General features: G+C 32.6%; 3 protein-coding genes across 4 annotated transcripts; 1 reads left to right on the top strand and 2 right to left on the bottom strand.

Moving 5' to 3' along the window:
* Positions 1-13358: 13358 nt before the first annotated feature.
* LOC139489804 (C-type lectin domain family 4 member M-like) lies at positions 13359-19532 on the bottom strand. Its single transcript, XM_071276651.1, has 5 exons — positions 19414-19532; positions 15895-15974; positions 14764-14851; positions 14131-14347; positions 13359-13436 (listed from the first exon to the last, which is right to left on the bottom strand). The coding sequence occupies exons 1-5, from the start codon at positions 19469-19471 to the stop codon at positions 13409-13411; spliced, it is 471 nt and encodes a 156-aa protein (XP_071132752.1). The 5' UTR covers positions 19472-19532; the 3' UTR covers positions 13359-13408.
* Positions 19533-21232: 1700 nt separating this feature from the next.
* Positions 21233-47483, bottom strand: LOC139489805 (monocyte to macrophage differentiation factor-like). Of its 2 annotated transcripts, none has more exons than XM_071276652.1 (9): positions 47312-47483; positions 40130-40197; positions 39375-39456; positions 38275-38432; positions 35454-35528; positions 29265-29366; positions 28071-28140; positions 22085-26038; positions 21233-21677 (listed from the first exon to the last, which is right to left on the bottom strand). In XM_071276652.1, exons 2-8 carry the CDS (start codon positions 40177-40179, stop codon positions 25835-25837), a joined length of 741 nt encoding a protein of 246 aa, XP_071132753.1. In that variant the 5' UTR covers positions 40180-40197; positions 47312-47483; the 3' UTR covers positions 21233-21677; positions 22085-25834. The 2 variants fall into 2 exon arrangements, with proteins under 2 accessions (XP_071132753.1, XP_071132754.1); XM_071276653.1 differs by having other exon boundaries at positions 47316-47472.
* A 5606-nt stretch (positions 47484-53089) lies between these two features.
* LOC139489807 (uncharacterized) lies at positions 53090-60411 on the top strand. Its single transcript, XM_071276654.1, has 3 exons — positions 53090-53445; positions 57105-57831; positions 58856-60411. Exons 1-3 carry the CDS (start codon positions 53400-53402, stop codon positions 58956-58958), a joined length of 876 nt encoding a protein of 291 aa, XP_071132755.1. The 5' UTR covers positions 53090-53399; the 3' UTR covers positions 58959-60411.
* The last annotated feature ends 537 nt before the right edge of the window (positions 60412-60948 follow it).

Below are 60948 nucleotides of genomic sequence, written 5' to 3' on the forward strand. Positions count from 1 at the left end.
AAGACCCACCCACCCCCTTTTTTTAAGTAAAGTGGTTGCTCCTTTAAAAAAGACATTTCGGATGATTTCAGTAGTTTAAAGATGTCTCGATTACGCATTAAAAACGTAGGCTGCTTCAGCGTGCTTACAGACGAAGAAAAAGAATTGGTTAACATAGTTAAGGATCACTACATTTCTAAATCATCCCTTCGTAAATTTTACGGACGCCATCACGAGTTGGTTGACCGTTATGGAATAACCGTATCACAAATGATATCGGATATGTTCCTTACGTCGTAACTACAATCCCCTTCCCTTTCCTGAATGTGACCTACCGAATTAGACTATTTACCGGATTTGTTATCACATAAGCAACACGACGGGTGCCGCATGTGGAGCAGGATCTGCTTAACCTTCCGGAGCACCTGAGATCACCCCTAGTTTTTGGTGGGGTTCGTGTTGTTTATTCTTTAGTTTTCTATGTTGTGTCATGTGTACTATTGTTTTTCTGTTTGTCTTTTTCATTTGTAGCCATGGCGTTGTCAGTTTGTTTTAGAATTATGAGTTTGACTGTCCTTTTGGTATCTTTCGTCCCTCTTCTACCTTTTCTGTTTGTTTTAAATGGTATTTTTTCTCCAAAAGTGTTTGGCAAAGGGAGATCTGAGATACTACACAAACAAACAATTAACCTCATCCTTTTTTCAGTAATGCATTTATGAGTGAACCGTTGTTTGAGTGAAGACCAGTGGCAAATATTTCTGTCAGTATGTACGTCCAGTCGATTCCGGAAGTCCTTTTCGAATGAATTATGTGTTCGACAATGATGATGGATGAGTCTTGATAAGGGGTTAATAAGCCTACGTAAAGTATTTTTATAGCAAATAAATATATCAAGTGTATACAAATATATCAAGTGTATACATGTTATATTTGTTATTCTCGTGGTGTTTTTTCTGATGCTTGGTCCGTTTCTGTGTGTGTTACGTTTCGGTGTTATGTCGTTGTTCTCCTTTTATATTTAATGCGTTTCCCTCGGTTTTAGTTTGTTACCCCGATTTTGTTTTTTGTCCATGGATTTATGAGTTTTGAACAGCGGTATACTACTGTTGCCTTTATTTATACAAATATTTCTGTAAAGAACTTGATTAATAAGTATCAATTTTTTTTTTAAATACACCTGGGACAATTAAAGTTCTGAATGCCTAGTTTTGTGTATACTTAACCTACACAAGGCCTGCATCGACTATCGACTGCATGTAGACTAAACATGATTTAAACTACATGTAAACATTGCGTTTTATCAATGGGAACGTAATTATGTTTAGTTTATATGTCAGTTATACTAACACAACACCGAGTTTAGGTCAATGTGAACACGGCCTTAGATAAATAACTATTGTTGACAATTGAGAACCGATAGTTTATAGGTTGCACGTTGTAAATATGGCTGTTCCTGACAACACGCCTCTTTTGGGGAGAAATTGAATATTCATAGAAAATTAATTTTGTTTACATACTGGTTCGATCTGTGTTCCATATCGCAGAGACAGAACTGGGAAATGTTACCAGTAAATAAACACGTGCATATTGTTTACATTGAAATCTGTGGTAACCTTTCATTCGAGGTAGGGGTAGTTAAGAAAATTAGCGTAAGTTTAAACTCTGAGAAGTTCATGGCATATAAACGTTGAAAATATGCCGCACAGCCCTATATTTTGAACTTTGAAAAAAATTGTGGTTCAAATGAACTTTCAATTCTAGGATAAGATTTATATTTTCAAAACTTCATAGTAAAAATGGTACAGTTTTAGCCGTAAAAGGAGTTCCTATGGGAAATTGCATTGTCAATATTTACAGAATTGTAACCTATAATTGAGACATTTAAATTAGGGACAGTCTCAAAAGAGTAGAACTAACTTATTATTGATTTTTCTCGGCACAATAATATGTTTTTAACTTTGTGGCTAAGAACTTAATTGTATTCGTGTTATTCGAGTTTGTCTTTGTTGTTTGATATTTCTTAGCTCACTATGACACATACAATTTTCGGTATAGTACCGTTGTTATCTCTATTCGATTGGCTGTCGCGTAACGAGTGGTTGTCCTTGCAAAGTAGTGGCGGCAGTACGGTATATCTAATGCATTTTTTTGTGCCCACAAAATGAACCACAGGAACAGTTTTATTCCGTACACAGACATATTGACTCTATTTACACACAGTAAAAAATAGCGTAATAAGGTATAATGATTGTTAATTAAAGTGAATGTAAGCAATTACAGGCAATCGTACGACCTACAACAATGAAAAAAAATCATACCGTTAAGTCGTCTATAAAAGGCTTTGACATTAAAAATATGAAGCAATGCAAGAGACGACTTTCGAGTTCGATGCATTTCCGTCAACAACTCTGGTTTTAGTGAACATCATTCGTGCGTTTAGGGGCATAGTCACTTCCATCCCAATGTTGAGCTAGTGGTTGGAAAACTATAATGCTATATTGCACGAATTATTCGGCAAATTAAATTCTCATAACTGACAATCAGCACTACTGTCATTAGGGGATTGTGATAAAGTGCTTACACAACAAACTTTATTTCTAGTTTCTCCTGCAAAATGGCGATCATTAAGAACGTTAATAGTACAGAGATACAGGCGATCCCCTCTATCTGGTAAATGACGTCATAAAGGCGTGCATAATTGACGAGTTTTTCCCGGTGACGGATGAACTTTAAAGTGGTCTATTGAAAAAACTAACGTCCTAATTTATAACAAAACAATTATGACAGACATGAACCAACGACAACCACTGAACAAAAGGCTCCTGATTTGGGACAGGCACATAAATGGAGCGGGGTTATATATGTTTGTGAGCGCTCAACCCTCCCCTAAACTGGGAAAGTGGTGTAACAACACAACATAAGAACAAACCAGAAAACCCGTTGAGGGCTTAGCTCATTAAATAGATACAAAACAGGTTTTTATTGACAACAAAAACCACATACTGTGGATTAATTTATTTTCGTGGGTATCAATTTTCGTAGATGGTTAAAAACTTGCATATTCGTGGATATTTGATTTCGTGGTTTTGACCTTCTCTGTATACAAAGCCTATAAAAAATATGCATTTCGTTGAGCATTGGATTTCGTGGTTCACCTGTACCCACGAAACCCACCAAAATTGGTATCCAACGAATATTAATGAATCCACAGTACGAGTTGTACATGTTGTACACAGCGGTTTCCTTGGCCACCAAAATTGATGCACAACAATTAAACCCGATGCCAGAAATAGAACACGGACTTTAACTAGATTTCATAGATATAAAAAAGAAGTTTTGGTATTATTGCCAATGAGACAACTGTTCACAAGAGATAGAGACCCTTTTTATATTAGCGGATGAAATATATGCCAATCAGTATCCAATAATTACGACTTAATGTCAAACATGCTATTCGCAGATTTAAATGTTAAATAAATTAGAGTTTTAGACTTTGTGCTAGTTTGGTAGAAAGACGGCACAATTTAATTGACTGAAAATAATGAAATCATTACTTTATTATGCTTTATTTGACTTTACATAAAGCATTATGTTAACGATAGAAAAAAGTCAAACATCTTTTGAGACAACCCCTTCAAAATGTTTATCGTCTCTCGACTCTCGTTTGTTGTCAATAGTAAGCATTTATCTAAGACGTGTATTAAACGACCTTAGATGGCACTTTGTAATTACAACTGTTTCACAAACAACCCCTGATGTTTGGAGATATATAATATTCGTAGATAATTAATACCTAGATATGATTGCTGTGTTTAATCAAGTAGAGACATAACTTAGGAATGCTAACCGTCAATATAAATTTCTAATGCAATTATTTTGTATCAATGTTTCTGATTGGATGACAGTTAGAGTAAAATTATCTATCTCCTTGTCTGTAACTAAGGAAGCCGACATTTTGAATTGCTGAATGTGTTGACATGTAATTTCTACAATAAGAAGCCAAAAAATCACATGTTGCACCTAAAATCTTCTTTTTATCAAATTTTATTACATTCTGAAGCGGCACAGAAACCATAAAACGCTCAGTCTTTATGTTTGACGCCGGATTCATACCTATGAAGTCACCTAGTGTAGGGACGAAATAATTGTCCTTAATAAAGATTTTACACTGAAATAATGATTGAAATTTAATTATGAACTTGTTTTGCATTAGAATAGTGATAACTGTATTGTATTTGAAGTTTTGCCGACGTCCATCGGTAGTTTAACTGTCGCAAATACCCGTTTTAACAACATTTTATTCAAATAAAATATTTACCCGTTTATTTATCTCCGCTACGCGTTGCCAGGTAAACTAAATTTGCGACAGTAAAACTACCGATGGAAGTCCTTAAAGCTTCATATACAACACAGTTATCTTTTAAATGCATAGCGGTCAAATAAAAATTTGTGGAAAACTTAAGGTGGTACCTAACACTACAGGGAGATAACTCTGTAAAATCAGCTAAACATTTTAATAACGTTGCTTTTTTAAGAAAATGTTAAGCTTCTCGATGATCAAAATAAGTGTTTGTCAAACTGCTATCTATCCAACCATTTTTTCCGAGAAAATGATTGGTTCAAGTTTGGTGAAATATTTATAGTTTTTTCAAAGGGTCAAAGTAAATATTTTGACAAATTTTTATGAAAATTAAACGAGCCAACTTAATCTTAGTCAAGGTGTTGGGTACCACCTTAAAGTCAAGAAATGAGTAGTACATACTTTTATTCAACATATAAATGTTGAAAATATGCCGCAATGCTCTATATTCTGACCTTTGAAAAAAGTAGTAGTGCAAATGAACTTCAAGATATATTTTTTTTCACAACTGCATTGAAAAAGTGGTACTGTTTAGCCGTAAAAAGAATTCCTTTTGAAAATTGCATTGTTGATATTAACAGAAATGCAACCTATAAGAGAAAAATGGATTTTAGCTACATTAGTGTCAGAACAAAAGAGGATGACTCAGTTGTACTAATGTGGATATATAATTTGCGATTGAAAGTGAATGTGCTGTGTAAATTGACTACATTAATCTTTAATATTGGCAGTTGTGAAAGCAAAAGTTTTTATGCCGTTTAAATTTTCTATATGTCCTTAGGTTAAGATGATGTTCTTTCACTAAATAATTCAAAATTTGGTGACTATGTGGAACGCATCTATCCAATCGAGCGAGAGATAAAGGATACTACAGATACAGTTAAGTCGGCCTCATATCTTGACTTACATCTAGAAATTGACATTGAGGGTCGGTTGAAAACAAAACTTAACGACAAAAGAGATGATTTCAGCTTTCCAATTGTGAACTTTCCATTTCTAAGTAGCAACATTCAAGCAGCACCTCCATACGGGGTACATATCTCCCAATTGATACGATATTCCCGTGCTTGCATTTCCTATCATGATTTTCTTGATAGAGGGTTGCTGCTCACAAGGAAGCTATTAAACCAAGAGTTCTAAATGGTGAAGTTGAAATCATCCCTTTGTAAATTTTACGGACGCCATCACGAGTTGGTTGACCGTTATGGAATAACCGTTTCACAAATGATATCGGATATATTCCTTACGTCGTAACTACAATCCCCTTCCCTTTCATGAATGTGACCTACCGAATTAGACTATTTACTGGATTTGTTATCACATAAGCAAAACGACGGGTGCCTCATGTGGAGCAGGATCTGCTTAACCTTCCGAAGCACCTGAGATCACCCCTAGTTTTTTGGTGGGGTTCGTGTTGTTTATTCTTTAGTTTTCTATGTTGTGTCGTGTGTGCTGTTGTTTGTTTGTCTTTTTCATTTTTAGCCATGGCGTTGTCAGTTTGTTTTAGATTTATGAGTTTGACTGTCCCTTTGGTATCTTTCGTCCCTCTTTCATCAGTCTGCAAATCATCTATCTACTTCAAATTGTACTTGAAATAATAAAATATTAATTAACTTAGGTCTCAAAATTTAAACATGTTCATTTCACTTATTTTTTCTCTAGATCTTTTTTCCTTTAGATTTAGGTGTCAGACAAGCAATGACCCAACCCAGTATAGAACATATGTAAAGGTCGCCATACTCTAGAATTACTCTAAACCTGTTAAAAAACAGTGTTTGTGGTGTTTTTGTTACCTTAAACTAAGTAGCAACATTCAAGCAGCACCTCCATACGGGGTACATATCTCCCAATTGATACGATATTCCCGTGCTTGCATTTCCTATCATGATTTTCTTGATAGAGGGTTGCTGCTCACAAGGAAGCTATTAAACCAAGAGTTCTAAATGGTGAAGTTGAAATCATCCCTTTGTAAATTTTACGGACGCCATCACGAGTTGGTTGACCGTTATGGAATAACCGTTTCACAAATGATATCGGATATATTCCTTACGTCGTAACTACAATCCCCTTCCCTTTCATGAATGTGACCTACCGAATTAGACTATTTACTGGATTTGTTATCACATAAGCAAAACGACGGGTGCCTCATGTGGAGCAGGATCTGCTTAACCTTCCGAAGCACCTGAGATCACCCCTAGTTTTTTGGTGGGGTTCGTGTTGTTTATTCTTTAGTTTTCTATGTTGTGTCGTGTGTGCTGTTGTTTGTTTGTCTTTTTCATTTTTAGCCATGGCGTTGTCAGTTTTTTTTAGATTTATGAGTTTGACTGTCCCTTTGGTATCTTTCGTCCCTCTTTCATCAGTCTGCAAATCATCTATCTACTTCAAATTGTACTTGAAATAATAAAATATTAATTAACTTAGGTCTCAAAATTTAAACATGTTCATTTCAATTATTTTTTCTCTAGATCTTTTTTCCTTTAGATTTAGGTGTCAGACAAGCAATGACCCAACCCAGTATAGAACATATGTAAAGGTCGCCATACTCTAGAATTACTCTAAACCTGTTAAAAAACAGTGTTTGTGGTGTTTTTGTTACCTTAAACTAGCAAATCAAATTAAATGAATGTATCTTTTTTCTGATTATGAAAATTAATATTAATCATTTTTATCCCAGTATTAACATTAATGTCGAATTGGTATGGAAAATATTAATACATGCATAATTCTGGATATACGTGGTTATCTAGAAGTTAAAGTTAAGGTAAATTATTTAGAGAGATATGAACACTATATTTTTAATTTATACATGATAAAGAGAATAAAATTGGTTGTTTGGCAATTGCAACTATTTAGTGTTTAAATTAGGGTAAGATGTTAAACAGTAGAAATAAAACAAATGGTCTTTAGGTGTGTTAATGACGAAAGTCATTCTGATAGAAATAACCTAAATGTCTGGATTCAGGTGGGACGTATCCGCTGCGCCCTCTTAATGACATATGCAGGTAAATATACAGCCAATTTTGAGTCAATAAAAGTTCCTTACTAAATTATAATCCTGGTACCTTTGATAACTGTTTACTTCTCAGGCCTCCTTTTATCCTCCGCTTTAAAATCAAATCCTGAAACCGCGACTAACATGATGTGTATTATGTGTTTAATTGTGCATTGATACCTAATGTTCGTTTCAATGCATCAAGTGAAAATAGAACATGCAAATTAAGGACATCGAAGTTAAAGAAAAACTATGGTTATTCCCTTCTTCATTTTGTACAAGAATAGCAATAATGCAATACTTACATTATACCCTCCCCTAGACAGAACTGTGAGAAAGATAATTGACTCGAATCTTTCATTGAAATTTATATTGAATCTTATTTCTTGAAATAAGATAAATTAGGAAGCAAAAACGATAATGAATTTATAGTAAAACAAATATTCGTTAAATCTATCAATATGAAATAAATATAGTATATGTATTTAAAACAATTTCAATAGAAGAACAATCATTCAATTAGATTTTTGTTCAATGTAGAAGAATGAAATAGTTTCATACCTTTATTACGTGTCATTAAAAAGTCAATATCATATAATATGTTGTTTTTTCAACCTGTTACACAAAACATAAATCCATTTTTTAATAATTACTTTGACATTTTGCAGTAACATGATCAAATATTATATCTTTTTTAAGAATTTTGATGCCAGAAATATTTAATAACTTGCTATGATTTCTTTTTTAAAAACCCAAAACTTATTGTATGTCCAATATGACAATTTAATGAAATGGAATACCTAATTGAATATTAGAGCACAAAGGCAATATGAAACCGAAAACCTAATTTTATAAAATATAAATCATTATAAAAATCATTTATTTAATTAATATAATAAATTGTAATATCATGTATATATTGACTGTTAATAGTGATTGATATCAATATTTTTTGCGTAAAAGGAGGAAAGTACAGGAGAATAGCAGAAGTATGACATGCTAACACAAAAGCAAACGTTTCTGCTATACTGAAGGAATACAAAATTATTGATGCACTACATCAATACCTTTACAATATTGCCACGTAATACGGCTACGACATTGAAATCGAGAGACCCATTATATCTTGTTCACTCTCATTAAAAAAAAAAAGAATGAATATGATTTGTAAAAGGCAGCATTTGATATTTTACATGCAATCATTAATCAAGAGAACGCATGTACAATATGATTTCAAAATGTGTCGAAATCATGCATTTGACAAGAGAGCAAATAGTGATTTGTTCGTTTGGTAGCATTTCAGCGAAAGCGGGCATATAAAGCTGTGTTTATTTAAAATCTTGACCAGAAGAGACAGACATCAATCTGATGTACATGCATGCCTTTGAAATTAAGATAATAGATGATTAAATGAAAATCTATTTTTAATCGAAGCAAGTAAAAATCAGACTTAATTATACACATACAACGCAACACACTTTCACCATGCTGAGTCATACAAGAAACAGTCGTGAAGCTTGCCTTATAGCTATAGGTAATGGGAAATTCAAACTTTAGAACTAAGGGACATATAAGTCTGAGTTATTTCAACTGCTTTTCAATTTTATATAATCAAAACTATATATAGCTTCATTATTCTCAATACCTCAATACTGTATCAATGCAAATGCACACAGTGTTCATTAATAAAATATCAAACAATTCTAAATCAAAAGCATTAAACAAAAATCTTTTACATCTTTCTAACTGGATCAATTTTATAGTGTTATACTGGTGGCAATAAATAACCCTGATTTCATGGTGAAACAAAAAAGAATTAAAAATTACATGTGAACTAAATCTGGTAATTGCACTCCTACGACGTCAGACAACATTGTACAAGAATGGATGTTATAATTACGTTGTCGTTGACGTTGCATAAAAAATGGTGAGTGCGAAAAAAAAGATGCAATTCCATTCATTTTCTACTTTATTTAAAAGTCCATGATCAATGTACTTGAAAGAAAAAACCTAGTTCAAGAATAAAGATATTGGAGAAAACGTTTACTGATGATCAAATACCAATAACAACTCGTGCGCTAGGTGCAGTCAATGATTCATTTGATGTTCAGTCATTAGTTGCAAATTTGTCAATATTTCAATCTTAGACTAGTTACTATACATCTTTCTCAATAGCGCAACATGTAGTTATATAGTGGCATTCACAAAGTGCTGATGTTATTCACCATTATCGTCTGTTTATGAATAGCATAAACTATTGTGCACCAAATAGACTCATAATTTATTTTAAAAAAAGCATTACTATTTGATACATCCAAACCCCCAAACAATTCAGAAACATAAAACAGTTTAGCGCAGAAAATGAACGATTGTGTAACGCCTTCATCAAATTGGAATATTCGCATTTTTACAGTCATTAGATAGCTTGCTTATCAGTAGAAACAACCAATTCTAAAAGTCTTGATAATTTTTTTTTCTATATTAAATGCATGTACCGATATACAAATATTCAATATGAACAATGTAAAATTATATCTCTTAATATATTCATAATGTTGATTACTGGTCGTCGCTCACTGCCTTTAATGCTACATGAGATATTGGAAGATGGGGTATGAGTGGCAATGAGATAACTCTCCATTAAAGTCACACTTTATGAAAGTAAACCATTATAGGTCAAGGTACTGTCCTAAACACAGAGACTTTGCTCAAACCGAACAGCAAACTATAACAGTATAAAAGGTCGCCTAAAGCATTACTAAACGGGGAAACCAACGGTCTAATCTATATAAAAAACGAGAAACGAGAAAAATACTCATGAACCACATCACCACACAATAACTACTGAACATCAGATTCCTGACTTCATACAGGTGTAAATGCAGCGGAAATACACGTTCAAATGGTACCAAACCTTCACCCGTTATATAAATCGTCTTAAACATTTTTTAAAGTGCAAACCAAATGTATCTACTGTTTGATTTGAATCAAGTGACCCGACGACATTTGATAAACGAAAATGTCAGAAAAATACCAGCTATGTGTTGAGCAAAATAAATACTTTTATCAATTTTGTATTTAATATACATAATGCGTTACATATATACCTTAAAAAGTAGAACAGTGCAAAAACCCGCATCTACCACTTATATAACTGCTCAACTACAAATGAAACACGGTATCCAGATAGATAGACTTGGTTAAATCACATGTACTGGATTTTAATTAATATTGTAGGCATCAGTAGTTAACCGGTGTTCAAATATCATCTTTTGATCAATTAATTAAAAACCCGAACAAAAAGTAAAATCTTAAAAAATTCTTACTCTGAGGAAATTTCAATCGGAAAATCCCTAATAAAAAAAAATAAATGTCAAGACACATCAAGCGAATGGACAACAACTGACATATTCCCGACTTGATACAGGCATTTCTAATTTAGAAATGGCGGATTAAACCTGGTTTTATAGTGCTAAACCTCTCACTTGTATGACAGTCTCATCTAATTCCGTTATATTTACAACAATGCGTGAACAAAACAGACATAAACAATCAAATAGTCAACATTTAGGTACAGCAGTCGTCAATGTGTTATAATCATAAAACAAACAATCATTTACAAAAAAGCACAAAAACATCTATCAGATTAAAAACACATTCATTACTTCGCGTGTCTGACGTAAGAAAATGTAAACGTCACATAAGAATGTCAATGTTTATTCATTTTTTTTTTGTTTTTTGTTTTGGTTTTTTACAAAATAGAATGGTGAAAACCCCAATGCGAGACAAGATGAGTGGATATGATAAACAGCATTGTTGTACCCAGTCAAAGTGTCATAATTAGCAATAGGACACAATCATTAGAGCTACAAATAAAACAAATCGTCCTGTAAGAAAACATATGTCATAAACTAAACATCAAAATAATAAAAAAAAATTTAAAAAAACACAGTGCAACTTACAATATAATGACTAGCTTAAACAATAAAATAAAAAGCGACACATAAATTTGTAAAATAGTATTGAAATGTTCTCCCCAACTGGGAAAAGCTAACTAAGCTTAATAGAGGGACGAAAGATACCAGAGTGACAGTCAAACTCATAAATTGAAAATAAACTGACAACGCCATGGCTAAAAGTGAAAAAGACAAACAAAATTACAGATGACACAACATAGAAAACTAAAGAATAAACAACACGAACCCCATCAAAAACTAGGGGTGATCTCATGTGCTCCGAAAGGCTAAGCAGATTCTGCTCCATATGTGGCACCCATCGTGATGCTCGTTTTATAACAAACCCGGTTAATAGTCCATTTATAGGCGTAAGTCAAGATATGAGGCCGACTTAACTGTATCTGTTGTATCCTTTATCTCTAGTTCGATGGGACTGATGCGTTCAACAAAGTCACCAAATTTTATATTATTTGATACTCTTGTATGATAAATGACAATAGCTTTTCTCGAAATTTCTGCCTTCAGTTTAAATGATTATCGGGAAGTTCCTTTTCAATATATCAATTATATGAGTTTAATGGCTTGTTTAGTGAATACTTGATTTTAACCATCAATTTAATTGGATATGATTTTTTCCAGCCATTTTTTATCTTCCAAATAGTGTTTGGTTGAATACTGTGTTTCATTCACCATAGCACTTGCGGACTTTTTGTATGATCGTAGCATAGATGTAAAGTGCGTACGGCGAGTTTTACGTTCGAATCTCTATGAAATGATCAGGTTATATTTAATTCAAGCTATCATTCCAAATTAATTTAAGTTCTTAGAGAGCACTTGATTGTCATTAACTACACATGTATTAAAACAAGAAGATGTGACATGCTTGTAAATGAGACTGCTATCAGATAAAAACAAAGGTAAAGAAGTTAACAAATGTAATAATTTAATGGGAAAGCCAATGGTTTGATATATGCTAAAAACAATAAACCAGAAGCAAATACAACAGACAACAACCAACGAAAACCACTGGAATACAGGCTTATAACATTGGCTATAATTCATTTGGCTTCGTAAAACATGAATGTGATCGTTTAGTCCAATGTCAGTTCAGAATCAACTGTTCAAGTTCGTGTTGTTAACATGTAAATCGATATCATCCGTTATGCATTCGGTTAAGCTTGACCAAAAAAAGTGTAGAGCAATAGTGAATACAAATGCCTGTGGTTGAAGATTGGGAAATCGATCTTTGGAATTTTTTTAAGAAGAATCATCTGATTGAAATTGCAGTAATTTACATCAGAACACTTTTTTAAGGTCTCGAGTACTTTAGGAATAATGGCCAATAGAAATGTAATAGATTGGGGTGATAAATGATAGCAGTCGGAAGTTTGAATCTTTGAGGGGAAGGCCTGTTTTTTGTGAATTTAGGGATGTTTTCCCCTCATACATATCTATGATTCCTCTTCCACATTTGGATTTACTGTTGGCTCTTTTTGGTTTTGTCAGCTCTTGAACGTGTGTATTAGCTAGGTTTTGGAAATCATATATGTTAATCTCGATCATCACTTAAGAGACATTAATGATCGAAATGCACATCTGCTACATTAAATTAATACTGATTGTGTTATCGTTTAGCATTTAAAAAATATTGGATGCAATGGGTTTAGTGTAAGGAAAAGAATTACAAAAAAAAAATCACAAAAATACTGAACTTCGAGTAAATCAAACGAAAAGTCCCTAATCAAATATCAAAATTGAAAGCTCAAACACATCAAACGAATGGATAACAACTGTCATATTCCTGACTAGGTACATGCATTATCTTATGTATAGTCTTATCTTTGAAGTAACCGAGTATAGTTTTATTGCATAGACTCGTATAAAGAAAATGCTATTGATTCCACCCATAATCTTATTAACCAATTATTCTATTGAACAACATACTGTTTGTCATTTCAAGATGTTTTGTAACGGTTTTGAATATGCTTTGATTATCACTGTTGAGCCTCTTGAAATGGCGAATGTTTCTTAACTAAAAGTAAGATAGGAAACGGAGATATCAAAAACAAAATATAGAGATAGTTTTAATTAGATAACTGTTTTTTCATATAACAGCAATGTTCAACCAACAATCGGTGACTGTGTGGACCTATAAAGGGAAAAACAAACTTCATGTAGGTATGCTAATTTAATTTGCTGTTTACAATAATCAGAAAAAGGACCAATCATATCTTAAATTTAAAAGAATAGTGGCAGAAGAAACCAAACGACGAAAAGAGAACAGTTTGGACAACACAACAAAAACAAAGACGGAGCAACAAACACCAGTCTGCAACGGGGTTGATCCCATTGCTACGTTACGTAAGGGGTAATCAGATCCTACTCCAAATATGACACCCGTCGTTTTACTCCTGTAAAATAGGTTGACAATTTTCATTTTATTAGTAATGGTGTTCGTTAACCTTTCGAAGGAACTATTTCAACGTCATCACTTGAAACTTTTAGTTTGATGGTTTCCTTGTTAGAAGTAATCATCTTCGAAGAAAGTATAATTAACTGTAAGATATTTATTCGCGGACGCCTGAAATTAATAACGTATGGTTTTCATTCCTTACTACATATACAAGCCCTGAAAGGGTCTCTTTTATCGTAAAATTTAGCTCTCACCCCACCCTTATTGTCAATTTCTATATGGTAGTTTAGATATGAGGCAGACTAACTGTATCTATTGTATCAAATGTAGAATAGGGTCTCAATTTATTTTTCTGTGTGAATAGAAAAACCTCCACGCTTTGTTTGAGTGTTCTTTTTGACAAGAATTGTTCTTTCATAAAGAACCTTACTCAGCATCTGTCTCACAAATAAACTGGTTGTTGGCAAGACAGTTATCGTCATTCCAATATCCATGGTAACCACCGTATAATGCCACACAGTTTTGGGAAGTATGTCCATTAGGTTGTCCTGATTGAAAATGATTAACTGTAATCGGTGTTTGACCGGTTGTGTATATCCATCTGTCTTCAATTATTACGTCTGATATACCAATCCAAAAAGTTCCTCCTGCAAAAATATATATATTTTTTTTATTTCCTTAAAATACTTTTTAACTAATTTTGATCGTTTTTTTCTAACACAAATATATATACATTGTAACCTGTCTAGTACGACATCCGGAGTATAACAACCTCAATCAATAAACATGCGCATAAATAAGCCTCTTTCCTAAAACAAAAACCAACAAAAAACTGGTTGTCATGATGGGATTTTTTATGTTGGAATTGTGGTTTTTTTGAAAATAAAACATTAAGGAAATGAAATAATGGACTTAAAGTACCGGGCTTAGACAGCATAGAAGCGAGGTTTTTTTTTCTATAATCTAATTTGTAAATTCATTCAGACATATATCGTGCAGGCATTCATAGAAGATTTGAAATTTAATTTTTTTTTAAGGAAATCTTTTTAAAAGAAATACATACCAATATGCTGACTGTGACTAATCAAATAATGTGATTCCTCTACAGTCAATGGCTCGGCTAATTTCGCATCAAAGACACGACAAAAGGACTGGAAAATCAATAATTGAAGAATGCAAATACTGCATGGTGCGTATTCCTAGCCCAAACAACAATTCTATTCTAATATAACTATATGACGAAATCTTTTTGTTCACTTTTCGGTATGATTTATTTTCTGTTATGATTTCAGACAGAAATATTGTCTTACGATTTTTGCCTCCTTATATTCTGTTATATTGGTTTTCTCACCTATCATTAGAATATAACATGACATTTTATAGTCATGAAGTAGGGTGTCAGTTCCTCTTGTTCGGATGTTGAGTTTCATGTACTGTCAACTGGATTTGAAACAAATTTCATTTATTTTATTTCACATAAGATGGGACTCTCCTCGTCTTTCTTTGTAAATATCAAATCCCTACGCTCAAAATGAAAGTATACGTTATTTTTTTATCTTTTTTTATAATTGATAATGTTAATTTTACCCCTCCACACATTTCAGGATATAGAATAGAAATGTTATATTGCTGATTTCTCGAAAAATACTGTCCGTCCTTGATATTTCATCTTGACTAGGTATAAGTTCTAGTGTTTGATAACCAGATACAAAATTAGTACAGATGATAACAGTTCTGATTAATGATGAAAAACCTGAATGCTATTTAGTTGCGTTATGAATGAAATTAGGTGTTTAATATGATTATTCACAGATGATATCGGATATGTTCCTTATGTCGTAACTAAAATCCCGTTCCTTTTCACAAACGTGACTAACCGAATGAGAATATTTACCGGTTTTGTAATAAAATTAGCAACACGACGGATGCAACATGTGGAGCAGGTTCTGTTTACCCCACCGGAGCACCTGTGATGTCTTGTGTACTACTAGTATTCTTTGTCTGTTTGTCTTTTTCTTTTTTAACCAAGGCGTTGTCAGTTTTTTTTTCAATCTAAGAGTTTGAATGTCCCTCCGGTATCGGTTGTTTGTTTTTATTTTTTTTTTATTTATTTTTTTTTTTTTGGGGGGGGGGGGATTTCCAAAAACAAAAATAATTAGGAAAAAAGAAATCTGGCAAAAGCGGGTCTACTTACAATTGCTTCAATCCATGGTTCAACTTGTCGACTAAAGAAGTAACACTTATTTCCAAATTGTGTCCATCCATCTTTACAGCCTGAATAAAAGTTAAAACTAAAACGTATTAAACTTGAACAAGTCTTACATTGTAAGCTCATACGAGTCTTTCAAATTAAGTACCTACTATCCACAGCACGACGTGTGCTTCATCTGGAGCAAGTTGTGCTTACCTTTCTTAATGATTTGAAATTACAATCTGTTTTGGTGGGATTTGTGTTGCTCATTCTTTCGTTTCGTAGCGGCAAGGGATCTTTTCTAAATTCTGCCAATGGTAGCCGTATGTCATATTTGATTTGTTGTTGTTTATTTTTTTGTTTTTTTTCCATTTTTGTTATATGGGGATTTTATTATTTAAATAATTTGGCATTGGCCTCTGATTGTTGACGATTGTTGACTCAGAACGATAAAGAGCTTGTCAGTTTGTGAAGACACCTGTCTATGTTTCTGAAACTTAATCGCATAGTTAATAAAGTCATCATAGAAACTAGGATTGAGATTTTGTTCGCCAGACATGCGTTTCGTTTACAAAATACTCATTAGTTACGCTCGTATCAAAAAAGTTGTATAGCAAAATTGAAGTAAGATGTCGAAGAGCATTAAGGACACAAAATTCCGAAAAATTTAGCCAAATAAAGTTATGGTAATCTATTCTAGGATAGAAAAACCTTAGTATTTCGAAAAAAATATTAAGTTACTAAACAGAAGATATTTAATTAAATTCTCCCTCGCCATGTTCGTCCGAATTTAAAACATTTCTTTTCTAAAATCCTAGGTATAATAAATAAACCAAAACTCTAGATATAGGTTTAGTTGCTCGCAGTAACTTTTCATTTCTAGTAAGCAATGTTTAATAACATTATAAACCAACATATAAGTACAAACAAAATTGTCCAATACATTTAAATGGATTGAAATAAAACTTGGTATTATAATCATATACATTCTTACGTGACAATAAACTGCAAACTGTCGTAGTTACTGTGAGCACTTTCGATGAAATGACACCCACACATTGTCTTTATATAATATAACGGAACCACACCTTTTAAACCGCCAAAGTATTTCACGTGCATATATTACCCATATATATTTAATACCAAAACAAGAACTTATTATATAACAACTCTCACTAACCAGTTTTGAACTTACAAATAGTATAACTATAACACAGGGGAAACCCCAAGTCTCAGCGAAAAGAAATTTAATTATGACCATATCAATGATAATTCATGTCAACGAGAAATTCTGACTACTTAGCTAGTGGAATATTTGGGAAGGAAACCTCAATCAGCGGGGGCATCAACCCAGTGGTTGTGAATAAACTCATCATATTTCCAAGTATTAAAGTTTTGTACGACAGGTGTGCGTTTCCACTTCAGTAACGCATGAATCGAAAACGTTTTATAAAAAATGAACGAAATGGATAGCATTGAGGACCTTAAAAATTGTTAGGTTTTGCAAGATACAGCTAAGGTAGTCTAGTCATTGGGTAGAAAATTCTAAGTATTTTTCAAATTATCACAGTTAATTCATAATGTTTACCACACCAATGATAAACTATTTCAACACAGAAGAGCTGACGACTTGACTGGTGATATTACCCTTTGGGAGAAAACCTCCATCAGCATTGGCAGTAGCCAACATTGGTTGTAAATTAACTCATCATAGATATCAAGATTAACATTTTGCACAAAAAGTTGAAGAGCATTGGGGACCCCAAAAAGTTCAAAAGGTTTTGCCAAATACAGTTAAGCTAATCTATTCCTGCGGATAGAAAATCCTAAGTTATTCAAAATGTTTGGAGTTCTTAACAATTATTTTGTAATGTTGACTATATCAATGATCAGCCATGTCAACATAGAAGTGGGCTCTGAGGGAGGAAACCTCCACCAGCAGTGGCATCAAATCAGGATTTGTAAATAATCTCATCATAGATACCAGGATTCAAAATGTGTACGTCAGACGTCTGTGTCATCTGAAAAAGACTCATTAGTGACGCCCTTATTCAACAAGAGTGCACACACTGAAATATCTCGACTTCTTTACTTATCATTGATTTTATGTGATAGTCCTAAATATAAAGCTTTATTACAACTGTCACATAAAATTAACATTAACCAAGAAAACTAAAAATTTACCAATGAACCATGTTAATAAGTTTAAGGTCATATGAACCATGCCAGGCAGACATGTACAGCTAACAATTCTTCCATACACCAAATATAGTTGACCTATTGCTTATAGTTTAAGAAAAACGACCAAAACTCATAAACTTAACACTGAGCAATGTACCGTGAAAATGAGGTCAAGGTCAAATAAAACCTGTGCGACTTACATATAGATCATAAAATATTACCATACACCAAATATAGTTGACTTATTGCATATAGTATAAGATAAAAAGACCAAAACTGAACAACTTAACTTTGACCACTGAACCATAAAAATGAGGTCAAGATCAGATGACACCTGCCAGCTTGACATATAATAAAAATAGACGAAAACTCAACAACTTAACTATAACCACTGAACCATGAAAATAAGGTCAAGGTCAGATGACACCTGCCAGTTGGACATGAACACCTTAAAGTCCTTCCATACACCGAGTATACTAGACCTATTGCTTATAGTATCTGAGATATAGACTTGACCACCAAAACTTAACCTTGTTCACTGATCCATGACATGAGGTCGAGGTCAAAGTGAAAACTGTCTGGCGGGCATGAGGACCTTGTAAGGCACGCACATATCAAATATAGTTATCATATTACTTATAATAATAGAGAATTTAACATTACAAAAAACATTAACTTTTTTTTCAAGTTGTCACTGAACCATGAAAATGAGGTCAAGGACAACTGACACGTGACTGACGGAAACTTCGAAACATGAGGCCTTTTTATACAAAGTATGAAGCGTCCAGGTCTTCCACCTTCTAAAATATAAAGCTTTTAAGAAGTTAGCTAACGCCGCCGCCGCCGCCGGATCACTATCCCTATGTCGAGCTTTTTGCGAAAGTCGTAGGCTCGACAAAAAGTACAAAAAGGTTTTTAATTCCAAAACAAAAAGCAATTAAAGCTAGTGTTACCTATTTCTTAAGGTAGAAATGAGTTGGTTCGATAAGGCCCGAAAATGGCGCTCTTTTATAGCATGTCGAAAAAAAAATAAAGCTTTGTTAACAGTTAAATCCTAATCACTGATAATTCATGTCAACACAGAAGTGCTGACTATAGGGCTGTTGATGCCCTTGAGAAGAAAATATGTTCATCTTAGATACAAAGATAACAACTGTGTACGTAAGACGGTGTTTAGTCTACAAGACTCGTCAGGAATACTCAAATCAAAAAGGATAAAAGGTCAAATAAAAGACGCAAAATTGAAAGGTTTGCCAAATACAGCTATGGTAATTTAAGTCTTACGGTAGAAAATCATATACATATCTACATTTGAGTTTTATAAATAGTTCAGAAACTTACATCTTATAGACGAAACACAACAAAGAACCACCACAAAATCAATAACATTCATTTTCATTTGGATGAAAACTGATAAGATTTTAGTTAGATAAAGACGTCTACTAGGTCACAAAAGTAAGTTCACAAATTTGTGACCATTTTATCAAGATGTCAAAGTTTATCAATTGCATATTCTTCGCTACTTTTAAATTCATGAGAGTTAGATAGTAAGGTAGTTTATCACCTTGTGCTTTTATACGATACATGTATTAAGATTTTTGTACGATGTCAATTTCGTTAATGAAGTGATATACTGATAAAATGTCAATCTCTGATAATGTGTACAATCAACCCATCAAAACCCCTCAAAAAACATTTCGAAGCCGAAAAGTTGTGATCGTGAACTTTTGCTCTTATACATGTATTTGGTATATGCCGATCGACGTCAAATTATCAAATCAGTCTCGCATATTCTCACCATCGACGTGACCCAAAAATCTTCGTTCAAGGTGATGTCATCTTTTAGCAAAACGACGCCAGATTGAGTGCAGTCACCTCAAAACGATTTTCAATGTTATTTTCAAAATAGTGACCGTTTTGTTTTTGTAAAACTAGCAACGAAATATGATAAATCAAATTATGATCCCCAAGTTGCACACATTTTATCTACCAAAAGGCAACAACAACTCTTTTTGATCAGCAGTGATTTTTTTATCTTGTCTGGGACATTGCCAATATAAAACTTTGACATAAATTTGATAAAGTCTAGCGAAAATGGTACACATTATTGCACTTTCAATGCAATTTTTTATATAATTAATATTTCCATGGGCATAATTTTTTTAAATGATTGATTAGCACACATTTTCGAACTTTTCCAAGGCATTGTTGATATAGACTAGAATATGAGTTTTATAAAAATCACCTTACAAATGTTTCATAAGAGCGCCAAAATGACAGTTTAGATGGACGCCCGGTATTTCTATGTCCCTGTGACACCTCATTCACGGGACAAAAAGTGAAAAATTTAACTGTAAACAAAAGATTCTACAGAATTAAATATGTGTAAATTTGTATTGATAAACTATTCATGATTGAAAAAATCTTGTTGAGCATAGTTAGAATGAAATTGTTGTATGTTGAAAGGCCTCAACCAAGTCAGGACTATGACAGTTGTTATACAATCGTTTGATGTGTTTGAGCTTTTGATTCTGTCATTTGATAAGAGACTTTCTCTTTTGATTTTTTCTTTGTAGTTTCACTACAAGGCATTATTATATACAGAATAAATTCATTTTGCTTATTTATTCATAAGTGTAAATATTTGCAGACTTGTAGCAAAACCATTTTTGTCATGTGTGTGGTATGGTTGTTGCTCATTTCATTGAACTACATATACTACATTGTAGTAGATTTTGATTTGGCAATTTTGATGAGGGACTTTCCATTTTAAATTTTCCTCAGAGTTCGGTATTTTTGTGGTTTTACTTTTTTTACTACAAGGCATTTTTACTAACAGTATAAATGTATTTTGCTCATAAGTGTACATATTTGCGGACTTGTAGTAAAACCCTTGTTCGTCATGTTTGTGCTATAGTTGTTGCTTATTTCATTGAAATGTATGTACTACATTGTATTAGATTCCCTAAAAAAAGATATAAATACTGTGTGACCTCGATCCTTAATATAGAGATTCAAACTTTGTTCATGTCTAATCCTCTGTAAAATCAAATTACTTCATGAAAACAAAACTTTCTATTTATTGTGAACAATAAGATGCATACCATCAATAATCCCTATCCAAGTCAGCTTAAGGCATAAAAGTACTAAAGCAAGCATATTCTTCAAAACATACAAGAACTTTTATTGACAAATATAAATGGAAATCTACATTATAAAAAAGAGCACTGAGACAATTCTATAAATAAATAACACTTATAAAAATTACGGTTATAACATATATGAAGAAATCTTCTAAAAATCATAATCTAGAAAAAAAATATGAACCCACTGATAGTTGGAACAGAAGGGTTAATTAATTAATGAAACAGTTAACACAGAGAAAACTATTCATTTTTAATTTTAATGGATGGTGGGTGGGTAATAATCTTTGTTTTTTTTAATTTAAGAAAACATGTACATTGCCGTATATGGTCTTAAAAGGTCAACAGATATTACACAAGGGACAAACAAATGTGACCAGGAAGTTGTTTAATCTAATTGGCCGACTGCAATATACAGTGCTAGATAGGAGACAGAAAAATAATGTTGGTTCCTTATATAAACTAGATGTGTCAAAGCAACACGAATGGCCCTGTCTCAAAAAGTTGAAAAATCTGCAATTTCAATAACACATGAGGGCACATACATGATGGTTGTCTCACATATCAAAAATCAGCTAAAAATCTGGAGGCGTATAGAAAAAAAGTCTGTATAACTGTGATTTTCAACAATTTAAGTACATAGCCTGTAATTTCGGTCAAAAATTAGCCGAGCAGAACAAAACTTATACTTGATCTGTAACTCATCATGGTTAACTAAAATAGCAAAAATCAGCCCAATATCTGAAGGCATTTAGAAAAAAAACTCTGTATAATGGTTTGTTGCGGAATGAGGGAATGACGGAATTACGGAATTTCGGAATTTTGGACAAGGGTAAAACTATATGGCACCGACAACTTCATTGCGAGGCCATAAAAAGTAATATACAAAAGATAAGACATAATTTATGAATATCTAGATTCTCAAATCTTCAGATTCATTCTACAAGCATGAAAAATATGAGTAATCTACTGTGGACTCAAGTAAATTGAAAGACAGATACTACCCAATTTATATATTGTGTTGATCCATTATGCTGAGGTGGGTTATTCAAACAAAAAAAACAAGAAAACTTATTATAATGGAATCTCTTCACACATCTGATCATCATTTTTTAATTCCAATATAGGACCTAAATGGAATTCAAACGTTACAGATAAATACAGATATATACTATCTACCAAATCAAAGATCCTTGAGTAAGCACCAACAGAGTAAAGAAATATGACAAAAATACTGAGCTCAAATATTAAAGGTAAATACAAAAACTTGAAAAGACTAGAAATTATATCATTGTACAGTTTAAAACTAGATAATGCTTTTTGACACTCACAAATTTCAAGCATGGAAAATGAAACCATATCAGCATGTAAGACTTTATAATGAGGCTGGATTTTAAAATTTTCAGACCACCAATATTCAAATGATTGAATGTATAAAAGAAATATGACACATCCAAACTAATTATTTTAATAAAACATTTTCTATTTGTTCGAATATTGTACAACTTCAAGTAATCAGAAAAAAATGGCACTCGTAAAAAAGGAAGTGTACCAAAAAATAATAAATATAAAGTCTGTACATGTATATCTAATATACTCTATCAGAATAATAGAAAATAATGTAAGGCCCTTAGTTACTGGAAAAACTGAAACAAAATCATTCTGAAAATTAAAGTAAAACCTAAATTCAGGCCTTTCTGTTTACACATAAACTCAATGCTACCAAGAACAGCTTACGTAGTGTATAGCATACTTTTAAAAACATAATTCATATTACTTTGTAAAAAATATACAACAACAAAAAAAATTCTTAAAGATATTCTATTATAAGTAACTAGCACTATTTATTGAGAAACCTAAAAAGCTATATACTAACATTTTAGATTTTTCAATTGCTCTTCAATATTATGTCTATTAATCAAATATGAGTATTTCAATATTCAAAATGCCATTAGTTTGATCCATTACTATTTTAAGAGTAAAAAAAAACAAAAACTTTTATAAGCATTGAAGATCTTCAATCTCTGGACAATAAAAATGTTATCAAAATCAATTCAAATAAAAGTATTTCATTGGGATTTTCAAAATTAGAATAGGTTTTGATTCATATTTAACAATTTGTTTCCAAAAAGATAAAATTATGTCATGTCATTAATGTTACGAAATTAAATAAGATATATGTCTGAATGATTACAAAAGATGCATATAACTTTGATTGTCATATGAATGATGTAACAAAAACAAATTCACAAGATCTGGGAAGATAGTAATTCACAGAATTATTAATTTTAATAAAATTATGTGTATTTTAATTGTAATGAAAATCTAAAAACTGAAGAATCTTTTCTTTCTGGTCCAGAAAGTTTCAAAAAACTTTTAATGGCACAACTACTAATTATTATGGCATTCTCATGGCACAATATACTTGTGCATTATGTTCAAATATTTTTCAGTTAGGCCAAAGAGAAGTATAAATGTGGTTCCAATTACATCCTGAATAAATATAGGGTCAGTAGGTTGTAATGGTTGGGGTTGGGTTGGTTTTTTTAGGGGGGGATGGGGGGTGGATTGTCAAAATCCAGAAACAACTTGTGTATTTTCTGAGTCAGATTCCAGTACTATACATGTATCTAACAAAATTCACAATTTCTAGACATTTGGTTGTAAAATAAACAGATTTGTTACATTTTTGGTTAATTTTGTTGCATTCTATTAAGAATTTGTTGTATTTTAGCCATATTATGGAAATTCAGAGGACAGAACTTTGTGAATTTTATTATTGAAATTTAATGATCCTTATACTCAATTATTTCTAAGAATAATGAAGTGGTAATTCTATGTATAGCAAAAAACAACAGTTTTGAAGGTTGTTCTTTACACATGTTAAACATGGGAGGATGTATTAATTTAGATACTTTTTTGGATAACTATCCTGTCATGGAAGAATTTATTTTCAAATGAATGCAAAATAAGCTGTCTAAAAGAGAGGTAAAAATATCTTCAAATGTTTCTTTATTCAAACACTTGCAATCCAATATTTATTGGTCGATGCAAAATCTAATCTTGATCTGACAATAACTTTAAGTAGCACTTGAACCATTTTTCAGTCATGGTTACAGATAATAAATATTACAATAGTTAAAAAAGCTAAAAAAAAAATATCACAGCAAAACCTATTAAATGTGTTCATTTACTCTGAACTTTGTCAAACCAGAGGCTCATTTGAATCTATAGTTGCTTACCTATTTATAACTAGTAATAATGTATACTGTATGGATATCAAAGAGTAAATACCTGGTAACTGTATGGAGATCAAGCTTTAAAAAGCTGCATGGAGATTCGCAATAGCTATAGTTATGGAGATCAAGCTCTAGATAGCTGTATTGGGATCAAGCTCTATATAGTTGTATTAAGATCTAACTCCACATAACTGTATTGAGATCTAGCTATAAATAGTTGTATTGATATCAAGCAATAGCCATATGGAGTTTAAGCTTGAAACAGCTGTACAGAGATCTAGCTCTAAGCAGCTGTATGGAGATCTAGCTCTAAGCAGCTGTATGGAGATCAAGATCTAAGCAGCTGTATGGAGATCAATCTCTAAGCAGCTGTATGGAGATCTTGGTCTAAAAAGCTGTATTGAGATCAAGTTCTGAATCATAATAGTTATCATTGACATTTAATTTTCATGTTTCGATTTTAAAAATAAATTCAGCCATTGTGAGTTTCAACACTTTTCTGAGCATGTCCAGAAAGGAAGTATGCAAAATCTATTATTTTTTCCTTTAGTGGTCCTCTGTACCAGGTAAGCAACTATAATAATTTGTTCTAGTGATCTTCTGTACCAGGTAAGCAAATATACTAATAGTAATACTGACAACAAAATATCACAAAAAAGGAAGACCTGCTTCAACAATCACTTTCCTATATCTAACAATACTCTAGTCATGATAAAAAAAACACACTCACAAACAATATACAAATATACTAGTAGATCTATAAAAACAACTATGGCAAATTCATGCTTCATTTGTAACAGTTATGGATTATTTGACACTTGAACTATGGGATTTTTGTGGTTGAAATGGCTTCCTGACGTCTCATTTAAAAGGACCTGTGACCTTTAAAAATGTTGAAAACCCTTATATTTATTGTTTTATATGCGTAAACGTGATCTGGTATAAACACAGAACAATTTATAAAAATAAATATTAATTTATAAATGTGACCTTGCAACCTAGAGGAATTACCCTTTTGAAGCCCCAAATAAAGAACCAAGAATAAGATTCTCAACTATTGATTCTACTTAAAATGTTTTATCTTAACTTTTAAAGTTTCTTCATTTGTTAGTCATTATGATACTTTTATACTGATTTTGATTGTTACAGCAATACAAAAGTATTAGAGACCTTTTTCAAACATGTAAATGTTAGATAAAAAAAAAAAGAATTGCAATTTTGAAAAAATTCAAAAATAAATTTAAATTTGATTTAAATTTACTTTGTCATGTGTGATGTCACAAATGAAGTACAAATCACCCTTATGATTGAAAGATACAATGTACAAAACCGGCATAACATTAAATAAATAAATAAATCTATATCTAAAAATAACCTTCATCATAAATGCATAGCAAGTTCATCATGGTCATGGCCTAACAAATGAGTACAAATGGCATAGTAATGCCAGAGGGCACCACCAGCAACAAAACAATGCCATATGGCATGTGCAAATGGCATACGACCATCCATTTTGAAGAAAACTACACCTAATATATAAGTAGCTCCTCCTAAGGCTAATTCAAACATACCAGCTGCTTGTCTCTGTAAAAGATATATGGATATATATATACATGATTTTTTAAAGAAATGAATGAAGAAGAAGTAAAAAGAGGAACATGGTTCAGATGAATGTGTTATTAAAATACTGTGTATTCATTATTATTGGTTGGATACCGGTACTAATTTTTGTGAATTTCGAAATAAAATGTTCAACAAATGACAAAGGACTACCGGTAGGTCCAGTAAGACCCCTTTTTGGGCCCAAAATATAGCAATTTTACAAAATTGTTAAAATGTAAACTTTTAGTTATTTATTGGAAAGTAGAATGCTATTGCTACATAAATATTGGCTGATTTTGACAATATAATGCACATATATTGGGTACTAGCATCATTAAGTCATGTTAAGTTACTGAAATCTTCACATTTTTAGTATTTTTTCCGTCTTAAATGAAAGTGGCCGCGTTTGTGTTCATTCTTAATATTGAATGTAAATTGTATTTGATGATAATATATAACATATATAAAGGTTGAGGATGAACACAGTTGCGGCCACTTTCATTTTGACAAAAACCATCTGAAAAGTGACATTTTTTAGCATATTTGATAGATTTTTCATATTTTAGATTGAATCGGAGCGTTTTTAATGACTAAATCAGTTAAAATCTTTCACTTAAAACTAATTGAATCAATTGAAATAGACACTCAAGTGTTCAAAAAGTGTCCAAAATTTGAGTCCAAAATCGGCCCTTACCAGACCTACTCCTTTTCTATAGACTTGTGTGCAGACCTCGGCAAAACCAAGAAAGTAAATATCCACAAAACAAAAAAGTTTTCCTTTATCCATGAAAATAAGTAAATCCACAGTAATGAATATTGATAATATCAACGGTTCTTTACTTTCATCATTCTTACCAGTTGTTGAAGGTTTAATGTTTTTAGATAGTGCAATGTTTTTTCATTTCGTCTTTCAATTCATTAATTATAAAAATATGATAGAAGAAGTCCCTTGGCAAAGAAAAAACTTCATGATGGGTTAGATTTGGCCCTAAAATTTTGATGTTTTTCTTATCAGGCTAAAACACTTCTTTTAGGCACATTACATTAAACTTGATGCAGAAATGACCCCTCAAGTATGCATTGTTAATGTTGTGACAATTAAGTTTTGGTCAAATTTTCAATAATTCATAATAGTTTTCAACATAATTTACTTTGAAGACCCCACTATTGATCAAGAATGTTTCTGTTTCAAGGGATTAAATATCATCTATGGCAACTTTTGGCTAGAAAACATTTTAAATCCTAGATTGTGCCCAGAAAAAAAAGACAATGTATCCAAAAGTTGCTGACTTTGACGTCTACAATGTGCTCTATTGAGGCATCTGTTTATCATAGAAATAAGGCTTTTGAAAAAGGTTCATTTAAAAACCATATTTTGTAATTGTAAACCTATCCTCAAATATGAAATATGCATATATCATAATTATTTATATTAAATTATTTGCCTTATTTTTTTGTAAGGTTTGTGAAGCCCAATCTATCTCTTTTTCTTGCGCTTAGCGTTTTTTTTTTACATCAACTTGTTAATTGTCTCCTCTTTGTGGGTTCTACAAGTTTTAATCTATTTTCTTTTGCTATAAATCTGTTTTACTTCTCATCTTTTGAAATACATAAAAAGTTTCTCTTTAATTCAAATACTTTTGATCTGTGATGTGTCAAAGATACAGTTGATTTTTGTGCCTTTTGAAAAGCTTGATAAATGCACTTTTTTGACACATGCATATGAATAAGACCCTTTTGTATGAAATTTCAGCTGTTCTTTTTAAATAGGGCTATTCCAGAAAGAAATGTATGGGGGGGGGGGGGGGGGGGGGTTGGAAGGCACATTGTATTAATAATACATGGGCGATGGGTATCAGAGCAGCTTTTCACACTATATTGCACTATAATTCTCAATTACAATTGTCTGGGTGGCGGGTGCTGACAAAAACTGCCTTCCAACCCCCCCCCCCATACATTTTTTTCTGGAATAGCCCATACTTTATTTCCCATGTACCATTTGTATATTACTCACTTGTAAACAGACTACAATAGCAGGACACACACCTATTATTAAGTACAGCAATAATTCAAGGATCTTATATCTGAAAATGAAAATCAGAGAGAAAAGAAATTAAATAGTGTTTCCTTATAAGAAATGAAACAATTGAATTGCTGACAGTTAATTCACTTTTCATTTAAAGTACGCTGTACTGTTTTCATTTTAAGTTATATTTTGAGAAAAATAGTATAAATATGATCCCTCTTTCTCATTCTCAAATTAACAAATACATTATGGTTTACGAAGACAATTTATAATTACACATTAATACAGTACTGTAAATTCAAAAATTATTGTGAGGTTATTTTTATTGCGAAAAAATGTTATAAAGGCAATAATTTAAACTCACATTTTGAAATATTTTATATGAATTAAACAGGATTTTTCTCAAAATCATAAAAATTAAATTCACATTTTAGTCTAAAATGACAAATTCGCAATAATAAATGCATGCAATAATTTCTGATTTTTATTACATAGCTAAATGTTTTGTGAAATACATGGGCATCTACACAAAGGAGTAGGGGCATTAAGGCCTGGTTTTGGCCCAAGAAAATAAAATGTTTGATAACTTTTTCAAATTGGAACATAATCTTTAGAAATGCATAGGGTCAAGAAATATAAATGAAAAACATTAAGATTCTTATGTGATGACGTCACAATTACGTCATAATATATACTGTTTTCACAAAAACGATGAAAATTCAGAATTTATGCAGTTTTCTATCTTTATTTCTGTTGTGGAAACATCGTGCGCAGCCAAGAAACAACAAAATAATTTAACTGAAGCTTTATCATTACTATTGACAAAATCTCACCAAATAAAAAGTTGTTTCTTGGGTGCGCACATACTTTTCCAATCGAAAATATACTTAAAAATTTGATGAAAAACAAGGAAAATCACAAAATTTTACAAAATATGCAAATTAAGGCATGATTTGTTGCCATGGTAACTTGTTTAATGTACAAAATTATTTTGTTTTTCTGAATACCTTCTACCTGAGATACTTTTCAGTAATTTTAAAATATGTATGATAACTTTTAAATTTGCAGTATTTTTTGGGCCAAATAAGGGCCTTATTGCCCCTACTTCTTAATGTGATACATCAGAAAAAAAGTCATTTTTGAAATGATAAAAGCAGGAGTCTAAAAAAATGCAAAACTTACTTTTCATGAAATATATATTGATAGAGTATTCCAACTACTGCCATAGTCCACACAATACTTAAAACTTCATCTCCAATACCATTAAATTCTCTTAATGTTAACCTAAATAAAATATACAAATTAAATACAAGGTCACTGAATTTAATATTCGACAAAATTGTTAAAAAAAAAATTCAATACAATAGTCCCACTAATATGAAGGCCCTCTCAAGAGGTATTGATCATAAAAATTGTATAACAATCAATGTCTTCTGTGTGAATCCAACCCTACCAGTAATTTTTAGTCTAACCAAAGTATATGTGTTTGCATTAAGAAAAATAACTGTACTGTAGAAGAAGAAGAAGAATTGTTTATTATAGTGCAACCTGAATATAAAGTATATCGTTACATTAAATACATAATATAAAACTTCAGCCAGCCAAATAGGCTTATGATGCACTGTTTGAATCGTTATTTAACATACATATAATTAAGAGACTTTATCATTGTTCATAAAATTTAGTGTCATGTTATATATATAAGCGAATTGCAAAAAAGATAAGATAAATAATTTCAAATCAAATGATCATAGTGTTAAAGTTCTGATATGATAACAGTCTGCTATAAAATTTGCCACGAATTTGCTAAGTTTGTGGTTAGAAAGAAGCTCACACAGTTTATCAGTGTCAGAAAGACCAGATATATTACGGAATGTTACACAAATATTTTCAAACAGTTTGTTTCTTTTCTCTGTATATTTTGGACAGTGGATCAAAAAGTGTATTTCGTCCTCAACGGAGTTTGTATCGCACATTTTACAAGTTCTGCGTTCTACTGGAATGTTTCTAACTCGTCCCTTTTCGATTTCTAAAGGAAATGTCCCACAACGCATACGTGAAATAGAAGATCGCTGACTTCTAGTTAAGCAACGTTTTAGAAAGGTTTCTGTTTCAAATTCTGTTTTAAATAGTTTGTACGTTCTCAGTTTAGGCATTTGCTGAATATTGTTTAACCAAGATTGTTTATGTTCGTTTTCTAAATGCGTTTTCACAGAATTGATTAAGTATGGCGTTATAATATGTTGATTCTCTAGAAAAAATACATCGCTGAGTCCGCATGAATCAAACAGTTTCTTTGCGTGATTGAACCACGTATCACGATATCTAGTAGATATATTTTGATCCCAGACGAAAACTTTACGACATATTCTAGTGTCAGGTAATTTAACTAGTCTGCAATAAAGACGCACAATATTGACCTGAATTCTATGATGAACCGGATACCATCCCATATCTCCAGTGATTGCGGGTATCGGCGTTGTTCGACTTACACCGAGAAAAGTACGTATAGCTCTATATTGTAGTCTTTCTAATGAATCATAGCGCTTATGTCCCCACACACCGGATCCATACTCTAGTATAGGTAAAACTGTCGAGTCAAAAATCTTCGTATATGTATCAAAGTCCATTCCATCCATTGCATAGTATTTCGACACAAGTGAACCTAAAGATCTGCTTCCACTGGAAACTAGTTCGTTTGTTGTTTCCTTATAATCCAAATTTTCAGTAATTACAAGTCCAAGATATCTGTATTTCGAGACTGTTTCGAGAGTCATATTGTTTAGCTGGAACTCATAATCATTCTTAGGTTTCGAAGCTTTCCGTACGTGCATTATCTTAGTTTTGTCCGTATTCACTTTAAGTCGCCATGTCTTTGACCAATCGGTTACACAGTGAAGTAATGATTGTAATCCATCTACTGTATCTGAGATCAGTACAATGTCGTCGGCGTAGAGAAGACAGCTTAATGAATCTGTTCCAATGTTAATTCCTTTACCTATGCGGTTTATTTCCGTCACTAGATCGTCAACAAAAACTGCGAACAGTGTCGGTGCTAAATTGTCACCTTGACGGACGCCTGCTTCTACTGAAAACCAGTCTGTTAGAGATCCGTTTAAGCGTACCGCTGCTTGAAGTTTTTCATAAGTTGACTTGATCGCTTTGTACATATTTCCATGAATTCCAATGGACAAAAGTTTGTGAAAAAGTAGGTTGTGATCTACGGAGTCGAACGCCTTTTGAAAATCGATGAAACAAAGAAAAGTGTCTTTATTCGCAAGTTTTCGATTTCGGAGAATAGTGCACAAACTGTATATATGGTCCAAGCATGATCGGAGTTTCCGAAATCCATTCTGTTCCTCGCTGAGTAAACTATTATCCTCTAGATATTCAAGAAGTCGAGTGTTAAGAATATTGCTGTACGTTTTCGCTATTGTTGAGATGAGGCTGATACATCGATATCCTAACGGATCTCTGTAGTCTTTTCCCTTCTTCAAAAGCGGGTGAATGATACTCTTGGCCCAGTATTCCGGAACTATTCCATGCGTAAAACATGTGTTAAAAAGGCGATGTAGGACCGTTAGCAGTTTATCGTTCTTTATTATCTCATTCGGAATATTGTCCAGTCCTACGGCTTTCTCGTTTTTCGCTTTTCGAATCGCACGCTTTGTTTCTTCTATCATAATCTCATCGTTCATGCTACTTATGTGTTGAGATTCATTATCATCTACATTTACTCGCAATTGTTCGAATTCTAGCTCCCATTGACTGTTAAGTGCCTTAATTCTCTCCATGAACTCATTATCGACGTTTGTAGTGTTTTCGGAGAAAAGTTCTGAGTATTTTTCTTTCCATCTTTCTCGGATTACGTTCGGGTCGTTAGAATAAGTTCCATCATCCATCACTACGTTATCGATGATTGTATTTTTCCTTCCAGGTCCTAATTTCTTGATCTCATTCCAGAATTCTTTTGGGTTCGATGTATTCAGCGTTTGTATCTTTTCTCTACGTTCCTTCGTGAATTTTCGTTCTTCCTGTCTCAGTATCTTATCGAATGTTTTTCTTGCCGTTTTAAATTCCATTTTCAACGTAAGTTTCCTGCGATGATCACCTTTGAACATAAGATAGTTTTTTTCCGCTTTACACGCTCGTTTGAACAGATTCTTCAATTCATTATTCCAATAGGGTTTGCCTCTATTTTTCACCTTTCTAGTCGATGACCTGATATCTTTGTACAATATATGTTCGCTCATTTCATCGTGGAGTGTGTTAATAAGGGTATCGTAAATCGCGTCGATTTCGTTTTTGACGTTCTGTACTCTTAGCAGTGAGTCTATAATGCCGTTAAGTGCTACGACGCACCGTTCGCTCGAGAAAATGTTCATAGAGATACTTTTGACGTTGTATTTTCTTTTAAGAAAATTGTGTGAATTATCCGTATTCCCTGATGCTTGATCTTCTTTATCAAAGTTTATTTCATTCAGTTTTGAATATCCAGATAGTTGAACAGAGCACTGTAAAAACGAATGATCCTGAGGATTTGAATTCGATGCCAATGGAAGATCGTGTTCAGAAATGACATCAGAAACGAGTTTCACTTCAAAGTTTTCATACTGCGTCAACAAGTTGTACGGTACAATCATATAGTCCACGACCGATTTACCGATATTTGATACATATGTGAAATTGTTTTTATCTTCTTTTCCCCGACCGTTTAACATACAACATCTACTGTCTTTCAGAAAATTCACCAAATGATCGCCAAACGCGTTTCTCGTATCGTCAACCCATTTTCGTTCTGGAACTAAGTCCATCATATCGTCAAAATCTTGAATAGATCCGACACGTCCGTTAAAATCGCCACAAATGAATATTGGAACATCATTACTATATAAAAAGATTTGTGCAAGTAAACTGTCGTAAAAGTCTTGCGCTATATTTCCCCTGCTTGAACGTTCAGGCTGTAAATAGCATACACAAAAGTACATTTTCATGTCTTGATCGACCTTTGATCTAAGTTGTATCCATAAGATGTCATCTCGATTATTGTCTAAAATGTCCACCTCAAAATGTTGTAGCAAACTCGATTTCAATAAAAATCCCACACCCCCGCTTCCACGCCATGAGTTATGTAAAATGGTTCTTCTATTTGAGCCGATCCATTTGTACCCAAGTAAGTCGATTTTATCATCCCCTTTCAGGTGCGTTTCACTTAACCCAATTATATCACAATTAAGGGCGTGTAAAATGTTCTCTCGCAAAGTTCTACTGTCATCACAATTATGGGACAAATACCACCCATTACAATTCCAACTACCTATTAAAAGTTCTGAATCAAAGTCATTTGGCTGGCCGCTTTTAAATTCAAGATCCGGGATAGTCTTCACTAAACGCCGCATGTTGGCTTCTTGCATCCGTTCGCGTCTAGAGCGATCTGGCTCTATATAGATGTTACTAAAGTTTTCGTTGTTTTTTAACTTGCGTTTGTTTCTCAAAACATTTGTACGTTGCGTTTCATCAGCAAATGATACGATTAACGGTTTTGGTCTTTGATTGGGGCTTGTGGCGGTCCGATTAAGGTGTGCGGTGATCCTTTCAACTTTCAATACATCAAAGTCAAGCTCTAACGCAAGCAGTAGACCGTTAGCGTATACCTTTAAACTTTCTTCACTCTCGTTATCGATCGGTTGTACATTTTTAAACACAAGCTTTGGGTGAACACTATTCCCACTATTTTCAATGTTTACATTTTGAGTTAGTTTAAATTCTACATCTTTCATCTTTGTTTCAAGTTCTTTAATTTTATTGTCAACTTGTGCGAATTCTAGCGTCATTTCAGATTTCAGTTTGTCCATGTTCTCTTTGATTTCTCTGGTAAAGTTTTTTTCTAAATTTGTCATTCTTTGTTCTAATGATTTTCTCATAGATTCCTGATTATCTTTGATGGTTATTAGAATTTGGAATAGATCGTCAGTAGATTTCTCTGTTTTTGCGGCGTGTGATGGTGATGGTGAGGTATTTGTAGATGACATCGTACTTATTCTTTTTGGGGTGGGACAGTAAGATTGATCGTTGTCAGTGTCAGATGAGCTGTAATTACGGGCGAATTGTGGGGCAAAGCTGGGCTTGTTTTTGTATCTTGACATTTGTTCATGAAGTCATGCAGATATGTGTGCTTTGCAGAGTTACTATATCGTCAAATATTGTTTCTTGATCTTCTTTTGTTGATATTTTGTAAACAATAACACGGAGCACTAAATAAAGACGTCCATATTGGGTAGCCTCGTTTTTACCTATCTTAAGCTCTGACGGCATCAATTGGTGATTTGATGGTTGCAAATTGAGTTTACTGACCATGGGTTAACTGAACCAGTAAACAGCTATTGGTGCCCTCCAAATCACAAATTAATGTACTCAGGGCTTAAAATACAGTATTTTAATCTCCATTCTAATGAAGCTGACAGAAAACAACATCAAATCATACATTTAAAATCTGTCATACATCGTTTGGTCTTGCCTGTTAGTTTTTGTAGCATCAATTGTGAACTGATGCCATGAAAATTGGTGAAGTTATCCAATCAAAATGAACTTTACAAATGATGTCACATTAGAACTTACTATTTACATCTCAAACAAAAGTATTTCACCATACACCTGATATTGCTCTTATTTTGGGACTACTGCAATATAGAACAGTTTGCTTTATTGAATGATATATTGCTACTGGATCCAAGTCATACAAATCTTCTGCATTAGACAACAGCTATAAGTAATAGCCAGTGTGTACAATAATACACAGTGACAATGCTGTAACAAAAGTTATAATTTTCAAAGGAAACAACTAACAAATAGCAAATATTACAGTTAAAGTTTAAGGATGTTTGCTTAATATCATGTTTTGGAATTTTGGTCAGTTTTTTTTAATCCTCTGGTTTTATCCGTTCGAAAGCCTTGAAAAAATGTGCCCAATTACCCCTATTTTTCCTTTTTATAAATCTTTTTTTTACATGAATAATCATAAGCCATCTGTAAAAGTCTTATAAAATCTTTGTTATTTTTTAATAGTTATGAGAACTTAAAATTGTCCATGAGAAAGCTATGAAAAATCAAGAAAGAACATTTTCCCGCCAAAACTCAAATGGCTGATATTTTGAAATCAAGCACACAGACCTATATATATTTATTTTGCTCTATAAGTTCCTACTATTAATCCCCTATCAATATAAACTAGTGGGTTTTTTTTAAACTGAGCAGCAATGAGTTTTTTAGTTATTGGTTAAAAATACTTTAAGTTGATTTATTTTTGGTTTAGTGTACATTTGTACTTTGGCACTCATACCACATCTTCTTATATCTATTTTGTAAACTTACCATGGAGTATATGATGATGCAATAAATAAATAAATAACTGCTCTATCTCCTATATGAAATATATATTTCAGTGTTCTGAAAAGATAAAATGTGAATAAAAGATTTAATTTTAAAACATACATGTGAAGTGCTGAAACAGTGTTCAATGGAGACCATACATTTTTATTGCTTCCTCTGGGTCTTTTTTCACAATTTTTCTGTATAGCAAACTAGCAAAACTTCCCATGCCAACAAAAAAAGTCATATGGATGCTTCAAAGACTTTTAATACTGATACTTCTTGCTTCAAATAAATACTGAATGCTTTAGCAATGTATAGGACAAAGACATGAAAAAAAAAATTTTTTGTTAGATCTTTATCAGATATTTGAACTACAGGGTTTTTCTTCTTGTTCTTTGAGAAGTCACCTTATATAAATGAATCAATGGTACTTTTGAAAACTCCTGAAACTTCCAAAATTCTCAAAATTACTCTTTTTTCTTCTTTTTCATTTTCCACTCCTATACTATTTCATCGTTTAAAAGTCCACCTTTAAAATTCACAAAGATCTTTGGATAAATTGAATCAAAAGATCTTTGGATTGATTGATTTATTGGTGTTTAACACTATTTCCAGCATTCTTATGCTCTTTTATAATCATTTTTTTTTTTGTAGGAGGAAACCGGAGGGGAGGGCCTGGAGAGAACCACAGACCTATGAGTGGAATGCTGACAATCCTGGTCAATTATTTATGCAGTGGCGTAGCTTGCCTTCTGTTTATACCGAGGCAGGGGGTGAGGGGGAGCAGCCCCCCTCAAGCTATCGAGGTTTTTACAATTTGGACAAGAAAACATCGTTAAAAATAGTTGCTGTTCAATGTTATTTCATCATAATAATGTTAATTATATGCCTTACTATCTGTACTTAAAGCTATAAAAATAAAAAAATACGTGAAGGTATCACATTAGACAACCAATAAAAAGTCAGTTTCCTGACTTGCTAGCAGTTACAGAAAGCAGGAACATATATATTGACATACTGTTCCCAGCAGAAAGCCAGCTCAAATGCCTTATGGCTCCAAATATATTTCCAAGCCGTAGTACACTCTAATATAGTTAACTGTACCTCAATGAGTTAACGTCATATCACAAGAAATCATGACCTTGCTCGGTGGATAGAAGAACCTGTACAAAATGTTCAATACAGAAAAAACGAACGCAAATATTCAGGCTTATTTGTAATAAGTTTTGTGATGATCATTTATTTGGTTGTAGGTCATGAATCAACGAATTATAGATAATCACCACAAAATGACAGCTGGATTGAACAAACGAATTTCAGGATAAACTAGGAGAAAAACATATGTTACATGTAAAGTGTAGCACGGCACTTGTTTTAGTGGTGTATTCCTTCGAAGGTCTTGAAATTATATATTGAATGACTTTTAACTTTTTTTTTCATTCACGATGAACATGACAACCGGCGAATAACTAACATTTACTTTATTCTAAAGTCTTGATTATAAAGGAACAGTATTTGGTTAATTTTTTTATATCATATACTGACATTATGTATTAACTAACAGACATATTTCTCTGGAATTAGTGATTCCTTTAAATATTTTCAATTCCCTGCTTGTGAAAACGTAATATGAATTTAAAATAGCGAGTCCAGACCGCCAGGGCAGCCCCACAGTTCAAAAGTTAAGTATACCTTTATGTTAATGGACCCTTTTTCCAAAATTGTCTTATTAATGTGAAACTTGAGAACCACAACATATAAATTATTTTCTGTGCACTATGATATATAGATGCATATTTTGTTTTGTTTGGTACCAGAGTCAATGAACATAGTCGTAGGGGAACATGTGGGTTTGAATGCTTAGAATGGGATTATCAAATATTCATTTTTTTAAATTGATTTTCCTTTATTTTATAATTTAGCACCATTTTAAATCCATATTATTTTAAATTTAGATTAATTTCAGGGCCGATTTTTCTGTTTTCTTAAAACCTCACCAGGCCCTCATATACTAGAAATTATTCTAACACAAAATTAAATAATTTACCTAATTCAATGGTAAAGTGATTTGATCGGGTGCCTCGTGAGTTGGATCCTCATCTATTCTACTCACTGTTTTCGCTTGCAATGGGGAAGAAAATAAATCTGTTGTCGATTTCCTTTAACACTGACAAACTTGAATTACAGAACACTAATGTAAAGGATTTTTCAAGTAGAGGAGGGAAAATTAATTCAAATGTTCCCAATTATATAAGTCTTGAATAATTCGTAAAGGGTATGAATCAATAACCGCGCCAACAAGACATAACAAGTTGCTATATTATTGTTTAGTAGCCAGTTTGCTGCATTAATCATTTAAAAGAAAATACAGTGAAGGAAAATATTTTTTTTTGTTTTTTTTTACCATGAACATTTCAGTATTATTTACAATAAACTCATCATAGATACCGGGAATAAAATTTTGTTTTTTTGCGACAGACGCATGTTTCATCTGTAAAAGACTCATCAGTGATGCTCTAATAAAAAAGGTTGAATAGGCCAAATAAAGTATGAAGTTGAAGAGCATTGAGGACCAAAAATTCATAAAAAAATTTCTAAATACAGCTATTCCTGAGTTAGAAAACATTAGTATTTCAAAAATTCAAAGTTATGTATAATTATGCCCATATCAATGATAATTCATGTCAAAACAAAAGTTCTGACTACTGGGCTGTTGATACCCTTGGGGAATAAAAACTAGACAAACAGAGGCATTGTAAATATCAATTTCCATCAGGATTTGTTTGGGTGAAAAAGTCTCTTAATTCTGTTTTCTACTTACTTGCACTCTCCCATAAAAGCAAAAAGATGAAACAGACTAGATGTAGTAAACAATGATATCAAGGCAAATCCAAATATCCATGCTATAAATGTCTGTAGTTTTGTCTTGGCTAAACCTACCATCCACCAAGTGCCAAACATACTGGGTATGATCATCATCTAAAAGGTAAAGCTTAAGGCTGTAAAATATAAAATATGTTTGTTTGTCCTATCCCTACCTCTTCATAAAAAGCTGCCTACTCAAAATCTTTTATTGTCTTGATGTGATTTTTTTTTCTTTTTATGTAAAGGCATATGAAGACTAAAAAACATTTGACGCTTCAATTTCATTTTGCCGGGGAAAAAAATATCAAAAAATGCCTACCTTCCTACCCACTGTCTCTACCTTTGGGTAGGGTTTGGAAAAACCAAAATATTGTTTTAAGGGTGCCTAACTTGATGTGTAAAGTTGCATACAAAAAAAAAAGTTTTGGTAGACTTTCTTGAAATTTGAAGTATAATTTGAATATTGTGTTTGACACATCATGAAATAGAATTACCAATTTAAATCTAGCAGTATGATATATATCATCCAATGTGTAAGATTAAAATCAATGCCTTTAAAGTCTGTTAAAAAAAAATATTCTCAATGTGTCCATAGCCCAGTGGATTATTGACTCATCATGTCATAAATGTAGCAATATGTTCTTTGAAAAATGCCTGAATATATATGTGTAATTATACATTTATATTAGTTTCTCTAATTCTTCGTCAATTTATCCCTTTCTGCACCCATTGTATAAAAAAAATTTAATCAACGTGTGGTTCGTTTGAGCTCAGTACTTCATTGGTTAAAATCCGATTATGACGTCGAATTTTCTTGCTTTCCTCTGAAATTCCTATTGTGACGGCATGAAAAAAGGCGACCATGCCTGATGACGTCACATAGAAAGAACACATCTTTTTGCAGATCATTGGAAAAGAAGGTATAAGTTTACCTGCAAAATGTTAGAAAATCATTAGAGAAACAGATTCTACCACCAAATCTCTTGTAATACGATGCAGTGGTAGAATCTATATGTATCATTTTAAAAATTACTGTCTACCAAAACTTGGACTTACCCCATGTGTAATAATGTTAGCAATGTGTTCATAATCTGTTGGAATATAGGCCTGTCCTTTTCCTGCTTTGGGATTTTTTAACCTGAAATATAAATCAGAACTTGATTGTTTTTTTTTTTATCTAAAAACACAAATAAATTTATTAAGCAACAGTAATCTCACCAAATTCTTACAATTATAATTGGAGAGCATGAATTTCATTACAAAATTGCTCGACTCCACCAGGACTTAAACGGGGGACCTCTGTGTTACAAGGCACTGTTTTAAAAGACTGAGCTAAAGAAGTATTTCCTTAGCTCAGTCGCTTGATCTAACTACATTTAACTATGTACCTAGCAAATTTTTAAAGGGAAGCAATCCTGTCACAAAATCAACTGCCAAATGAAACCGATGAATAATTAATAAGCTATGAAGTATGATTAAACAATATTCAATTTGCACAAATAATATCTGAATTGTTGACACCTCCTGTATCCCCCCTTTTTATTTTCATAAATTTATGTCATGTACATGTTGTATACATGGTTATAATACGGTTTTCAAGCAAGCAAAATTCAGATATGATGGTCTGATTATGGGTGTGAGTGTTCTTTATTTTAAGCCAGTTTTCATTTTGCCCACTATTCTCTATTTGTTATATTTTAGCAAGAAATCATTTTCTATCCTTTATATTTTAGCTGCTCTTTCTATAGCATTGGCTCATTATTTTGTATTTTTTTTACCCCATCCAGACCCTTAGATATACATTATTGTACCTTGTAAAATCACAGCAAGACAAACGTGTTTTTATAGGCTGCACCACCATCTTTCTTTTTTCATTTACCTGTAAATGAAAAATCAAATAATTATAAAGTACCATGTATGACTTCTGAAACATGTCATGGTGTATGTAGCAGAAGATACATTTGTAGTTGAAATATGAGTGGAAAGAAAAGATGTTAATATCTAAATTTTGTGTTTATCAAATAGTTTCTATAAAACAGTCTCTTACAACTACACGGCCACGTTCACTCTGTGTTTTTGTTAGATGTATTTCTATTTGCATCCATCTGATGAGTTAGACCTTTTTCAACTGATTTTTATAGTTCATTGGTATGTTACACTGTTAAACCACTGTCCCAGGTTAGTATGAGGGTGCTAACATGTTCAACCACATGTGCACCACACTCTGTATGTTACAGTTCAGGCGCGGATACAGAGGGGGGGTTCCGGGGGTTGGAACCTCCCCTTTTTTTTGGACGATCAATGCATTTGAATGGGGACATGTAATTTGAACCCCCCCTTTGTCCTGGGTTAGGAACCCCCCTTTTTAAAATGGCTGGATCCGCCCCTGCAGTTTGTGTCTGTCCCAAATCAGAATCCTGTTATTCAGTGGTTGTTGTTTGTTGCTGTGTTATATATTTTTTTTTCATTTTTTTGTACATTAACTAGGCTGTTAGATTTCTCATTTGAATTATTTTACATTTGTCATTTCAGGGCATATTATAACTGACTATGCAATATATGTTTTGATCATTCTTGAAGGATGTACAGTGATCTATAGTTGTTAGTTTCTGTGTCATTTGATCTCTTGTGAAGAGTTGTCTCATTGGCAATCATACCATATCTCCAAAACAAAATCAATTTAAATGTAGATCCAAAGTGTGAAAGTGGTCAATTAGAAACTGTGGAACATTATTTACTATTTTCTGAAAATTATGAAGAGGCTAGACAGAAACTTATACATGGGATATTCTTTCACACAGTATTGTTACATATTGATTTAGTACTTGTTGGGCTACTTTATCCGCAAATTGCGACGTTTTGAAACATTAATATTATTTTTTATTTTTTTCTTGTTAATCATTTTAATCTTTAAATGTATATTTTTTTATATTTTTGTCTAAAAATGTTAAGTCCAGTTGCCACCTAAAGTATAATCTAGTGTCAACAGCGACACTTACAGAATACATCTTATTTTTATAGATTCTTTTTTCATACAGTCCTCATTTCAAAAACAAACATGTACTGGGGTATTTCAGTACGTCACAAAAGAACCAATTGTTCAATGACATCATTCATTTACACCAATGGGTATCAGGTCAACCGTGAAACTCATTCATAAACAAGAGGCTCTCAAGAGCCTGAATTGCTCACCTTAATTCTTTTGGTTAAATCTCTCATCAATGATTATTTTGGCTTTTCAATTTATTTAAATGTTTTTTGGATCGTCCTATTTTCTTCAAAAGCCAAAAAAAATAATCATTTTCTCCTATGTTCTATTTTAGCCATAGGAGCTATGTTTCTTGACATACAAGGAAATAAAATATAAAATTTATACTAGATACTCTGAAACTCATTTAGCCTAAGTTTGGCTGAAATTGATACAGCAGTTTCAAAGGAGAAGATTTTTTAAAGTAAGTCAACATGATGAACAAATTGTGAAAAAAGTCTTTAAAGGGCAATAACTCCTTAAGGGGTCAATTGAAAATTTTGGTCAAATTGACTTAATTGAAGATCTTACTTTGCTGAACATTATTGCTGTTTACAGTTTATTTCTATCTATAATTATATTCAAGATAATAAACAACAAGAATGTGTCCTCAGTACACGAATGCCCCACTCGCACTATCATTTTCTATGTTCAGTGGACTGTGAAATTGGGGTAAAATCTCTAATTTGGCATTAAAATTAGAAAGATCATATCATAGGGAACATGTGTACCAAGTTTGAAGTCGATTTGACTTCAACTTCATCAAAAACTACCTCGACCAAAAACTTTAACCTGAAGCGGGACAGACGGACGAACGAACGAACGAACGAACGGACAGACGGACGAACGAACAAACGAACGGACGCACAGACCAGAAAACATAATGCCCCTCTACTATCGTAGGTGGGGCATAAAAACAGCAAAATTTCCTTAAAATTATCAATTCAGGGGCAGCAACCCAACAACAGGTTGTCTGATTCATCTGAAAATTTCAGGGCAGATAGATCTTGACCTGATAAACAATATTACCCAACGTCAGATTTGCTCTAAATGCTTTGGTTTTTGAGTTATAAGCCAAAAACTGTATTTGACCCCTATGTTCTATTTTCAGCAATGGCGACCATGTTTGTTGATAGATCACAACTTCGGATACAATTTACAAACTAGATACCCTAAGAAACATTCAGTTAAAGTTTGGAAGTATTTGGCCCAGTAGTTTCAGAGGAGAAGATTTTTGTAAAAGATTACTAAGATTTACGAAAAATGGTTAAAAATTGACTATAAAGGGCAATAACTCCTAAAGGGGTCAACTGACCATTTCAGTCATTTGACTTATTTGTAAATCTTACTTTGCTGAACATTATTTCTGTTTACAGTTTATCTCTATCTATAATAATATTCAAGATAATAACCAAAAACAGCAAAATTTCTTTAAAATTACCAATTCAGGGGCAGTAACCCAACAACAGGTTGTCTGATTCATCTGAAAATTTCAGGGCAGATAGATCTGGACCTGATAAACAATATTATCCCATGTCAGATTTGCTCTAAATGCTTTGGTTTTTGAGTTATAAGCCAAAAACTGCATTTGACCCCTATGTTCTATTTTTAGCAATGGCGACCATGTTTGTTGATAGATCACAACTTCGGATACAATTTACAAACTAGATACCCTAAGGAACATTCAGTTAAAGTTTGGAAGTATTTGGCCCAGTAGTTTCAGAGGAGAAGATTTTTGTAAAAGATTACTAAGATTTACGAAAAATGGTTAAAAATTGACTATAAAGGGCAATAACTCCTAAAGGGGTCAACTGACCATTTCCGTCATGTTGACTTATTTGTAAATCTTACTTTGCTGAACATTATTCCTGTTTACAGTTTATCTCTATCTATAATAATATTCAAGATAATAACCAAAAACAGCAAAATTTCTTTAAAATTACCAATTCAGGGGCAGCAACCCAACAACAGGTTGTCTGATTCATCTGAAAATTTCAGGGCAGATAGATCTTGACCTGATAAACAATATTACCCCATGTCAGATTTGCTCTAAATGCTTTGGTTTTTGAGTTATAAGCCCAAAACTGCATTTGACCCCTATGTTCTATTTTAAGCAATGGCGACCATGTTTGTTGATAGATCATAACTTCGGATACAATTTACAAACAAGATACCCTAAGGAACATTCAATTAAAGTTTGGAAGTATTTGGCCCAGTAGTTTCAGAGGAGAAGATTTTTGTAAAAGATTACTAAGATTTACGAAAAATGGTTAAAAATTGACTATAAAGGGCAATAACTCCTAAAGGGGTCAACTGACCATTTCCGTCATGTTGACTTATTTGTAAATCTTATTTTGCTGAACATTATTCCTGTTTACAGTTTATCTCTATCTATAATAATATTCAAGATAATAACCAAAAACAGCAAAATTTCCTTAAAATTACCAATTCAGGGGCAGCAACCCAACAACAGGTTGTCTGATTCATCTGAAAATTTCAGGGCAGATAGATCTTGACCTGATAAACATTATTACCCCCATGTCAGATTTGCTCTAAATGCTTTGGTTTTTGAGTTATAAGCCAAAAACTGCATTTGACCCCTATGTTCTATTTTTAGCAATGGCGACCATGTTTGTTGATAGATCAAAACTTCGGATACAATTTATAAATTCGATACCCTAAGGAACATTCAGTTAAAGTTTGAAAGTATTTGGCCCAGTAGTTTCAGAGGAGAAGATTCTTGAAATAGTTTACGACGACAGACGACAGACGACAGACGACGGACGACGAAGGACGCCAAGTGATGGCATAAGCTCACTTGTCCCTTCGGGACAGGTGAGCTAAAAAGCAACTAGAGATTGGTGTATTTAAGTAAAAAAAGTGACATGCATCTACGAGAAAACAGTGGATATGATAGAATAATGTAAGAGTTTATGGCAATTACAAGATACACTAACCCCTTAAGATTCCTAATCATATGCCTAAACATATTCACCTGTAAGGAGAGTGTGACAGAGACTAAAGACTTAAGTACTATGATGAAACTAGCAAATTTAAACAGTTGTGTCAACATATATATTGACCTTAGGTTCAGGACTCTGGTGAGTGATTGTTATTTATAGATTAGAATAATGAAAGGACTATTATTATTAAAAGGAAAGTTTAACTTTCCTATTGCTTTGAAATTTAGCTCTTTACAGTATTTAGCAAGGACACATCCTTTTCGATCTACATGTACTAGCAGGAGTAAGGAGTACTCAGCAGTTGGGCTGACATCCAGAAAGGAGTATCCCCAGGCTCAATCCTAGGGCCCTATTATTTAATATTTTTATAAATGACATATTCTATTTTATTGAACATGGTACCCTGTATAATTATGCCGATGATGACAACAATTTTGAAAATTTATTATTATGTACATGTAACTTGAAAGAGAAAGTGCTGTTTGAATTGACTGGTTTAGATTTTTAAATTTGTATGCAGGCAAATTCTGACAAATTCCAAGTCATTGCAGTTGGAAATAAAACATTGCCTGTTTTTAATATACAGTCAGCAAAAATATCCTGTGATGAGATTGTCAAACTTTTAGGTATTGATATTGACTATCAACTTAATTTTGATCACCACATTAAAAATATTTGTCCTAAAGCATCCCAACAACTGAATGTTTTAAAGCACATTGGCTGCTACCTTACTAAATTGACCATTTTCCACACATTTATTTTTTCTAATTAAATTTTTGTCCTTTGGCATAGCATTTTTGCAACAAAAATAACACCACCAAATTGGAAAAAAAATTCAGGAAAGGGCTTTACGATTTATATATGAAGACTATGCTAGTTCATATGATATAAACTACTTTTACGAGCAAAGGTTCCATCACTGAAAGTAAGACATATGCGTAACATGGCTATTGAGTGTTTTAAAATTTTATATAAATTGTCACCACCATGCTTACATGATTTAGTTGTATTGAAAGATTGTAAATATAATTTTAGATCTTCTAATATTGTAGATATACAAAATGTACCTAGGGTCCGAACATCAACCTATGGTAAGAACTCTTTTAAATACACAGCTGCTGTTTTATGGAATGATCTACCTGATGATTTTAGAAAAATTGCTAATTTTAGTCAGTTCAAAAATATTTTAAAGTCATGGAATGGAAATGACGCATTATGACTGTAAGTAATAAAAATGAGAATGGAAATAGGGAATGTGCCAAAGAGACAACCCAACCATAGAGCAGAAAACAGCAGAAGGTCATCTGGAAAATTTTCCAGTCATTTTCATTGTACTAATGAACTCAAAATCGTTCAAACTTTTTTTTGTCATGTTTTGAATTCCCACATCTGCGCAGAAATCTACAATGCACTTCCTTTTCCCGGTCTCATTTGTATGAAACTTTAAAATATCTGAGTTATTATTTATTTTAATAAATTTGATCAAGCAAATTATTACACTATAATCATGATAATGTTCACTGTAAATTCAGCATTTTCATGTATGCTATGGTATATTTTTTACAGATATATATCTTAATACATGTATACTAAGATCATATGCATTTGTTGGTCTTTATTTTCTTATTAATGTTTCTCAATAAACATGATAAAAGATATCAAAATCCATTAAACATAAAAAGTTGCTTAATAGGGAATCCTCATTATTAAATCAAATTAACTAGTTTGTCTACATAAATGTTAAGGGTAGTTAAAGCAGTTGATTCAGAACCATGGGCAATACAATTTGTAGCAGATATATCTACTGGTACAAATACTCAAATACTAATACATGTATTAGACAAGCATTCTTACCGAAAGAGCCATACAGGTGCTATCTAAACAAGCTTGACAGTTGTAATCTAGTAAGCGTAAGAGAAAGTCCACAGACTGAATGCCTAAATATCAATATACATGATATAGGAAGTGGGGGTTGCAGAAATGTCATCTGAAGAAGAAATAAACAATACCAATGCTGATGATACAGAAGCTATAACAGCATTTATTTCAATATAAAATTTACTAATATACTATTGAGTCTTGGAAAAAGAGAGCTGGAAGAAAACATAGAAGAAAGTAAAGAGTTTGTTAAAATGCTGGGACAGTACGGTTCCCTATTTAAAGAAAAAAAACATCAGAAGATTTAAAACTTTCTTTGATTACAATCAGTGTACTATCAATGGCATCATTAGTTAAACATACAATTATTCCATATAAAATTGTTATGTCATAAGTTAATATCATTATGCATATATATGTGTCACCTTTAATAAAAGATTAATTACCTATATATATATAATGTATACACCTTATCGATAATCTTGGCTGGCCCAGCCGCTTGAACTTTTGACGTCAACAACAATCACTTTTCCATTGTGGCGTCAGATATTTTGTTATATGACGTCAAAATTTTACGGGAACCACAAAATCACAGAATTTCAAGATCCCATTTCGGATCTCCTGTAGTTGGTGATCGCAATACTGGTATACTAGTATTGTCCACAATACTGGTATAAAATTTGTGTACCAGTATTGTATTTCAGTATTGTACCAGTATTGTGTTTTTTTAAACCTGTGTGATATCCAGCAATGTCGGACAAATAGCGATAAGGTGTATTGTTTATTTTAAAAAATACAATACTGGTACAAAATTTTTATACCAGTATTGTGGACAACACTGGTATACCAGTATTGCGATCACCAACTACAGGAGATCCAAATTTATTGCATGTGTATGTGTTGTATTGTTATAAATGTTGTATTGTTAAAAATGTCTCATATGTTGGTTAAAAGCTCATTAGAGCTGATGTTTGTCTATGTTTGTATACCTTGCCGACTCTAAATAAAGCTTATTTATTATTATTTTATTAGTAAATAGGGGTATGTCATTTCTCCAGAGCCAGGGCAGATGCATCTTACATGGGTCCTTTAACATTTGTGAATATTTTCGATAATTGTCGTACCTACTTTTCATCACTGACACTAGTACTGTTTAGAAAATTATCATTACAATAACAAGAGATTTTGTCGGGAACTAAGCCTCTCACTCCCTCTGAGTTATTTGAGAGAAGGATTGACTGAAATAATTTGTTGGTTGTTGGGTTATTTTCCAAGAACATAATATACCTTGGTCTTAAAAGTGTTTCACTTTAAATCATGCAATGCCATATTGAAAAACGTTTTAAAGATTCAATATTTGTTCGGAAAATTTGAACTTTTCCATCCGAAGAACTAAAATTAGAGAGGTTTCAAATGGATTATTTAACTACATCTGAGAACCTTCACAAAATATTTAACCAAAACGAAAATGAAGACCACTATTTAAAATAAAAATATGATATTTTTATTACTAATCATTATAGAAACCAAGGATACTATGTAAATCCTTGATGAAAATAAAATAGTGTAATAGTAATTCGTCTCGAGCAGCCAGTATATGGTTAAATTTTGCATCGGTCAAATATTAAATAAGGTAATTAAGAAACATCGATGATGAATTGTTCCGTCACTTGCAAGTGAATAATTCGGCCTCATTTAATCCGCATTCGTGTGACCTTCAATTCAACTCCTTAGTTAGAAATGAATTACGCATGAATTATGCGTGTTCAGTTATTAAAGAAAAAGACTGATTTCAGTATTGAAAGTGAAATAAAGGTTTTTTTTTAAGCATTTGATTGACTGACTCGATCGATATCCAAACAAAAAAACAGACCTAAAAAAATCTAATTGCACGAGTTCGCTACCTGTATATATATATATGTAAATGTTTATATCGCTTATCATCGTCGGTATTCTTAAAATGTCAACTCGATAGTCACTATAGAAAGCGTCTAGACTAAAATACACACGAAACAATGATACATAATATCGTGAACATACCTTGTAAATGATTAATTTTACACTTTACACGATAATTTGGATAGACGTTTTAGTATGTTATAAATCAAATTTGAGAATTTGAGTCAATTAGGGAAACATGAATTTTACAGCTAATTAGTGTCCCTTTAAGGGTCAAAGAATTTTCTTAACAATGCAATATTTTTATTGAACATGATTACAAACAAAACAATCCAAACGAGAAAATGTAAGGCCTAATTAATAATAAAACAGTTTATGATAGACATGAACCAGAGAACTTTCATAAATTTCGGAACACTTTTCTGCGTCATCCGACAGATATTAACATATATTTCATCCAGAAATTCATTTAACAAAGCGAAACGACAAGCCATGGCAAGGTTTAAGCGTCGGAAAGGAATTGAATTATGTGCAACTGCCAAAACGGACCCTAAGCAATTTTGGTCAACCATAAAACCTAAGACTAAATCACGCTGTGTAGTAGACAATGATGTACTGTTTAACCATTTTGAAACTATTCTTGGGGACAGCCCACCGTGGCCAGATATCTGCAACGAAGTATTAGACTTACTAAATTTTATACAAATAAGTGAATCCCACGTTGACTTTTTAGATTCTGAAATTACTGATGAAGAAGTTATTAAAGCAATACACAAATTGAAATCCGGAAAAAGTGCGGGTAACGACAAAATTATAGGTGAAATGTTCTCAGCAGGTCCACTATTTTTTGCGCCGATCTTAAAAACACTATTTAATAATGTATTTGAAAATGGGATTTTTCCTGAATTCTGGACAGAAGGTCTTGTTATTGCAGTTCCGAAAAGTGATGATTTAACGGACCCAAACAACTATAGACCTATTATATTAGTAAGTGTCTTTTTATCTAAACTATTTACGTCTATATTAACAAGTCGCTTACTGGCGTGGTCAGAAGACGAGGAAAAATTAATTGATAACCAATTTGGATTCCGACCAGGCCGTTCAACTATAGATGCAATTTTTGTTATCCATGGAATTATTACACATGTCCTGCAACATAAAATGAAACTGTTTTGTACCTTTGTGGATTTCCGTAAAGCATTTGATAAACTCAGCAGACGGATCTTATTTTATAAACTTCTACAAAATGGTGTCAGTAGCAAATTCGTTAATATGATCAAATCTATGTATTCGTCTTTCCGGCTACGAGTTAGATCTGGTGGTTTACTTTCGGACGCAATTAACAATTTACTTGGTGTGAAACTAAGGGGACACATTGTCTCCCTTATTATTTTTGTCCTTCATCAATGATATTATAGAAGATATGTCCGTAAATGCTAGTGATGACGTTGTACAACTCAACGGTTTTCTAATATACTTAATTCTTTTCGCTGATGACACTGTATTGTTTAGTAAGTCTCCCGAAATGTTACAAAAATTACTAGATAATCTATCAATCTATCAAGTTGTAAGAAATGGAACATTGAGGTAAATACAGACAAAACCAAATTTGTTGTTTTTAGAAATGGATGGCAGCCAGCTACATGTAACTTCAGTTTCATGTATGAAGGTAAAGAACTACAGATAGTGGACTCTTACGTGTATTTGGGTATGCTACTTCATTATAATGGAAAATTCTTACATACCCAAAAAAGATTATCTCAACAGGGATCAAGAGCGCTTTCGTCACTTCTGAACTCTTAAAAACATGTCAAGAATGTCTACAGTACTGTTTGATAGTATGGTTGGTTCCGTATTGAACTATGCATCTGAAATATGGGGTTTTCACCGTGCAAATGATATAGAGCAAATACACAACCGTTTCTGTAGATTTGTTTTAAAACTAGGTAAAAATGTTCCTTTAAGTTTTTTATGTGGTGAACTAGGTCATTTGCCTATGTATGTCTCAAGAAAACAAATTATTTTGAAATATTGGCTTTATATTATTATAAATAAGCCACCTATTGTTTATGATGTTTATCAACTTTTATTAGAAGATGCAAACAATGGTAAAAAGAACTGGGCGTCTAGTGTTCGTGATTTATTGTTTAATCTTGGTATGAACATGGAAGTAATATTTACATAACGTAAGAACACACTTTAAAAATTACTTGCAATTAAAAGTAAAAAAACAACTTACTTAAAAAAAAAACAATATTGACAGATGACACCAAAAAGAAGTACTCCGCATTTATAGAAAGCTTGTTCGAATTTAATTATATACTAATAAATAAATCATGTCCTTTCAGACTAAAGGTTGTTGTACTTTGGTGTGTTTACCATTTGTCGGGATCTATTGGAACTGTGTTAAACAAAGATAATCCACTCAATTTTAAGTGTGTACACATAACGCTCGAAAAACACAATTAACAAACATTTTTTTTTTGGAAAAGAGGACCCATGACGGCAAATCCTTTAGACACGTTAACTAATCAATATTGATATATATTGTTTTAATGTTTTTTTACTATGTAGTAGATACATCACCATTTTATATCTGGCAACAATATTTCTGGTTATATAAACTATATACGAACAAAAAGAAGAAATAAAACGTTAATACGGCATGGAAAGGATTGGCCCACGAAAACATATGTAGTGCCAATAAGAGAGAGGGCCCCACCTCATTCTATAAGACTTCCTAATTTATTGAATCTCAGAATCTGAGTCAAAAACCTTTTTCGGGTACATTTAGAATATTTAAAAAAAGTTCGCATCAAAGATATCCTAAATGTACCTTAACTTTCGAATGGATGTGACAACCAATTCTTGGTAAACTACCTGAATCCCAAACTTAAACCTGTCAGAGGATGGACGGGAACTGATTCAGCCATTTTTAAAAGGGGTCCGGGGTTCCCAACACAGGATAAAGATAAAGGGTGTCCAATATATGTCCCCATGTAAATGTATTGATCGTAAAATAAAGGGGGGTCCAACTATATGTCTCGATTCAAAACCATTGATCGCCAAAAAAAGGGGGGTCCAACTATATGTCCCGATTCAAAACCATTGATCGACAAAAAAGGGGGTTCCAATCCCCCTCCCCCCATTGGATCAGCCACAGAACAGGAAAAAAAATATGTGCTTTTATACAAATGTGCACACGATTTATTTTGAGAAACTGATTGTGTAGTCATTAGAACGTCCTGTTGATCAAAACAAGGAAGCATAAAAAAAACGCAGGATAAATTACGATCAATGGTTTTGAATCGGGACATATAGTTGGACCCCCCCTATTTTTGGCGATCAATGGTTTTGAATCGGGACATATAGTTGGACCCCCCTTTATTTTACGATCAATACATTTACATTGTGCTGAAATACAAAGAATAAACGAAATAATGGTCTAGAAAATATAAGAATAAAGAAATGCAAAACCTCATATTTAATAGCGTGATATTTACTTGCGCATACAATATGGCCAAAGTTTACTTTTCTCTTTATCTACAAGTACATTTATAAATAAAATGTAACTCATTTTAACATCACAGAAAAAAAAACTTATATTGTTGGTTTGAATTACTAGTAAGACTTGTTCGTTCTTTAATTCAAATTAATCTTCAGTCATTCATTCCGGTAAAAATTTATATCATTTACCATGTTTACTACTATACAACATAAACAGTCTTACTACACCAATAGGATCATTATTACAGAGATAATTTATCAAATACTATCTGATTTTTGATACATCACCACTACAGAAGTAAACCTGTTTCTTTCTCTTTGTTGTTATTTTTTTAAAATTGAAATTGGTAACTCTATCATGTATACGGCGTCACATATTGATTGAGCCGTTCTTTCAATGTTTGACAAAAACGACAATCAGCATGGTGAATGCGGTTATTGTTGTCACATAAATGGGGTATCTTAAAATTAACGTGAACGGTTTAATGCTGAGCGTCGGCGCTGTTATAATGAGCCATGAACTAGTTAGTGCGGATTCGTAATTTTTCAGTTCTGAACCGAATTGTTGAAATGAGATATTTTACTGTAACAGTTTCATCCATTCGACGTTGCATAGTAATGGGTGGACTCATTGTAAAGGTGTCAATATTTTCGACGCTGCTTTCAATGGATTTAACATTTTGATATTGCTCTGTTTTTACACTACTCATACTTTATACTCCATTGAGTATTTTATATAAAAAAAATAGAAGTAAAGGCTAACTTTTTTTATTATTGGTTCAAAATTATGAAATTCATAGTCTGAGTTCGTTTATATCATAAATTAACATACATGGAGAAGAAAAAATATTTATTTGTAGAAATGATTCTTTAAGAATTATTTTCTGAAGATTTATAGAAGTCAAACGGACTATATAAGTCTTTAATCGAGGCAAGGTTGTATGCAAAATTTTAGCAAAATCTCAGACAAAGCCCGTTTACTGTTCCTTGACCTTAAACGACCGATTTAAATGTTGTTGTGCATGACAAAACGTATCGTTTTAAAAATCCTTCCAAATTAGTTTACTTTTGTTTTCGCCGTTGGAAATTAGTTTATTATCTAATTTCAACAAGTCTCGGTTTTCGTAAAAAGCTAACTCTGGATTTAAAATATCAGTATTGTCACAAACGACACTGTACTTCAATTCGCACTCCTATAATTTAAACTTTAATGTATCGAAATTATCCTCAGGCTACGTGTAAACAATATTGTAAATATTAAACAGATTGATCCGGGTTTTCTCTTAAAAAAAACTGTCCACGTGGTTTATTTTTTTTTTCATTCATTCATTCATTCTATTTTTTGTCCCCTTAAATTTTTTATCTATTTCACCTGCAAATATATATTCAATAGGGAATAACCTGTAGGTGTTTTATTGGCATTACTTTTGAATGAGAAAATATTTACATAAATGATATATACCCGTTTATATAAATAACGAGACATAGTTTTGCTTGGGGTATAAACCGGATCAAATCTAAATAAAACCGGATCATATATCATTTCTGTAATTGTTATATAGTTTCAACTTTGTTGCACAATCTTGCGTAAGGATGGTAATTATTGAATAGGACCGCCACAACGCCACAAGGATGTTAAAAAACATTTCAACGTGTAGACCAATTTTACCTGCGTAAATCGATCATTTAGTGTAGACCAAGATATGAGGCTCGAGCTTAGAACTGAATTACCGGAAGAATTTTGATATCAGTTTTTTGAAAATTTACCAGGAAGGATATATTTGAAATTTTATTTCCAGCAATGAAATGAAGTTGTTTATTTTATCTCTACACCTATTTAATCTTTTGACAGGTATGTATTGTTTATCATTATAGATAACTTAAAACAGTTTCCTTATATAATGATGATATTTAAAGACGACAAGGCGATACACATTTGTTCGTATTAAACTACAAAACTATTTATTGATTTTTTTTATTTAGTAGGTTATTATCAACATTGCCATATATAGGTAAATGTATACATATAAAAATATATAGTCACATGCTATCTCAATGCCAAATTTTATCAGTTATAAAAATTATTCAAAGTCATGTGGATGATAAAGTCAGTAGGTTTCAATTCGTAATAAAAGCTCATAAAGTTATACGGTTAACTGCTCTAAGACGACAACAAAAAATCTACAATCACCTATGCTAATAGAAAAGAAAGGGTGTGGGGTATCCATCCATTACACTAAATTACTAATGTAAAGCAAAAACTTGAGGAGCAGGCTTTTATTTCTGTTTTTCGTCTCAAAGTCATAGACAGGCCTTCGATATCTATGTCATTTTTAGCTTATGCCATCACTTGGCGTCCGTCGTCGTCCGTCGTCTGTCGTCGTCTGTCGTCGTAAACTATTTCAAGAATCTTCTCCTCTGAAACTACTAGGCCAAATACTTCCAAACTTTAACTGAATGTTCCTTAGGGTATCTAGTTTATAAATTGTATCCGAAGTTTTGATCTATCAACAAACATGGTCGCCATTGCTAAAAATAGAACATAGGGGTCAAATGCCGTTTTTGGCTTATAACTCAAAAACTGAAGCATTTAGAGCAAATCTGACAGGGGGTAAAATTAATTATCAGGTCAAGATCTATCAGCCCTGAAATTTTCAGATGAATCGGACAACCCGTTGTTGGGTTGCTGCCCCTGAATTGGAAATTTTAAGGAAATTTTGCCGTTTTTGGTTATTATCATGAATATTATTATAGGTAGAGATAAACTGTAAACAGCACAAATGTTCAGCAAAGTAAGACCTAAAAATAAGTCAACATGACTGAAATCGTCAGTTGACCCCTTTAGGAGTTATTGCCCTTTATAGTCAATTTTTAACCATTTTTCATAAATCTTAGTTATCTGTTACAAAATTTTCTCTGAAACTACTGGGCCAAATTGAACTAAACTTGGCCACAACCATCATTGTGGTATCTAGCTTGAAAATTGTGTCCGGTGACCTGGCCAACCAACCAAAATGGCCGCCGTTACTTAAAATAGAACATAGGGGTCAAATGCAGTTTTTGGCTTATATCTCAAAAACTAAAGCATTTAAAGCAAATCTGACAGGGGGTAAACATGTTCATTAGGTCAAGATCTATCAGCCCTGAAATTTTCAGATGAATCGGACAACCCGTTGTTGGGTTGCTGCCCCTGAATTGGAAATTTTAAGGAAATTTTGCTGTTTTTGGTTATTATCATGAATATTATTATAGGTAGAGATAAACTGTAAACAGCAAAAATGTTCAGCAAAGTAAGACCTAAAAATAAGTCGACTGAAATCGTCAATTGACCCCTTAAGGGGTTATTGTCCTTTAATGACAATTTTTCACAATTTGTTCATCATATTTGCTAACTTTAAAAAATTTTCTCCTCTAAAACTACTCAACCAAATTCAACCAAACTTCATTTGAATGATCAGTAGGGTGTATAAAATAAAGTTTGTGTTTTATTTTCTATTTCGTCAAAAAAAACATGGCCGAAGGCATTGTTTACCAGGTGAGCGATTCAGGCTCTTGAGAGCCTCTTGTTTATTTTAATGTCTAAAGTATATGTTAAGTTTCAATTCCTTGTTGCTTACATCGAGCCCCCTCTATTCACCCTTTTCGACTCAAAAATTGTTTTCCCTTTCCGTCAGATGGCATCATGCATATACATAGTATATTGTTCGGCAAATATAAAATCAAATGCAACCTTATTTGTTGACGTAACATCTATTTTTAATTTTTGAATATTCATTTCTTCAAGGGTAAACATGTGATGTTGATTTCGTATAACGTAGTTGTATTACTGGGGGTTTGGTATTACTGGGGGTTAGGTGGTCCGATTGAACGGTGTTTACAGAATAGAAATGAATGACACGAAAAAAATTAACAGAGAAAAGTGGGCACAATATATAAAGAATAGAGTAGGAATAATAGGGTACAAAGGTATAAAGAATTACTGTGAAAATAAAAGAATTAGGTTATACAAAACGGATTTCAGAAATGAACGAGGTGCAGAAAAAAAGAAATCATTAAACTACTTGAAAATTTACTGTTACAATCATTTTCTATAAGCGTTAATTTTAAAGTTAAAAAAAAATCCCATATAAAATAAAGAATACAAAAATTAAGGACCCCCCTCTTTTTTAAACAGACCCTAATTTCTGTTTCACAGTCAATTTTCCGTGTATTAGTTATGAAGGATAAAACAGAAACAAATATATTGAAATTTAATTGTGTTAAGGAAATGGATTAACATTGTCAATTAACAAATGTTTCCTTGATACACATGTGTCAACCATGTTTATAAATCTAGAAACAACTTCATTTATGTTTTGAGATTCCAAACAGAAATACATTCCACAGACGACGATACAGTAATAGAATTTAACTACATGTATTCATAAATGAACAAAAGCACATTGAAATGTGTGTAATATTTCAACGAGACAGCAACGAAACAATACCATGAATCTGAGCAGACATGAAGTGTCTAATATGCGGATTATTATATGTAAGAGAAACATCTGTCGTGGACGAATGAACGGATATATGCAACCACTGACTGGGATTTATACATATACAAATAAGAAGATGTGGTATAATTGCCAACGAGACAACTGTCCACCAGAGACCGACGACTTAGGAGTTACCAACTATCATGGATAACAGTACGGCAATGTAAAAAAAAAAGTAAAATCACAAAAATACTGAACTCCGAGGAAAAAGTAAAAAAGGAAAGTCCGTAATCAAATGGCAAAAACAAAAGCTCAAGCACATTAAACGAATGTAAAACAACTGTCACATTCCTGACTTGGTACAGACATTTTCTAATGTAGAAAATGGTGGAATGAACCTGGTTGTATAGCTAGCTAAACCTCTCACTTGTATTACAGTCGCATCTAATTCCATTTTATTGACAACTACGCGTGAACAAAACAAATCAACGTTGACAAAAACTCATACCGCATAGTCAGACATAAAAGGCGCCAAAATGACTGTAAAACAATTCAAACGGATTACAGTAACTATTTGATGTTAAAAAAAAAATTCTACTTTAGTCTGAACCGAGCAGAATTTTATGACCAGTATAGACTTGACTCATAGTTGAAGGACGTACAGTGACCTATAGTCGTTAATTTATGTGTAAGTTGGTCTCTTATTGATCATGGCAATCATACCACATCGTCTTATTTTATAAGAAAGGGGGAATTAGGGTTCTAAGTCAATGAAACAACATTAATAAAAAAGAACTAAAAAAAATCTACACACTCACTTTGTACAAACCTTTAACGCATTATTCATATAAAATGTGATGTACTCAATGCTACTTATCAAAATAACGAATTATCATACATTTCTTATTTGACAGATTTTCAAATTTTTTTAAAGGTTTGGATCTTTACTTAATTGAAAGAATTATACTAGCCTTTTAATAGTAAGGCGATTTTGGTGCCTTCTGATTTTGATTGCTATCATTTTCTATTTCAGAAACATATTGTGTTCATGATGGGACAACAACAACAGGGACACAGAAACCACCAACACCGAATCCAACACCGAACCCAACACCGTCGAAAGCAACAGTTCCAATCGATGTTAATTCTTCTTCAAATGAAAGCCACTCTTTTAACACTGGTGTAACATCAATGCAAATTCAACCGTCAAATACCGAAACGGCGAATATAATACCAACATCTGTTTTAGACACAGCCAATTCTTCTTTACCCTCACCCACATCTTTGTCTCTTTTGCCTTCATATACAGTTTTATTTACCTCTTTGTCGATTGATATCGATAGTAGCTTGTCATCACTAAGCACAAACATTACAGGTTCCTCCTCAATAAAACTTAGTACAGCAAATATATCGTCAAAATCAAAATCTGCAACAGTATCGACGATATCAGCGATATCGAATTCAATTGCTGCGTCAGCGATGTCAGAGTCAATGAATGTATCATCGATATCGAAATATGTGATGTCATCTGAAATAGTAGCCACAAGTTCGTCGGAAACAGTGTCGATGACATCGGAGTTAGTGTCGTCTTCAACAGCTAGTGCAGTCACCCAAAGCGTGGTAGTAAATTGTACAGTCACTGGCAAATGCAAACATAAAAATCAAAAAACAAAATCAAAGAGTCCAGGACCAACCGTTATTGTAGTGTTGGTAGTATTGGCAGTTTTATTCGCTGCAGTTGGATTTGTCTGCGTTAAAAGGTAAGTCAACAATATCAATTGTTGTTAATTTGTTAAAGTACAAGTAACCTCTTGCATAATTACACGAGATTGTCTGAAGTAGACATTAGTTTACCCATATAAATGTCGTTTTCGAAAAAGATCCGCTGTGAAATATATGAACAATTCTTTGGTTTCGAGCTTTGGTTAGTTGGTTTTTAACCCTGCATAGTCGTCTATAGTTTGCCTTACTGTGCCAGTGTGTTGAAATTGTTAGTCTTAATAATTTAGTATAGTCGTCAAGTCTAATTTTTCATGAACTCAAGAAAACAGTGAGGATGAAGTTATAATAAAAACACGCGGGAGCACACAATGAAGCCCTTGTGAAATATAGAATACGGTACTATTCGTTGGCAGAAATCAATGAATTAAAGTAATATCACAAATAGATGTCCATAAAACAACATATGTAGTAAGACACAGTGACAAAATTATTCGGAAATATTCACAGTATAAATTTCAAAAGCATACTACCGTACAGCTCATAGACTCACCACAATATGTATACATGATATAGCGTACATCCTAGGCATGTTATATTTATCACTACTTATGTCACGGTATAGATTTAAGAAGATGTGGTATGAGTGCCAATGAGACAACGTATAATGGTTTGTGTTCTTGTCTTGTTTCGATCTGATAATTTTATTGGATATTATATTTTCATATCGTTGTAAACATAAAGGACAATTCCTTTCTTGCTACATTGCAAAAAGTCCTTTTCTAGGTGTCTCGGGAAAATTAAATCCTCTGACAATTATACCTTTGAAAAAAACTTTATGAAACTACTTTCAAGGCTTGATGTTCGGATATTGGTGAACCTGTCCTTGCAGTCATACAAGTTTCCTGTACGACTAAAATCCTCAAACTCAGAAATTAACCAATCTAAATATTGGGTTTTGAGTTTCAAGCACACATTTTGTACCCCGAAATACTGAGTTAAGTTTTATGACCGAGTACCCATAATTTTCGTTCCATGTATTGAGTTCTATCTACCTCTTTTCAGAAGAAAAAAATGCGGACGATTCGGACTTGCTCCTGCTACACGTGCTGAATATAAAAGATTTACCGACGACGACGAAGAGAGGACCAACATAAGTATGATGTAATCAACTACCATTAATCCAAAAGTAGTGCTTTGTGAAATTATTCCGTGATAATTTCTGAGACAGTGTATCCCGTCCGCTTTTAGTTTATAAACTAGAATAATCAATTCAATCTTATTGACTTTAGTTGTCAATATCAGATTGAAACAGTATATATAGGCCCACTAACAATGAGGGCTAGAGACTTCTTTGATAAATATTAGCCTCATCTAAAACAAACCGTCATAGTATATCGTAGTATATATAGATCTCACCTAGTATATACCCAATTTGCACAAATGTTGCATCCGACTATGGATTTTAAGTTTAGCATGAGGACACTTTAGGATTCATCGTTACACGATCGTTGGTCGTTTGGAGGTCGCTTTAAATATATTTTTACTATAATCCAGTATGGATTCAAATTATAGAAAAGAAACATCTACAAAATATATAAACACAGAATGTCACGTTTGTATGTTTCTTAGATAAACGTAGGTTAATGAAGAATGTCAAATAGGTGCAATTTGGGTATGCTCACGTTAGCTTCGTATATAGTCTTCATCCTTCTTTGCTAGTCGTTACTTAAGTGCAAGTGTTACTATGAGCAGTGATGGAGAACCAAATGGATGAAAAGTCTTTTCAAAAACCACAAAACCGATTGAGGTGTTATCTTGTGCAAATGTTCTTTTTGAAGTTAGAGCCCACCTGCAGTGCAGTGAAGTTAAAAGATGGTTGCCATCGTAGAAATTGTAGTTTAGTGCATATTGCTTACCTTTGTCGTGCATTGAAACTGCATGCATGATTTTGAAAAGTTATTCATAGATTGGAGTTATATAATTTATCATGGATTATGAAATCTCAATTTTGGTGTAGATTGCCACAACAGCCGACATTAGACCATTTGGAAAAGTCAGCTCAATTTTCAAAACATAGGCAACTTAGTAATTTTGGTAATGGACAAGCCGTCTCCATGAAACATAGTTGCAAATAATGCTATAATACTAACTCATCTATTTAGTAAGTGCATATACTCAGCGCTTTATATTATCTTCATTTGGATCATGAGAAAGTTGCCACTGTAGTGATTGTGAGAAGTCAAGACTTTAAAAGTTTCGGTAGTGTATAATATTATGTTCATACTTGCTCGTGTATAACATTTACAAAAACATTGCTCAAGTTGATATATATATATGTATGCATAGTCAAACAATACTTGTTTATTGTTCGCTCTTTGAATTCGTTCGTCAGATGGATTCATATTAGTAAATACAATCATGAATTGTAAAAAATAAATCTCATTAATTATTTTGCACTTATCTCGCGAATCTTCTATAAATTTACAATGAAAAAAAAATGACGAATTAAAATTATTATCTGCTGATCCCCTCAACATTTGAACAGTGAGATCTTAAATTAAGAAAAAATAACAGTGATGACTTTTTAATACCAGAGTAATCTTTCTTTTACCAATAAAGTCTTAAATAAAATAGAAAAGTCAAACTGATTATATTCGTTTGAGACCTATGTTCTACAATGGATACAGCAGTCTTTTCAGAAGTGCATACGTTAGAACAGGAACATATATATATATATATTAGATATACTGTTCCGAGGTTAGAATAAGATCATTGTTCTTATAATTTTAATTCAATGTAGTATACTTTCTCGTAAAGAACATTTGGGAATGTGAATTCAATGATTCTTATAGAATAGATTACACAAATGTTTGCTTATGTTATTATTAGTAAAACTAGTTGAGTAATGTCAAATGATAGTTTAGGTGAATCTTATACTGACGAATATAAGGTTTTGAAAAATAACTGCATTACAATAGTTTACTGAAGATTATTATTATTTAAAGAAAGCCTAACCACGACTGATTTTGTCAAACATCCGAATTCTGTCAGAATTCTAATGCCGACATTTTTTTCTTTCTAATATATATTTTAATGGGGGAAAATAATAACAAGGGGTTTACTGTGGCTTTCTATATGTGTCAGACCACCAATTA

This window comes from Mytilus edulis, chromosome 9 (assembly GCF_963676685.1).
Source record: "Mytilus edulis chromosome 9, xbMytEdul2.2, whole genome shotgun sequence".
NCBI classification, from domain to species: Eukaryota; Metazoa; Mollusca; class Bivalvia; order Mytilida; family Mytilidae; genus Mytilus; species Mytilus edulis.

Bases quoted from the DNA above. Each gene is read 5' to 3' on its own strand.
- LOC139489804 (XM_071276651.1), bottom strand. From the start codon at position 19,471: ATGAAAATGAATGTTATTGATTTTGTGGTGGTTCTTTGTTGTGTTTCG. The intron at 14,852-15,894 runs GTAAGTAGACCC...TTGATTTTCCAG, and splicing joins AACCATGGATTGAAGCAATT to TCCTTTTGTCGTGTCTTTGA. The intron at 14,348-14,763 runs GTATGTATTTCT...ATATTTTTGCAG, and splicing joins TAGTCACAGTCAGCATATTG to GAGGAACTTTTTGGATTGGT.
- LOC139489805 (XM_071276652.1), bottom strand. From the start codon at position 40,179: ATGGTGGTGCAGCCTATAAAAACACGTTTGTCTTGCTGTGATTTTACA. The intron at 38,433-39,374 runs GTAAGTCCAAGT...TTTACCTTTTAG, and splicing joins CTAACATTATTACACATGGG to ATGATGATCATACCCAGTAT. The intron at 35,529-38,274 runs GTAAGTAGAAAA...TTATCTTTTCAG, and splicing joins GCTTTTATGGGAGAGTGCAA to AACACTGAAATATATATTTC.
- LOC139489807 (XM_071276654.1), top strand. From the start codon at position 53,400: ATGAAGTTGTTTATTTTATCTCTACACCTATTTAATCTTTTGACAG. The intron at 53,446-57,104 runs GTATGTATTGTT...TTTCTATTTCAG, and splicing joins CCTATTTAATCTTTTGACAG to AAACATATTGTGTTCATGAT. The intron at 57,832-58,855 runs GTAAGTCAACAA...ACCTCTTTTCAG, and splicing joins GGATTTGTCTGCGTTAAAAG to AAGAAAAAAATGCGGACGAT.